This window comes from Dipodomys merriami, unplaced genomic scaffold, assembly GCF_024711535.1.
Source record: "Dipodomys merriami isolate MVZ:Mamm:240054 unplaced genomic scaffold, mDipMer1.0.p SCAF_37, whole genome shotgun sequence".
NCBI classification, from domain to species: domain Eukaryota; kingdom Metazoa; phylum Chordata; class Mammalia; order Rodentia; family Heteromyidae; genus Dipodomys; species Dipodomys merriami.
The window spans coordinates 12,011,744-12,083,832 of NW_027205270.1; the positions used below are offsets into that span (position 1 = coordinate 12,011,744).

Below are 72,089 nucleotides of genomic sequence, written 5' to 3' on the forward strand. Positions count from 1 at the left end.
AATTCATCACATCAACAAGAACAAGGATAAGAACCACACGGTTATCTCATTAGATGCAGAAAAAGCATTTGATAAGATCCAAAACCCCTTTATGATTAAGGCACTGGAAAAACTAGGAATCTATGGAACATTCCTCAATATAATAAAGGCTATATATGATAAACCTACAGCCAGCATTATACTTAATGGTGAAAAGTTAAAGCCATTTCCTCTAAATTTATGAACGAGACAAGGATGTCCACTCTCCCCACTCCTCTTCAACCTAGTATTAGAATGCCTACCTACAGCAATAAGACAAGATTAAGACATGAAGTGGATCCAAATAGGGAAGGATGAAGTAAAACTCTCTCTCTTTGCAGATGACATCATCTTGTATTTAAAGAACCCCATGGACTCCACTCCCAAGGTACTTGAGCTGATCAGAAACACTGGCAAAATAGCAGGGTACAACCCTCAGAAATCATATATATGCCAATAATTAGAACAGCGCAGCAGAAATTAGGTAAGTAAACCCTTTTGTAATAACCCCACTAAAAATAAAATACTTAGAAGTTAACTTAATGAAGGAGGTAAAGGACCTGTATGAGAAAAACTTTAAAAACTGAAAAAGGAAATTAAAGGAGAACTAAGCAAGTGGAAAAACCTCCTATGCTCCTGGATTGGAAGGATTAACATTATGAAAATGGCAATACTGCCAAAGACTATCTACAAATTCAATGCAATACCTATCAACATTCCAACCTCATTCTTCAATGAAATAGAAGAAGCAATCCAAAACTTCATGTGGAATAATAAAAGACCCTGAATAAGAAAAACAATCCTGAATAGAAAGAACAGTGCTGGAGGAATATCAATTCCAAACTTCAAACTCTACTACAAAGCCATAGTAATCAAAACTGCTTGGTACTGACACAAGAACAGACCTAAGGACCTATGGAATAGGACTGAAGATCCAGAAATGAACCCACAGACCTATAGCCACATAATCTTTGACAAGGGAGCTAAAGAACAGAATGTAAGAAAGGCAGCCTTTTCAGTAAATGGTGCTGGCAAAATTGGTTGTAGAAAACTAAAACTAGATCCATATATATCACCCTGCATCAGAATCAACTCCAAATTGATCAAAGACCTCGAAATAAAAGCAGACTCCATGAAAACATTACAGGAAGGAATAAGAGAAACTCTAAGGCATATTGGCACAGGGCAAAATTTTCTTAATAGAGACCCAGAAGCACACAAATCAAAGAAAGGTTGGACAAATGGGATTACATGAAACTGCAGAAAGCTACTGCAATGCAAAGGACATAGCAAGATCAACAGAAAGCCCATGGACTGGGAGATCTTTACTAGCCACACAACGGACAAGGGTATCATATTTAAAATACACTTGGAACTCAAAAAACTAAATCCCCCAACAACACATCCTCAAAGAAACAACTGCCTGATTAACAAATGAGCTAAAGACTTAAAGAGAGACTTCTCTGAAGAGGAAATAACAATGGCCAATAGACACATGAAGAAATGCTCAACTTCTCTAGCCATAAAAGAAATGCAAACCAAGACAACATTGAGATTCTACCTCAACCCAGTTAGAATGGCTATAATCAAGAAATCTAATAACAACAGATGCTGGAGGGGATGTGGCCAAAAGGGAACCCTATTGCATTGTTGGTGGGAGTGTAAACTTGTTCAACCACTTTGGAAAGCAGTATGGAGGTTCCTCAAAAGACTGTTACACAGAGAGCTCCCTCATGACCCAGCAATCCCACTTTTGGGCATTTACCCAAAGAATTACAAACAAGGTCATACCAAAGCTACCAGCACAACCATGTTTATCGCAACATTATTTACCATAGCTAAGATATGGAATCGGAACCAACCCAGATGCCACTCAGTAGATGAATAGAACAAGAAAATGTGGTGTATGTATATACAATGGAATTCTATGCCTCCATCAGAAAAAATGACATTGCTTCTTTTCTTAGGAAATGGAAAGACTTGGAAAAAATCATATTAAGTGAAGTAAGCCAGGCCCAAAGAAACATAGATCACGTGGTTTCCCTTGTTTGTAGTGACTGGTACATGTCTAGGACAAGCAGAGTAGGTCAAAGGTATGTACATACGACCATATGAGATAATGTTAAGCAAAATGTACCCCCAAGACAGGGCACAAGAGGTTTTGGGTTTTTTTTTCTTTCTTGCTAGTGTTTTTGATGTACTTACAATATACTATGTGATTCTTTTGTTTCTTTTGTATGTTCTTCCCCCTTGGTATAACCCCTGTTTTCATTGGATTTGGTGCTGGTGCTCTGCACCTTGTATATATATTTTTTAATTTGGGAGGGGAAGGGATAGTGCACAATGCTTAAATGAGGATGCAGGCTGACCCATTGTGACGATGAGATGTACAGGACACTATATTGAAAGTGAACTTTACAATGTCAGGGGAGGGGAGGGGAGGTGTTGGGGGGAGGGAAGTGATGGTAGAGAGAAAATAAAGGAGGAGGTAACAATGCTCACTATGAAATGTACTCACTACCCTACTCATGTAACTGTAACCCCTCTGTACAACATTTTCACAATAAAAAAAGACTAATTAATTTAAGTTCTTGAACTGAAGTTATTATTGAACAATAGCTAAGGTCAATATCATAGTGAGTCAAGAACAAAATCAGGAAAGGCTAGTCCAAGGAGCCACTCTTAAACTGGTCTCAATTCCATAATTAACAGAAGAAGAAGGATAATTGAATAGAGATAAAGAGACATAGCCCAACGAACCCAAGAGAGAAAAACTCATTTGTGCTCTGGACCTTTTAGTTTTAGTGTTCAAGTGACCAAGACATACATACACCCTTCAAACTGCAAATCAAAAGGCAGCCTTCCTAACATTTCATACAATTTTATAACACTTTAACTTTCCTGTTCCTTAAAAACATTTTATTCCTCTTACTAGGACATTAGAGATAATAAGTAGATAATTACTGAATGTAAACATCAAAAGATAAATACCAAGTGAAGAGTGAAATTAGAAAAATGTTGGTTTTACAGAATCAGGAGAAATGAGTTCAAATCCTGTCTGGCTCTGCTGGCTTTTCATGCAATTAACAATCTCCATTATCTCCAATGTCTCCATTTTCTTATCTCTAAATGAGAATAATAGCCTCTGCCTCATTTGGCTCCCAACAGGGGAAAAGATATTTAAAGTTAACACTTCTACTGAAATAAAGTCGTGGGCCATCCACATATCAAGTATTCAGTAAATGCCTCTGGGCTTGATGTTAATAACCAGGAAAGGTTGGTCCAAGGATGTCACTCTTGAGCTGCTAGAAGTTACTGGTAGAAGCTGCAAAAGGCAATGAGAATGGGTTACTTTTCACCTATTCTTTCATCTAAGAAATACATTTCACTAATGCTTCAGCTATCCCCAAAGACAGAATAATACTAGGATAATAGTTTTCCGAATGTGATTCCCAAAGAAGCAGCACCAGTATCACCTAGAGGCTTGTTAAAAATGCAAACCAGAAGATGGGAGCTGGTGGCTCACTCCTGTAATCCTAGCTACTCAGGAGGCTGAGGTCTGAGGATCCTGGTTCAAAGCCAGCCCAGGCAGGAAAGTCCATGAGACTCTTATCTCCAATTAAAAAAAAAAAAAAAAAAACACCAGAAAACCAGAATTGCAGCTGTGGCTCAAGTGGTAGAACACTCACCTTGAGCTGAAGAGCTGAGGGACAGCAACCAGGCCTCACAACCAACAACAACCAAAAAAAAAAAAACACACACAACAATGCAAACCAGCACTAGTGTATTAGTTATCTATTGCCATGTAAAAAATCAGTTTCAATGGGCATATGACTATTTAAAATGATGTTTATCGAAATGAACTCCAAGAAATGGAAAGAAGAGGTTTTGTGTTGTTTTGCTTTTTAGGTTTGTTTGGGGGGGGGGGGGCCTCCTTTGTGACTGTTATTTTTTTTATTTCTGTGTCTTTTGTCTTGTATGTAAGTTTATCTGCTAGGGGGAGGGTAAAGGGAGCACAGAAATGGAGGGACAGGGGCTGGGAAGGTGGCTCCGCGATAGAGCGCTTGCCTTGCATGCATGAGGCCCTGGGTTCGATTCTTCAGCGCCACATAAGCCAAAAGAAAAAAGCCAGAAGTGGTGCTGTGGCTGAAGTGGTAGAGCACTAGCCTTGAGCTGAAGAGCTGAGGGACAGCGCCCAGGCCCAGAGTTCAGGCCCCACGACTGGACCCAAAAAAAAAAAGAAAGAAAGAAAAAAGAAATGGAGGGACAAAGAGGGGAACAACTGCAGCAGTGATACTCACTATACACTATGTTGAAAACAGGCTATACAACTTTGGGGGGCAGGGAATGGGAGGGAAAATCTGGCAGAAAAATAAGGGAAGAGGCAATACTATTCAAGAAGAAATGTACTTATTACCTGACTTATGTAACTATAACCCCTCTATACATCACCTTTACAATAAAAATAAGAAATAAATTAATTTTTAAAAATTACTTTCAGAATTTAGTGGCTTCTATTTTTTTTTTATATCTTAATCCCTGTGGGTGAGTAATCTAAGCAGGGATGGGATAGAACTAAAATTATCTCAAATTATCTCAAGCTTATCTCAAAGTCCAGTGTGGGGAAAATGTGCTTCCAGGGTCATTGACATAGCCACTGACAGACATATCCAAGCTGGCTTTAGGCCAGGGCTATCAGCTTCTTGATGAGGGCACCTCTCTGTAGAGCAGCTCAGGACAGGCAGCTGGCTTCCTTCAAATAGAGTGGCAGATTTTTCTTTAAAAAAATTATTGTACAGGTGATGCACAGAAGGGTTACAGCTACATAAGTCAGATATGGAGTACATTTTCTTTTTAGCAGTGTCATCCCTTTAGTCTTTTCTTAAAAGTATCTCTCAACCACATATGCCACTTAAGACACAGTCCACATTCAAGGAAAGAGAAGCACACAAAGATTTGAACACTAAGAGATGGGATCATCTGAATCAGAAACTGAGTCATACTGAATCAGAAACTCTACCAGGGGGCCCAGATATCTATTGTAACAAAGTATCCAAATGGTTGCCACATGCTACACTCAATCTTAACCAAAAGGCCAAGAAGCAATGCTTAATGTACAATAAAGGGTAAAATCTACTGGTCTACAATAAGCACAAGACTGTGCTCTATAGAAGCTGCCCTTAGAAGTTTTAATTCCATACATCCTCTCCCATTCTCTGTACCCAGAAACCTTCCATCTGCCGCCATGATCTCATTAGGACCCACAGGAGGTGCTGGGGATGGAAACACTAATAAAATGATTACCCCTACAATCTAGCCATATAGAGTGCTCAGAGAACTTACACATAATTTTAGCATTGCAACAGGAACCATTTGTTGAGTATTTCCTTTATACCTGGTACTAGGAGGAAGTATTTTACAGTTTCCATTTATTTTGTTTTTTTTGATTAATTTACTTTATTGTTATTATAAACATGAGTACAGAGGGATTGTAATTACGAGTCAGGTAATGAGTACATTTCCGTTCTGTTCCCTCATTCTCTCCCCGTTCCCATTTAATCCTTACAAAACAGTACCATTATTCTCATTAGACAAATGACAATGTTGAGGCTTAGGTTGTTAAGTGGCTTATGCAGAATCATACACATTATGAAGAAAACCCAGGCCTTCTGATTGCAAATTGAATGAATGTAGGATTCTAACCCTAGACCTAAAGGTCTAAAGCTATAAAAATGGGACTGTTACGATGTTTCCCTCTCAACAATCCTGACACTCCAAATAATCAAGTTTCAAATCACTTTGGCTTCACCAGTTGCAGCCCTCATAAATCCTACCTAGCCAGCTGACAAGAGCAGGAGTACAGGGACTCAAATGAGAAACTCTGGTTCTCATATCTGTTTCCTTTCAGAAGTTTTCCAGGCCACAGAGACTTACTTTATAGGGTTATTTCTTCCACTTCTGTGAAGGGCAAAATACGGATCCGAGAGTAAAAGAAAAATGTTTCTGCTGGAGTTGATCACAGAAGAGATTCCTCAAACTCTTCTCCAGAAAAATGTTGCAGCCTAGTGCATGCCTCCGGGGAGGTTCAGCCCTGCCTGCACCTTACAATCACCTAGGAGATGCCTGCGAATGGTCCAGGCATTGCTGCTCTGATAAAGCTTCCTCAGACAGTCTCCTTTTTGGTCTGAGTTGAGGATCCCCACTCCAATGTTCCAGACACTCTTCAGATCTTTCATCAAAAGGAATAAAAACACAAATTTGCCTTCTCCTCCAACAAGGACAAGCAAGCAGAAACTTGGAACATAATGGGCTCAGAGATTCTTTTCCCAGATTGGCTACTCAAGCAGAAAACAAACCACGCATACCAATTGCAGTGGTTTTTGTGTGGTCAGTCTCCGCACTGGGTGTTCATGTGTTAGATGCTTGATCCTCAATATAACAATGTCAAGATAGGGGCTGGAAAGGTGGCTCAGTGGTAGAGCGCTTGCCTTGTATGCATGAGGCCCTGGGTTCGATTCCCCAGCACCACATAAGCAAAAAGACAAAAGCTGGAAGTGGTGCTATGGCTCAAGTGGTAGAGCGCTAGCCTTGAGCTGAAGAGCTGAGGGACAGCACCCAGGCCCAGAGTTGAGGCCCCATGACTGGACCAAAAAAAAAAAAAAAAAAAAAAAGTCAAGATGGTGGGACTTTTATGAGATGGAATATTATAGGGGATACTACCCTAAGAGGGATTAAGGTCATTTTCATAGGACCTTTAATTAATTAATTCTCTGAGTAAGCCTGATTCCTGAGTCCCTTAATGACTGTGATCTTTTTCTTATGCATGTTTTCACCTTTGTGATGCCATGAGGTCTTCAAGGTACTAAGTTGATATAGTAATCAGGCTTTGGAACCTCCAGAAGTATAAGCTTTCTCAGCCTTGAGTATTTCATTATGGTAGGAAAAAAGAACTTGTATAACAACACAGGCCCTCAGAGTAGAAAGTAGGCAAAAAATCACAGAATTTCATTGCATATATTGCATGAATGTACAATAAAATAAATACTATAAAAAACAATATAACGAAAATAAAGTCATCACACAACATGATTTTCATTGTGTCTTAGAAGCACCTGTTCATTAATTCATTAAATTGTCAATGTCTTGAGGTACATTGTACAACTACTTAAGGATAATTTTTAAAATTAAGTTCAATGTCCCCACACTATTCCAGGTATTAAATCTACAATGGAAAAAGTAGGTGATAAAATAGAGCCTAACAGTCTTTAGGTGAGATAAATTTTTAAACAGAAAATGTGAACAGTTCAACAAAATAAACACCAGGAAACATGTTTGTGAAAGGTGTGGAGTAGGGTCAAGGGGAGGGTCTAAATGAGTGAAGAGAGGAAAGGAGAAGAATGCCACCATAAAATTCAATGCATGTCTTACAGAATGAAGGCAAGTGAGCGAAGGGGTGGGTTGGGAGGGATGGGAGAGGATGTTGAAAGGAATGACATTGATCAAGATGCCTTGTATTCACAAACTGCTTTACTGAATGGCAAATGCTTTGTGCAATTACTTTAAAATAATAAAAGTATATTTTAAAGAAAAGATAACAAAGATAGGAAGGAAGGAAGGAAGGAAGGAAGGAAGGAAGGAAGGAAGGAAGGAAGGAAGGAAGGAAGGAAGGAAGGAAGGAAGGGAGGGAGGGAGGGAGGGAGGGAGGGAGGAAGGAAGGAAGGGAGGGAGGGAGGAAGGGAGGGAGGGAGGAGAAAAAAGAAAAGAAAATGTGTATGATAACTTCTAGGATAGAAAGGAGTAGGCAACTACTCTGAAAGAGAATTAACAGGGGCAGAGAGAGGTTCAAATAAAGGTAAACCTAAAGAATAGCTAAGAAGGAGCTCATCAGGCTAATAGTGCATATGTTTTCAGGGGTGGTTAGAATAACACGTAAGGTATTCTGGAGGTAGGTAGGAAAGAGGTTGGTGTTATAGAAACTGAAGGAAAGGAAGTGGGCTGCTATGAGTAAGGTGAGATAAGGAGAAAGAGAGGGGAGAGCTAAAGGAACCTAGGAAGTACACAGATGAAGTCTTTGAACTGAGGCTTGAAATACATGTCAATCACAAGTCTCATGGAAATCAAAACGGGTGGTCCAAGTTTTCAGGGGCCTGAGAGTTGTAAGGAAAAGAATACAAGATGGGCAGTATGAAATTTCCAGGGCACTTTGGAAGAACTTGAAGTCAAGGGCAAACAAATGACTTTGAGGCTTAAGCTGGTTGACTTTGTGATACATTGGCCTAGATTCCTCTATTCCAATCTTGCTTTTCCTTTTGCCTATATGCCCACAGCAATTGCTTCTATGAAGTTGCCTAGTTAAAGTTTACATCTTCTAAACACAGGCCAACTCAGACCAGTGTCCAAAAGAAAGCAATAGTGTAAGGAGTCAGGATTCATTTGATCATTTAACATATACATATATTTGTTAGACTAAGCTAACAAATTGAACATTACAGAACACTTGGTAGGCTATGGCATGATCTGAGGGCATGACATCCATTCTATACCAGGTACTCTTAGACACAGCTGCTAGATAGATATGTATACTGGTCTCATACATTGAGCATTTTATATCTCTGCATCATGACTTTTAGTAAGAGAAGGTAAGGTAAGGCCAATGTTCTGATTATTATACCCCAGAGTATGATCCTATAAAAGCAGGGCTATCTCAAAAGAATTTCTCAGATACACAGCCCTGTAAAGAAAATGAGGGAGCATGATCATGTATTCTGCTGCTTTGATGCAACTTTGGTAGAAGATAGATAGATAGATAGATAGATAGATAGATAGATAGATAGATAGATAGATAGATAGATAGATAGATAGATAGATACATACATACATACATACATACATACATACATACATACATACATACATGCATGCATGCATGCATACATACATAATCAATGTATACAGTTTGTGCCAGGCATCAAGTCTTCACACTGAGTTTATTCCAGTGTAGTTAAGATGTTTTAGGTATGCTTATAAACTAGTACTTGGCTTGATTTTTGTAGGTGGGGATGGAGCCTACTGAGGGAAAAAGGAAGGAGAAAGAAATTTTCAGGTGGATGTTTCCAAACCTGATGTTGGCCTTTTCTAGCAGAGAAGACTGAGAACAGAATGTGGTGATGGCAATGAAGGCTGAATTCCCAGAAGCTAATTCTGAGTAATGACTCAGACAAGAGGTGAAAGGTAAGGTCAGTCTTCGTTTTCTAAAAAAAAAAAAAAAAAACTTTTGAAGGGTACAGTCTCAGTAATTGTCATTACTTACTAGGCAAAAGTAGCATGTAGACTAATGTGAGTTCAGGTTCAAAGTTCAACAGACTGTCCAAGGGTGTCTCTGTATTGAAAGAGTTTGTAAGCTTAAGTACTCTGGACACATAATTTGGATCAATTAAAATGTGCTGTTTTGCTCCCTTTCTTTTTTCCCTGGAGTATAGCAATATCTCAGCTGTTCAGTGACCTCCAAGTTTCTAGATTGGAATAGCATATTGTACTTTTACCAGAGTAGTTCTAATCACCATTGTCCTTGCTGATTGAATTACATTCAATACACCCAGAATTCCTGGTGATTCCTTCCAGTATGAATTAATTTTATGGTATATAATTATCTGGTACAAGACAAATGTCTTTAATAAAATATTCTGTATGATCTTTTAGAGATAATGACAAAATGTTTTGGTATATGACTCTAGGTGACCAGGGACCCTATATCTTTACATGTTATCTCCCATCAGATAAAATAAGGAAATTTGCTTATATTAGGGTCATAAAGAATCTAGAAAAACATACTTTAGAGACATCATCAAAATGAAGAATGCAAAATGATTTTGCTGGGGTTTGACTTTTTTTTTTTTTTTTTTGGGGTCCGGTCGTGGGGCCTGAACTCTGGGCCTGGGTGCTGTCCCTCAGCTCTTCAGCTCAAGGCTAGCGCTCTACCACTTGAGCCACAGCACCACTTCCGGCTTTTTTCTTTTTGCTTATGTGGTGCTGAGGAATTGAACCCAGGGCCTCGAGCATGCAAGGCAAGTGCTCTACCACTGAGCCACCTTCCCAGCCCTGGGGTTTGACTTTTTATTTCTGAACTTTGTGCATAAAACAATTCCTTTGAGTCGTGTAGAGTTGGGTCTAAAATGTACCAATTTCCTTTCATATATATAGAGCATCAAGCAGGTGTAGGCCATGACTCCAGGAGACACATAGAGATACAAAATGCAAGCTGAGCCCTTCAGGACTGAATGATCTGCTTGGATAAGGATGGATACAGGAAAGATAAATGACAGGACTGGCTGAACACCAAGAGGAACACAGTTTGGGCCATAGAAGATCAAACATCAAGCATTTTCTCAAATAGCACTTGAACAAAGGTTTATGAAGAATGAATGGAAAATAAGAAGTATTCAGGTTGAAGTACAGAAGCAACAGACTTCCAAGAAGTTATATTTTAAGTAGGTGGAGCAGTCAAAGTAAATGCATGTGGTTAATTTCATGGCATGGCCAATGATAGCAGCAGTTTGGGATGCTGCTTGAAGATGACTCTCTCAGGAGGGACATTTACCCAAATTCAGCACCTATCACCCTCAACTAACCTCTGGAAATCTGTCACCTGAAGGTGATTTGCTGAAGGGGGCCACACAGCCCTGGATCATTGTTTAAATGTCCCCTGCTGCCTGGAATTTCCACAGCACCAACGTGATTGCATTATAGAATTCTCTCAACCCCTGGTGTCAAATTAAAGTTCTCAAATATTGAGACATCATTAGTTGAGCTGCTAAGAAGATGCCTTCCTTGCTATATGAGAATACTAATGAACTAAAAACTTATTACAGCTAGAACACCCTTATTTGAATAAAAGCTATGAGTTCTGACCTTCACATTGTCAGTTCAATTTCCCCTTGGTTTTCAGCATACCTAACCAGGCTTTTGATCATGAGCAACTTCAAATCTCGGTCCAAATCAGACAGAGCTGACATCAGAGACACCCAGTATTGTAGAGCTTTGGAATGTGGGAGTCAGTACAACTGAGATGCAACTTCAGTTCCTTTTCCAGTGGCCTTTCAATGGTCTGTGGTCAGCTCACCCGTGAGAAAGTTGAGTTCTGAGCCATAAAAGCAAAAGCAAGGTCCTGGCTTCTGCCAAGCCTTCATCTCCTGACCAGACAACACACTAACTATGCATCCTCTCAGAGAAAATCTGTTCCACTTCTACAATAGGTACAGTTCCAACATGCATAGCTCACAGCCACTTTCTGTGGCTCACAAGCTCCCTGAGAATTCTAACTGTCCTAAGCTCCTCCCCTTCACCTCTGAACTACTTCACTGTGACTGGCTCAGGAACCCTGCTGTCCATGCCCCTTGCCAAGTAAGGCACAGCCCTGAGAGCCCGGAGAGGTGACCTTAAATTTCAATTTTGCTGCCAACCTACGTGTGGATTTTAGCCCTCACCTCCTTGAACCTTAGCTCAAACATGAGAGCTTTCCAGATCTGCTCTGTGACAGCCCCTCTGTGTAATCCAGGAAACAAGGGACAAAAACCATGGAAACCATGTGTACAGAACTATGTCCTTGGCCAGTGTCTTCCAACAACAGGCCTCAGGTACAAGTCCCAATCTGCCTCTGCACTCTGAGAGAAATATTCTTTGCCGAACCTCAGGAGGTTTATTTTGCAAAGCCACTGAGAGCAGCCTGCAGTCAAAGGCTTTAAAACTGCCAGCACCACGAGGACTCCAAGATGCTAAGAGCATGAATCTCAGATTCTCCAAAGCCTTTACATTGGTCCATCCTCCTAAGCCTAGCCACTTAGTCCCAGGCCCGGCCCTCTTGAGTCCCCAGGATGCTGTTCTGCAACTACCTTCCCACCACCTTGACTCCCTCGAACAGTCCTACCTTCATTTGTCTCATAGGACACTTGACAAGTAAGCTTACTGCCTTGAAATAGCCCAATGCAAATGCCCTTTTATCTCTCACCACCTCCAAGAAAACATCAAATATCAATTCCCTGGCACCATACTCTTTAGTACAGGGTATAATGCAAAATGATACCAGGCACTACCCTGAAAACATAAATATTACTCCAAAAATGCCCTGAGCTTACTTCCTGTGGAAATACCAAGTCAAACATGATGCAGTCCCACTCACAACTCTACTAAATGGCTAAAATTCTAAAGACCAAAATCACTAAATATTGGCAAAGAAGCCACACAAAAAAAGGCAACATCTGATTCCCTTCATATAAAGTTAAATGAAACTAAACTGAGTAAGAATATAGATTATCTATGGGAGGGAACAATTGGGTAGAATAGGAAAAACCTTTCTGGGATAATGGAAATGTTCTATATTATAAAAAGGGTGTGGGGGCTGGGAAGGTGGCTCAGTGGTAGAGTGCTTGCCTTGCATGCCTGAGGCCCTGAGTCCGATTCCTCAGCGCCACATAAGCAAAAAAAGAAAAAAAGCCGGAAGTGGCACTGTGGCTCAAGTGGTAGAGAGGTAGCCTTGAGCTGAAGAGCTGAGGGACAGCACCCAAGCCCAGAGTTCAGGCCCCACGACTGGACCCCCCCTCCAAAAAAAAGGGTGTGGGTTCATCTTTTTATCAAATTCATTGATCAAATCCATTAATCAAATGAGAATTCTGTATTTCAACAAATGCAAATTGTACCTCAAGGAACCAACACTAATAAATCACTAATGGTGGTGGACTGGAGGTACAGATTTTACAATAATGGAGACATGTTGGTACTTTTCAAAGGTGGGTCATAGGTACACAGGAGTATACTATACTATCTATATATCTATACTATACTATACTATCTCATCTATTTTTTAAGTATTTGAATGTTTTTGTAGTTTTAAAAATGTACTGGGCCAGTAAGTGCAATGGACATAGTAAAACTAGAATAAAATGTTCTGCCTGGTATTTGAGCAGTTCAGAGGTGATGGTGGTCATGGGAGGCAAATGAGGTAACAGATAATTGGGAAAAGTAGAGCTGTCAAAGATCTTGGGAGGTTGTAGCCATAGTACATGGAAAAAGAAGAATAAATGAATGTGAAAGATGGGGAAATGGAAGGGATAAGAAGTTAAAAAGGGCCAGCACAACTATGTTTATTGCAGCATTATTTACCATAGCTAAGATATGGAACCAACCCAGATGCCCCTCAGTAGATGAATGGATCAAGAAAATGTGGTATATATACACAATGGAATTCTATGCCTCCATCAGAAAGAATGACATTGCCCCATTTGTTAGGAAATGGAAAGGCTTAGAAAAAATTATATTAAGTGAAGCCACGCCCAAAGAAACAAAGGTCCCATGGTTTCCCTTATTTGCAATATCTAGTATATGTCTGAGTCAAGCAGAAAAGGTCAGATAAGGTAATGTTAGGGAAATGAACCCTAAGATACGTGTTCAAATGTTTTTTTTTCTTTCATGCGATTGTTTCTAACGCATTTATAAGATTATTTCTTTGTTGCTTTGTATGTCCCTCCCCCACAGTATAACCCCTGCTTTCACTGTGGGTATAATTTGTGGAGGGGAAGGGGAAAAACAAGTCGTTTAAATAGGGATATAGGTGGACCTGTTGCAACAATGAGAAGTATAAGTCGTATGGCGAAAACGAACTTCACAACTTTGGGGGGGCAGGGGGAGGATGGGAAGGGATGGGAAGGGGAAACAAAGGAGGAGGCTACAGTGCTTGATAAGAAATGTACTCATTATCTTGCCCATGTAATTGTAACCCCTCTGTACAGTATTTTCACAATAAAAAAATAACTAAATAAATAAAAATAAAGAAGTTAGAAAGGGGCACTTGAGATCTTTGGTTTTACCAAGAGGAGCAGGGGTGAAGAAAGAGATGTTGTCTTGAGAGAATGCTCAAGGAACAAGGTTGATTGCTAAACCAGGTTTGGAAAGACTTTAAGCTCATGCTACAGAGTGAAATGCTTATGTCTCTTAAGTTCAGGTTGAAAGCCAACATGATTGTGTTTAGAGGTGGGACCTCTAGGAGGTAATTGTCAAAAGGGAGAGCCCTCACTAAAGGGATTAGTGGCATTGTAAGAGGTAACCATGAGCAAATACAAGATGGCATTTGTAAACCAAAGTTGGGGCCAACCCTACATTACCTTGATCTTGAACTTTCCAGCCTCTAAAACTATGAGAAACAAATGTTTGTTTTCTAAGCCACCGAGTTTGTGGTATTTTGTTGTAGCAGTGTCTCTCATTTGAACTGTGTCCCAATTGCAAAGCCCCAGTGAGTTAGAGAAAAGCACAATGGCTTGAGTTGGACCTTGAGTTGGAGACGCTAGTTAGAAAGAGATGAGTGGGAAAAAAAAAATAAAAATAAAAGTAAATAAAAAATTTTAACTAATTAAAAAAATAATGAAATGCTGAAACACGGATACAGGGTGGCCCATTGTTAACAACGAGATGTACAAGATACTATGCTGAAAATGAACTTTACAACTTCGGCTGGGGGGTGGGGGAGGGAGGGGCGGGGAGGGGGGGGAAGGATGGTAAAGGAAAAACAAAGGAGGGGTAACAATGCTCAATAGGAAATGTACTCATTACCTTACTCATGTAAGGTAGCCCCTCTGTATTGTATCTTTACAATAAAAAAAAATTTTAATGAAGAGATGAAGTGCCTTCCCCCACTGGCCAGTAATATCACAGCAGTTGACAAGTTTCGAGGCTTATGGTACATGCCAAGCCCCATCGCAGCCTGCCATGCATATATTCAACACAGGATGTTGGATAAGCATCATTATCCCTGTTTTCAAGAAACAGCTACAGAATCCACAGAACTCAAAGTTGATTGCTGAGTCCCTAAGCCCAACCAGACTCCAAATCCTGACCCCTGTTCCTTGTGCCCTTACCAAGTAGCCCAGACAATCACACCGGCCCTCAGAATGTTTCCTAATAGAAAATATTCCCCATACCATTTACTCCTCCCAGTGACATGGTGTCTGCCCCTCTCCTCCCCTCCCTTCCTTTGCATAACCTATTCCTGTCACCTAGGTACCCATCCTTCCTTTTGCATGGCTGATGCCTTCCCAGCCCTCAAATCCTCACCCCAGCTACAAAGAATCCCCTGCCAGACTTTCTTCAAGAGCTTCTCCCTAGGATTATTTGCACATGTCTGTTTTCTTCAGAGTACTTACACAATTTGAGAATATTTTGTCTCCCTCTGCAGAATAAGTTCCTTTGGACAGGCACTATGGCCTGTCTTAATGTAGTGACAACTAACCATTGGAACTGTTTCTCCTCAGCAAGCTCCCTTTTAAACACAAAGCAGGATGGCTAACAGGAGTCCTACTTTCTTGCAGTAAATACCTGAAAGTTTAAGCTAGAATACAGGCTGTGGAAGGGGAAGGAGATGAAGGGACAGCCTACAGAGCCTCAGGAAATCATAGCACCAGTGAAGACCCTCCATTTCTCAATGAGGCAAAAGCTTCCCAGTCAGGCAGACACTGAAACACAATTGAGCTATTTGTAATCATCATGATGATGGGGATGGTGGAGAGGATGGGAAAACAGCTTATAAAAACAATTGCTTAATACATGCCAAGGACTGTATATACTTCTAACTCTCTGAACTATGCCCCTCCCACACACACACATACATACACACACGAGGTAACTATGATTTAAAGAGACTCACAGGCTTATCAAAGGCAAATGTTATACTTACTTCTGACAGCCTCATTCTGGCAAAAGTTTATTTCGATGTTCTCCACAGAAAGCACACACACACAAACATACACCATCCCTCCATTTCTCTATATTCCTTATCACCTGACACATGGAAATAATAATAAGCCTTCAAAACACATTCAAATCAAATAATAAATTTATTGACCATCTCTGTTAGACAATAGATGAAAATAGCTCAATTTCTAGATCGTTTGGCTTCTCGTTGTACTGAAAGATCAGTGTTGGGCACAGGGGCTGACAATCAGTAGACAACAGAAACAAACTGCTTCTGGTATACAAGTCTATCATTTATTCCACAGTTTTAAGGAACTTTTTTTGTTGTTCTTTCAGATCATCTTCCTCTTTTCAAATTCCTACAGAAACAGAAGAGAGGGAGAAGATGGGATAAAGTGATGAGAGATCCAAAATTATATGCACAGTCAAAATAATTATCTTTAGAATCTTTTAATCCAAATTATAGAATAAAATGTAGCAGGATGAGGGTACTTGAACACAAAATAACAGCTTTCAAATTTCTCTGTCACCTCAAATCTAGATATAAAGCTTCAACATTGTTTCCTAAACCCAGAAGCCCAGAGGGAAGATGTAATACTGATGTTTTCACTGGAATATTAGTATCAGGAATTGGTGAGCCTCCCTGTGTCCAAGTCCATGATACCATGGCACATGACAGGTCTTTCAATAAGGCAGTAGAAACAGTCTGCCTATGTTCTCAGAAGATAAAACTAAACATAAACTCAGGGTTTTGCAACAAATGAATACCTTAAACAAAGTCTCCTTGAAGGAAACAATACTGGAAGTTCTATTTCTCCAGACTGTCAGAATCAGAACAGACAAAATGCATAGAAGCTTGCTGCCACTTACTGGGGCAAAGTGGTAACACACATTGCCATCTGAATGTAAGCAGCTGCTTTCCCCTTTTCCCCTACTTTCAAATGAAATTCTTCCTCATACCCTTTACTAACCCCCTAGACTTTTTTTGAACACTACAGTCCAGAGTGGCACATTACAAAACACAGAATATGCAAAAATTCACTAAGGCAAGGTGTTCGTTGCAAAAAAAGACCACACAAAAATCAGGATTCTGAATTCCCTTCTGAGAAAATTAATTTGTGCATATTTTCAATACATGACTAACCAATTAAGATTAAAAGTAGGAAGACATAGACAGGCTAATAATTACTGAAGAGATTGTAAAAGACAATGGATCATTTAGACTATCTTAAACTACAATATTGTAAGAAAAAGGGAAAAGCAAAGCTTTTCCTTCAAACTGAAAGCAACCATAGTATCACAACACAGCCTGGGCCAGAAAAACACAAGGCTGACTCCCTGTCCTTATTTATACCTCTCTCTACTCCAACTACCTCTTCACATACTTTTGTTTGTTGTACTGAGTCTCCAACACCTCCACCTAGAAATAGAAACTTCTTGAGTCATGCCAAGAACCCTATACACAAGCCCTCCATATCCCAAAATGGAGATCATGGAACTTAAGTCCTCCAAAATGTTTTTTCCTCCTAAACCTAGAAGCTGTAAAGGAGGCTTTAAGTAATATTGATGTATTGCTGGTGTACTTACAGAGCAATTCTATGTTTAAATTAGAAAGCTTTTATTTAGAAAGTCTTTCATTGAGGGCATTAGAACATTAATGAAATGCTCTAAGATTTATTATGCTGTGTACAGAGAATGCATAAAATAAACTCAAGCCCAGAAGAAAAGGCCTGGCTTCCAGGTCTCCACTGCGGCTACCTCAAAAGGGTCTTACTTGTCTTGCTTACCTTGTAGATGGTGGTTCCCAGCTGTGCAGGAGACATGCTGACTACAACTCCCGCTTGCTGAAGGGCAGAGATCTTTGCCTTAGCGCCACCTTTTCCTCCAGCAATGATTGCCCCCGCATGGCCCATTCTTCTGCCAGGAGGAGCAGTTAAACCAGCAATGAAGGACACTACAGGCTTGGCATTTGGGCCCTGGAGAGAAAGTGATATTTTAAACTATCTAAAAAAGAAGCCAGTCAAACCCAAAATCAAAATGAGCTTACTAAGAAAAATAATTGATTGTACTTGTTGCTAATGATAAATTTGAGCTTTCAGGTAAATATTAAAATTTTAGAAAACATATTCGACACTGTAAGTTTAACAACTTCTCTGCACCTGCGCTCTTCTAGTACGATTTGTGTGACACTGATAAACAGGTGATATGTTGACATTTAACGATCTACTGTGTCCGCATTAGCAAGATGTTCATAACTCAATGAACTGGTATTTTTTAACTTACCAAAGTATGTTTTAAAAAAAACTGTGGATGAGATGTCTTTCCCCTTCCCAAATCAATCACCATTCACTAGCACACTTGGGCATTTGTTTTAAAAAAACTGTGGATGAGATGGCTTTCCCCTTCCCAAATCAATCACCATTCACTAGCACACTTGGGCATTTGAGGTCTTATGAGTTATCTATGCTATGTAGATTATAACCAAAGGTTTTCACTGTACTAGAAATAACACTAAGAAATTCTATAAATCTTCATTATTTCACTTAAAAAGTAAATTTCTAAATGGCATTTTTAAAACATTGTAGTGTGCTGGGCACCAGTGGCTCATGCCTGTAATCCTAGCTACTCAGGAGGCTGAGATCTGAGGATTGAGGTTCAAAGCCAGCCTGGGCAGGAAAGTCTGTGAGACTCTTATCTCCAATAAACCATGAGAAGACTGGAAGTGGCACTGTGATTCAAATGGTAGAGCGCTAGCCTTGAACTGAAGAGCTGAGGGACAGTGCCCAAGCCCAGAGTTCAAGCCCCACAACTGACAAAAAAAAAAATTATAGTGAGGGAAGTGGCATTTTATAGCTAATTTTTTCCAATTCTGTTGATCTTAATACATGATGTTTTTATATTTAAAATGTTGCTATGTTTTAGCTGAAATATATGAAGAAAATCCAGCCTCATACAGACATTAGTTGGAAAGGGAGAAGCATTTTAACTGCCTTATATTTAACTGTTAACATTCTTCCTTGATACTAAACAAACCTCTTCAAATAGTAATTTCTCAAAGGTTAAAGGCAATGTAGGAATCTGAAGCCTAACAATGAATTTGTCCTTTTTCATTTTAAAATCCATTAATCCTTTTACACTTTGAGTGGCTCTACCATGAATTTGCAATATTCATTGGTAAGTTTGAAAATACCAGTTTATGTTGTATTCCAAACATATTCCAAATGAGACACAGTTGATCATTCAATACAAATGTATCACCTATTTATCAGTATCACACAAATCTCATTAGAAGAGCTTAAATGCATAGAAGTTGTTAAGTTTATGGTGGCAGACAGAAATTTTGCAAAATTTTAATATTCTCTTGAAAGCTGAAATTTATCATTACCAACAAGTACTATCAGTTGTGTTTTTTTGGTATGACAGCTCACTTTGATCATTTTTGAAAAGAGGTATTCCAAATACAGAAGTGTGACTGCCACTCATTCTCCCAAGTACACTGGTGTTCTGTGGAAGCAGTCGCTTCCAGTCACAGCTCCAGTACAATGGTTTACTCCCAAGCTTACCACAAAATGCTGACTCAATGGTCAAGATTTAATAAAACTGACCAATTTTATTGCTTCATTAGGAACATCCTTAAGTGAAACTGACTTTGTTTTATCCTAAATAGCCAGCAGTGAGGGAAAACTGGTACCACGCTGCTACCCTGACTCCTGGGAGGTGCTGCATGGTCTAGCATGGCTTGCTCTAGGCTTGGCTCCCACTGCTCATCCCTCTTCTTTATCTTCTGGGAACCCAGACTTCTCTACCTCTGTGCTTTTGCTCACAATATTCTCCATTCCACCTGGATATCTAGAAAGTTATTTCTTAACTTCAAAGACCTGCTTACATCTTGTTAGGGGTCAAATCCAAGGCACTGATCACATATCACATCCTCTATAAACCTTCCTGTTGTCTTCTTCATGCTCTCTATACATGTCCTCAGACCTGATAACTTCTCCAGTGGCCCTACTCTGCCTCTGCCATGTTTCTACTCTTATATACATTAAACTGGATGTAAGCCTATTCCAGTGTGTTCTCCCAGGAAACAATGAGCTCCCTGAACACAGGGATTAGTTCTCACCGGTTTCTCTTTGTCCAAAACCTACTACAGTGCCTGTGACATAGAAAGAAAACGACTCCATCAAGTCATTTATTCTTAGTGGACAGCTGACTCTTGCATTAGTTGTTTCTTTTTCGGAATTAGCATAAATTAGCTATGCAAGGCTATACAACTATAGCCACATAAGCTATACAACTGTCCTCTCACTCGTGTTCTCTGAAAAAAATGAGAATCTCTTATTTGAGTGATATTAATTTCTACTTTATCCCTTTCCTACAATGCCTCCAAAGTTGTGAAGGAAAAGATAATGATATTAGAATGTCAAATAAATTTATATTCTGCCCACTGCCAAAGAAAGATCACTAGAGATTTTTTGTTGTTGTTGTTGGTTTGGGGGCTTGAAATCAGGGCTTGGGCACTACTTTTGACCTTTTTTGCCCAAATGTAGTACTCTACCACTTTGAGCCACATTGTCACTTCTGTCACTACAGATTTTCAAGGTGTAGAAAAACACAAGTAGACTAAGGGGAAAGTAAAATCTGCAAAAAGACATGGTATGGTAAGAAAGGTGAAAGTCTGAGAACTAAAAGACCAGTTAGGACAGCATCAGGGTGACCTGAGCCCAAGCCCAGGACTGCTGACTCTGTCTTTCTCCTGTGGTCTGACTGCTCATCTTTCCACAGTGTGATGAAGTCAGCACTGTACTGGAATCTGTCTGACAAGCCCCTGACCTTCCCAGGCCTCACTTTCATGGAAGGACAAACACATTTTACTCAAAGGCTGGAGATAAAGATTAAGCAACACAATTTTTACAAATAATTAATGTGCTCTTATAATGACAATAGTATCTACAGATAACATCTGATGAGATTGTTCTGTGCCAGGTATTATGTTAAGGGTTTCTGTAACATAAGATCAGAGGTTAAGAATTCAGAGGAGATAGGCACTAGCAGCTCATGTCTATAATTATAGTTACTCAGGAGGCTGAGATCTGAGGATCACAGTTCAAAGCCAGCCCAGGCAAGGAAGTCCATGACACTCTTTTCTTTAACCATCAAAAAGCCAGAAGTGGACTTGTGGCGTAAGTCGTTGAGTGCTAGCCTTGAGCAAAATGCTCAGGGACAGCACCCAGGCCCTAAGTTCAAGCCCCAAGATTAGCACCAAAAATGAGTTAATTCACAGAGTATGTTAGAAAAACCCTTGATAACACCTTACTGTTGATCAGCCAAGGGTTGAGGGAGGGAAAGAGAAACAAGAGAAGCTTTGACTAAAGGTAAAAGAGATAAATATGGTCAAAATAGATTGCTGGCAATATACAGTTGAAATCTGTTGAAATTGTATTAGTAAGTGATGGAGATTGACTGGAACACACTGTATAAATTCAAGGGACTATCACAATTAAATCTCCCCTTGTGTAGCTAATTAATGTTAATTTCAAAAAACAAGCAACTAAGAGTCATTGTTCATTAAGTAAGAGTAAATAGACTAATTTATTTATTTTTGTGGTGTTAGGGATCAAACCCAGGACACTGCCCATACTAGGTCAAGTGATCTAGCACTAAGCTACAGACACTAAAAATTAATGATGAATAGGAATTATACATGTTTAATATTCCCACCATTCTCTAATATTCAAGGGATTTAGAGTTGGACCTAAGTACATCTTAATATTCACCTTAATGATTTAATGTTGTATTACCTAAATCTTTTTTTTTCTTCCTAAATCTTTTTTAATTCAAAATAAACCTGTTTTTAATCTAAAATTTAAGCTTTATAACTTTTCTGAATTCAAGAGAACCTAGTAATAGTCTCCTCTAATTTCCTAACAAATCCACTTAATTCTTCTATTTGTTGGGCATTAATTGGTGTCTATTGTGCCAGGAGACTGGTCTGGGCACCAAGAATACTTATAGTCCAGACTGAAAGTTAGACATGACCACATCTGCAGAAGGTACAAACATGGGCAAGTGAGAATGCACACTGACAAATCAATAAGACGTGGATCTGAGAAGATGGTTAAGGTAGTATGTGAGGGACTGGAATAACCTGCTCAATGTGGCCATTAACTCAAAACATAATGGGAAATACTGTCTGGCTTCAAAAGGACAAAAACCAGTAACACAGACTCAGAAAGAAAGATGGGTCTATGGCCTTAAAGAGAAAGAGAGTAGAAGGACACTACTAAGATGGCAAGAGTGGGGTGAGATGAGAACTGAAACCAAAGCAGAGGGAGTAATTACAGATGAGGCTCTGGGTCTAGACAACCACTGAAGTCTCATGGAGACAATTTAGTAAGTGAGTGGAAGCAAGATGAGAAACAGAAGTTTCTGTGGTTCCTGCCATGGAAACTATAAAGTATGATGTTGATTACACAAGATAATAATTCACACTTAAGGAATAAACACATGAACAAAGGCCGTGATGGCATGGTGAAGAGGTCCATATCTATAATACCAGATACTTAGGGCAGAGACAGAAGAACTGCAGTTCAACGCCAATTAAAAAAAAAAAAAAAAAAGGAGTGAAACCCTGTGTCAACAAACAAACTGGACAGTAACACAGATGCAAAACCCCCTTATAAAGAGGATCTCAAGCCAAGGCCAGCTCTGGGCAAAATTCTGAGACTTTATCTAAAAAATAAACCAAAAAGCACTAAAGGAAAAGAAGGTACGTAGCTTAAGTGGAATGCTTGCTTACCAAGCATGAGCCCCTGAGTTTAAACCCCAGTACCACAAAATTAAAGATAATAAAATGAAATAGTAAATAAAAGATAAAAGGAAGAAGGAAACTAGGAGAAAAAGCAGAGGTACAAACTGGAGACTTCAGAAAAAAACAATGTTGGGAAGAGTAGGGAAATTTGGCAGCACAAAGAGTTAAACCAGAAGATTTACTGTGTGCCTGGCATCACCACCTTGTTATATGTTACTGCGTCACTGAAGCTTCACAACTCTTACCACTACCCACTACCCACCACCTGCCGCTCAGGAGGCATGTATCCCTAATGTATCCCTACTGTGCCAATGAGGAAAATGAGGCAGCCAAGTTCAGAACCATTCTCAAGGTTATTGAGATTCTAAGTGGCAGAAGAAGAGACAGCTGAGGGCTAGAAAATGAATGACAGGTAAGGACGAAACCAGAAACATCCTGCATAAAGTCTGGATTTAGGTTTAATCCATCACCACAGGACAAAATCAAGTATAGTTACAACAGCCCTTCAAAGTTCCTTAAAGCATAAGTAATTGAGCACTGCTTGTGCACACCAGCCTGAAGGTAATTACGACTACTCCTTCTGACTTCCAGTATTTATTGTGTGGCTGTGGCATTTCATTTATTGGCTTTCCAATTCCTTTTCACAAGCATGAAGAAAAAGTATATCCATGGCTTTCCTGGCCTTCTAAAGACTTTTTTTTAACTCCCTTGTTGGTACCAGAGGGAATCTGGGAAGTCATCTGCATGCTTTTCCCAAATGCTTGCATGCAATAGTGGCCACAGCAGTCACTGAATAAGGCTGGATGGCTACAAACTGTTTCAGGCAGGTAGGCTGCAAGCTGCTTCAGGCATTACTTTACTTCCTCTCCCCTCCACCTCCCACTTCACCCCAGGAAAGCTTACTCCCTTCTGCTATTAGGGCACAACATTACACTCGTTCCCACATCTAACTGCAAGGCAGAGGCAGCAAGAAAGCGCTCCCACAAAACACGTGGAGTATAGCTTTTCAACCTGCTAATGTACGAAGACTGAATGGCCAGAAAAGGGTATAAAGGCTAGGATGTTTAGAAAGCCAGCCTTGGGAAAGACAAAGAACACTATGCCAGACAACCTAGAAATAACATCAGCCACAGATGCAAATGCACAGCCACAGCTCAAGTAGGGCTTCAGGAGTCCCAAGAGTATCTGATAAATGGATCCTTCATTCACTACCACTGTGAGGTAATGCCCCAAGTGGAGGGTTCAGAGTAGAGAAAGAGAACAGGCTCTGAGAACTGGAGAGGATAACCAACTCAGAAAAAGTCTTTAAGTGTCCAGTACAGAAGGCCCAGTTCAAAAATTAGAAATCAGTTCTAAGCGTCTGGTATTAATCAAGAGCAAGGAGTTACTTTCCCAAAGGCACACTTACTGAGTTATTCTTCTTCAGATACTCTGCAGCACTTTCTTCTGCAGACCCACCAATTTCACCAATCAGTATGATGCCATGTGTGTTTGGGTCATTCAGAAAGACCTCAAGGCAGTCGATAAAATCTGTCCCATTAAAAGGATCACCTCCAATGCCTAAGAAAGTGGAAGAAGAACAACGTATGTTGAAAATTCAAAGATGAATCATGGAATTTAGGTCAAAAAATACTTTTCTAAATGGTTTTCTATGTGGTCTGCCCTTTCTTCCTAAGCTTTTTAAACATATCACTCCTGTATTTAACATTTCAAAATGTTACCATACATTTGTCACTATATAAAATAATCTACTTTTCTCCTTATCACAGTATGAATGTAAATGGTAGTTGGTTCCTGACTGTATAAAAACAATCCTCTTTTTCTTATAGCTCCTTTGCACAAGCTTCTTCCTCCCATAAACTTATTCCTGATTAAGTCTTTAGAAATGACCACTTTAAGAAAATTTTTGTATTGTAAGTTAATAGTACCCTAAAGGAAACGATTAGACATTTAGCAAATTTCTTTGTAAAAAGAAACAACCTCATAAAGCATGTTAAAAAGAAACCATTTACAAATTTTAAGATACAAATCTAGGCATGGTGACACACTCCAGGAATCTCAGCTATTCAGGAGGCAAACAGAGGAAGCCCAGGAGCAACCCCTCCCCCCCATTTCAACCAACAAGCTGGATGTGATGATGCAAACCTGTAATACCAGCTGCTACACAAGCAGCCTAGGTCTAAGGCTGGCCAAGTGCAAATACACATGATACACTACCTGAAAAATAACTAAAGCAAAAAGTGCTGCCTGTATGGCTTAAGTGGTATACAGCCAGCACTCAGTAATGAATGCAAACTTCATTACTGCCAAAAACAAATAATAGAAGACATGTGTCAGTAAGTGACAGGGGAACAGGTATCCTGGCCCTCTTGCTTCAGATATAGTGATGAGGATTCTGCAGAAAGGGACAGGACTGACGTAATACTAAAGAATGTTCCCTACAGACTGGCTAAAATTTTCTTTATTTTTAATTTCAAATTTGAAGGCAAGTCTGATCTCTTACTTTTCAATGCATCCGCAGAAAATGAAGTTGAAGAAGATAAACAGTGCCAACCAAGGATCAAAGTCTGTGCTCTATTCAATACATATGAAACCTGCCTAACCTCTTGGTAAGTGGGCATTACAAATCAAAACCTGAAGCAGGGGAAAATGGAATCAGCAAATCTGCTTCTTCCTTTCTCCATCCCACTAAACTGTCCTATGTATGCCTAAATTATGCTTCACGAGTGAAAAGGCTCAATTAATGTTTCTAGCATGAAATTTATGGATTTTCATTGCAATCAAAACATTCCAAAGCTATATTCTATAAACTTTTGTTGTTAAAAATGTTATTTTTTTTCCAGGTATGAATGGCTATTTGGGAAAGGATCTTGGCTTGAGACCTGACCAGTTCTCAAGATCCCTTGTCAAGGAACAGCTGGGAGCAGTAGTGCATCACTGTCATCCAACTACATGAGAAGCTGAGACTAGGAAGATTAAGGTTTTAAGCTAGCCTGGGCAAAAAAGTTTGTGAGACCCCAACTAAACTGGAAAAGCTGGACATAGTAGCATGTGTTATCATACAATATATACAGGAAGTATAAACAGAGGATTATAATGCAAGCTAGTCAATGCAAAAAGCAAGATCTCATCTCAAGAATAACCAGAGCAAAAAGGGCTGAAGGCCTAGTTCAAGTGGTAAATTGCCAACCTGACAAATGCTGACTCCTAAATTCATACCTCAGTACCACCAAAAAGGAAAAGAAATTCTATAATTTTAGGATTTAAAGAAATACTTGTAAAATACTTCTATTTTATAAATGTACCTAATTTAGAAATGTGTCTAACTTTTTTTTGGGGGGGGGAGAAGAAAAATTCTTTCAAACTGTAAAAAGTTGTAGGAAACTTTATTTCTTATTCACTCATTCATGTATTCATTCATTTTGCCAGTACTGGCATTTGAACTTAAAGCTTCATCTTACTCAATTGGCATTCTGCCACTTGAGCCACTTCCAGCCTGGCTTTTTACTGGTTACTTTGGAGCCAGAAGGCTATACGGATTTTTCTGCCCCGGCTGGCTTCAACTTGTGATTCTCCAGATTTCAGATTCCTAAATGGCTAAGATTACAGGCATGAGCCCAGCTCTAAATTCAACTTGGAAGTTTTACTTCTTAAAGTAAAAAGCAACATGGCATGGAAGCAAGAGAAGTCCTAGGGAACTTAGCTTTCCTCACCCTTGATTTTGTGCTCAAAAAGGCTGTTATCAGTACAAGTTGTCAGTTCAGAGGTACCTAAAAGTGTTGCCTTACAAATGAGACAATGAGAGTCTTTAACTCTCATTTCCTACAAAGGGAACAAGAAATGTTTCCCTTTTTTCTATTTTTCCTACTTTAACTTTGTTATACTTATATAAAATTTAAAAAAAAACTTAAAAAAAAAGAAAGTTAATGGCAAAGAATTCAGTAATTATATAACACACTAACATAATGTTGGGGATAACAAAAGACCTAATGTAAGGAAGTTCTTCATAGCAAGCAAAACAAGCAACGTTTTCAGGCACAAAGGCTGTCCAGCCACACATCCCTTAATGTTTGTTCTCAACCTAAAAATCAAATCTTCGACCATGAATCTAGAAAAAATACAGGACTTCACACATAATCATTATAAATTCAAGACCACACAACTTTTTAATAAAATGGTATCAAAACCTTTTACAAATAACTAAATCAGTGTAATAACTATTATACTCCTTCAATAAAATATCATACTCCAATTAAAGACTTTTAGAAAAAAATCTCTCACCAATACATAAAGATTGTCCCAATCCAACTTGTGTTGTTTGGTGTACAGCTTCATAAGTCAAGGTACCTGATCTGGACACAATGCCTTAAAAAGAGAATTCAAAGTATTAGGTTGTGTTCATATGACAGCTGATGGTAAACTAAATTATAAAAATTTGCCGTAATGAGTACATACAAGGTAAACATTTTTAACTAAAGCAAGAGTTTAAGATAGGTAAAGAAAAAAGCAATTCATTAAGGTTATTTTATGAATATACAAGAAATGCAGGAAAACTCTATATTCCCTCTTCTTTATGGAGGGGACAATATCAATACGAATCTGGTAGATACAATCCTGCTTCAAGTGGACTGACTTTAGTACTCAATCACAAGCCATCAACTACAGAATTACTCGTCAATGCTATCTACCTTCCTCATAGTTACATTTCCAAGAACTGTCAAACAACAAACAGTCTTTAAAATCACTGAAAGAAGAGTGGGAAACAAGAAAAGTCAATGTCCTGCTGGATTCGTCAAATATTCTACCTAATTCCTTTTATATCAAGACTCTGTGGTAAATATCTGATTTTCACATCTGGAAAAGGCATGAAAAGGGAGAGGAGAAACAGGTGGAATGGCAGCTAGATATCTTGTCTTATAGTTCACCATGACTGAGAGGAGCTTCTGGAAAGGTTATCTATCCCATGTCGCAATCTATGCAATACATTTGAACAAAGGATACATATTGGGAGACCATACATGGTAGTACATGCCTATAATCCAAGCTACTCCAAGACTGTAGTTTGAGGCTAGCCTGGACAAAAAGTTATCAAGACCTTGCCTCAAGCAAGCCAGGTACAATACACACCTGTAATTACACTACGTGGGAGGTAGAGACAGGAGAATTACGGTCTAAGGAAAAAACACACAACCTTATCTGGAAAATAATGAAAGCAAAAATAGATAGAGGAATGACTCAAGTGATAGAGTACTTGCCTAGCAAACACCAAGTACTGAATTCAAAACCCTAGTACCACTCCCATAAACAAAAAAATACATAATCCTAATTTGACATGGTTAAGAAGTACAAATAAATGATTTCAGCAGGTAGATTAAATAAAACATATTAAATAAAAACACTTGAAAAATAAAGCATCTAACCCTATCACTAACCCTAACTTTGCCCAGAGCTCTACACTTAACCCTTAACCTAGCCCTACAGAAAAACCTAACTCTAACCCAACCTCTGCTTCCTCCCTATCCATAACACCACACTTAACTCTAACCATAGTAATACCTCTAATCCTAACCCTACCTGTAATCCCTACTTTTAACCCTATCCTAACTCTAATCCTAACTCTAACCCTAAACTTTATGCTACCCTTAATCCTAAATCTTTCCCTAACCTTACACCTAACCTTACACCAAGTCTTATCCCAACACTAAACCCCAACCCTACCCCATCCCTAACCCTATCACCAATCCTACCCCTTAAACCTATCCCCCTCTCCTAACATCATTCACACAGCAAAGGTCATTGACATCTTCCCACAAGATTATGTACTCTGAAATATAAAATGACTTAGTCAACACTAATTTACCACTAGCTGTAACTCTATACTCGCCCTATCCCTACCCCAACTCTAATCTTAACCCTAAGCCTAAACACATACACACAAATAATAATAACAAGCAAAATATGGAAGTAATACTTCACAAAAGAAAGTATATGATCTACAAACACATGATAAAGTGCTCTACATCATTAACCATCAAAGACACTCAAATTAAAATGCAATGAGGTACTACTTAACTCCTAATAAAATGATGAAATTTTAAAAGTTTAAAAACTAAGTGTTTGTAGAGGTGTGGAGCTGGAACTCTCATACATTGATGGTGAAGATGCAAAGTGACAGTCACTTCAAATAACTATTAGGCATTTCTTTAAAAAGTTTAACATAGCTGGGTGTGGTGGTGTATGCCTGAAATCCCAACTAACCAGAGGTAGAAATGATTGAGATTTTAAAGCCAAACTGAACAAAAAAGTTAGCCAGACCTTAATTAACCAACAAGCCAGGCATGATGGTACACATCTGTTATCTCAGTAATGTAGAAGACCTAGGTGCATGGATAACAATCTCATTCTAGCCCTGTGCAAAAATGCAAGAAGCTATTAAATAATTCTAATAATAACTAAAGCACTTGGGCACCAGTGGCTCACACTCATAATCCTAGCTATTCAAGGGGCCGATCTTTGAAGATTGCTGTTTGGAGCCAGCCTAGACAGACATATCCAAAAGATTCTTGTGTCCCATTCACCAGCAAAATGCTGGAACTGTGTAATCCTAGCTACTCAGGATTCTGGTTTAAAGCCAGCTAAGCCAGAGAAGGACTGTCCATGAAACCCTTATCTCCTATTAACCACCAAAAAAAGCTGGAGGTGGACCTGTGGCTCAAGTGGGAAAGCACTAACCCTGAGCACAAAAGTTGAGGGACAGCACCCAGGTCCTGAATTCAAGCCCCAGAACTATAGCGCGCGCGCGCGCGCGCGCGCACGCACGCACGCACGCACGCACGCACGCACGCACGCACGCACGCACGCACGCACGCACACACACACACACACACACACACACACACACACACACACACACACACACACACACACACACACACACACACACACACACACACACACACACACACACACACACACACACACACACACACACACACACACACACACAGAGTTGGAACTGGAGGCCTTTCTTTCTCAGGGCTTGAGCAAAAAGGCCACGTGAAAGTATGAAGCCCTGAGTTCAAATCCCATAAACAAAACTAAACTAAGCTAAACTAAAGCCAAAAAGAACTAGGGTCTTCACTGGAGGGGAGGATTGGGGGGAGACTAAAAGGAAAGGGATGGATGAATACAAAAAGGAATGGTGGGCAAATAGTCATAATACTCAATGTACAACACTTCAAAATGGAACTTGGAAACTTCGAAACAACAATTTAAAGATAACAAAAGGAGAAAAAAAAAATAGGACTGGTGCAGTAGCTCACGTGATACCAGAGTCTGCTTAACAAACACAAGGCCCCAAGTTCAGATCCCAGTACTGCCAAAAAAAATAAAAATGTTGACCATATTCATATACTAGCAATTCCATTTCTGGTATTTTGTCCAAGAGAAATAAAAATGTGCCCATAAAAAAGCCTATACATAGAAGTTCATCTAAGCCTTGTTTTTAAGAAATAACCCAATGTGAGAAAATGAAAAAAGGAACTGTAATAAAGCCATAGAATAGACTACCAATCAGCAATAACATAATAAAATGACTGTTACAGGCAATCATGAGTGCTGAGCAAGAAACATGTCTTTATGCCAGCCCCTTCCTGGCCTCCCCCAAACCCAGTCTTCATTGGTTCTCTAGCATTGCAATTGCTTCTCAAATATACCCATTATATTTGGGATATAGAACTGATTCCCTCTAAAACTTTCCTGGTAAATTCTACTAAAATTAAATGAATTAAAATAAATTTGATTTGCATAGTCATAAATTCTCTTTGTGAGTCTGAGGTTTGGGAGAATTTTTAAATCTGGAAGAAAGTAATAAACTTGCTCACCAATTCTTCCTTTCTTATGAATATGGCCAGGCATGATGCCAATTTTGCATTCTCCAGGCTGAAAGAAAAATGATAAACTCCTAAGTCACATACACAAACATACTGGGACAGACTCAGAGCTACTGCACTTTGCAAAAGGCTAAATCTGGCATCTTTTTACTTTGTGAACTCACATTGATGACTCCAGGGCAGTTTGGGCCAATCAGCCTTGTCTTTCCCTGGCGTGTCAGTTTGTACTTGACCCGCACCATGTCCTGCTGTGGGATACCTTCAGTAATGCACACCACCAACGGCATTTCTGCCTCAATAGCTTCATCAATGGCGGCAGCAGCAAAAGGAGGAGGGACATAAATGACAGACGCTGTGGCACCTGTCTGCTCTTTGGCCTGAAAAATTAACCATAAAGCACTTTGTTTGGTTAAGTCATAAACATTGTAAAATAAATTCAATACCATGAATTCAGTAATGTGTAGGGGAAAGGGACATCACAGGAGACATAGGAGGTCTTCATTCTTCCCACTGTCTAGTTCACCAGTCAGCAAAGTGCAGCCTAGCCAGTTCTCTACATCATTTGATTGCCACTATAAGTTGAAAAGTTCTGTGACATCTCATTTCCTCAAATAACAGCACATTAGTAACCCTGAAGCACTGCCTCTGTACCTCCTACAAGGCCTAATGAGCCTTCAAGTGCTTACAGCTTAGCTCTCAAACATCTACTTAAAAATATATACCATTTGGCAAATAGCACCAAGAGACTTTGCTCGTCTTTCCTCTTCTCTTTTTTTCTTCAAGGCGGTATCTTTGTTAGTCCAGGATATTTATGAATTCACAGTGTAATAACCAGCGGGGCCCACCTGCCTCAGTCTCCTCAGTGCTGAGATTTCAGGTCTGCTTCATCACACCTGACAAAATGGAGTTTTCTTATCTGATTTTTCTTACTTTGAATGCATATTCATTAGAAATGAACAAATCAAGAAAAGATGCACATGCCTGAGTGACCTTAAAATAAGAATGTTTTAATGCTCTCACCTTTACAACACAAAGCAGTTGGAGAGCATCAACTTAACCACTGCTCTATCCGTGAACCTGAGCTTGGTCTAAACACTTGACCTTTACACATGCTCTACGTCTATCAACATAAATACATCTTTCTACCCATTTCTCTGCATGGTCATGTCTCTTCTATCATAATGGATAGAGTACTGTGATCTCTGACCTTCCAAAAGCAGTAACATCCATTCAGGGTGTTACAAACACCCTGAAAATCTTCCCTGAATGATTTCCACATTCTGAGAGATTGACAACTCTCTCCACTACATTTCTAATACAAGACTCAGTTAAGGCTTCACCACAGTCCTAAATCTAAATATCCCCATTTTACACATCAAGATGTCAAGACACACTAAATAATTACACAAGGTCACCCAGCTGGGACCTCAGTATACATGATTCCAAAATGTTCACTCATTTCCATTACAGCACATTCCCTCCCCATAGATTAAGATACAAATGAAAATATTCTAGAAGGCTGTGCCATGGAATTTTACAGTTGTTATAAATACTGAGCTCAGAACATACAGGTACAAGTAAAAGGGACAAAAATAAAAGACTATCTTTGAAAATCTGAATTGACTGTCCACATTCTCAGATGCTGAGGACTACCTCTACTATAGTGCCATCTTGACAGTGACAGATGAGCAAAGGAAAAGGATAGACAGATCATCCACAAATGATGTTGAGGTCAGAAATAATTTTTCAAAAACTGTTCACAATGATGATAGGAAAGTACGAACAAAAGAAACAAATTGAGGTTGGATCACGGGCATGCAACATTTTATTGAAAAATATATCCTGTAGTTTTCACCTCTTAAGGCTACAAATACTGCCAGAAGCTATACCGTGACAACAAGCACTATGTGCTGAGAAGTCATACTGAATGAAAGGGATCATTCTTACTCATCCAAAAAGTTCTTGTGTAAGAACTGAATAAGTAAGTAAGAAACCGAACATATCAAAGAACTTACAAAATATTCAAATGCCACAGCTATCTGTACCACTATAAATAATAAATGAATCACTTATAAAAAGAAAAGTCAACCACTTATGACAAAAGTCTACCTAGAGGAATTCTTAAAAAAAATCTATATTTTCAGATCATAAAGGGATGTATAATAGAGGTCAAATAGTGGGAAAAAACTTTAAAAAATAATGGAAAAATATAAAACTAAGATCGGTAACCTTTTTTTTTTCTTTCTGGATCACAATTGCATATAGTATACTCTAAGTTTAAAATAAAAAAATAACTTGAAGGACATTTAGCTTTTTTTCCTGCCTTTTAGGATTAAGAATACAAATTAACCTCAATTATGGTAGTAGTTCAAAAACAGATTAGGTCTGTAAGTTTATTCTTTAAAAATATTAATACTTTAAAATATATCTTTAAAAAATAAAAGTTTAAAAAATAAATATACCTTTAAAGTATGCTTAAGAAATTGAGAATGGCATTCACTAGACACTATGATGAAAATGAACTATGCAACTTGTGAGTGGGGTGGGAGGGAAAAACTGGGCGAGAGTGAGGGAAGGGGTGACATTGTCCAAAAAGAAATGTACTCATTATCTGACTTATCTAACTGTAACCCTTCTATACATCACCTTCACAGTAACAATAAAAGTGTTTTGTTTAATTTAAAATAAAATCTATCTTTAAAATATGCTTAAGATAGGAGGGGTAAATACAGGATTTCTCAATATAGTGACCATGAGTACTGAGCTTATTCCCTATTTTTATTAAATAACCTGAAAATCTGCACTATAGGTTCTTTAAATTGTGTGTGTGGTGTTTGTTTTTTGGGGTTTTTTTTTTTGGGGGGGGGAGTTGGGGAGGGTGTCAGTCCTGGAGCTTGAACTCAGGGTCTGAGAGCTGTTCCTGAGTTTTTTTACTGAAGGCTAGCACTCTACCACTTGAGCCACAGCTCCACTTTTTTGTTTGGGTGGTTAATTGGAGATAAGAGTTTTATGGACTTTTCTGCCCAGGCTGTCTTTGAAACACAATCCTCAAATCTCAGCCTCCCGAGTAGCCAGGATTACAGGCCAAGCCACCAGTGTCCAGCTAAAATGTTATTTTATGTAAATCCTAGAGAAGGAAAAAAATATACACTGAGCTTAAATTAGCTTTACAAATATAGAGGCAAACCTAAGGTACAGAATTTTACTTTACTTACCTTACAGCATCTGAATTTTACAATCAGTACATATTAGTTTTATAATTAAAGACCCAAAATTTGGTTTTTAAATGCTGATGATTTCAAGAACAGCAGCACTCATTTTGTGATTATATTCTAAGAAATCAGCAATTTGAAGAAAGTAGATCCAGGGACTGGTCAAGTTGACTCTGTAATTTAGCTTGCATAAAACTGCACCACTCATCACCTGCATATAGTATTAACCTATAAAACAAGGCTGATAAGAACATCTGGCCCCTACAGCTGTGCTCAAGCCTGTGCATGAAGCACCTAGCATAGCACCTACCCTCATCCATACTCAAAGTAGGTGTGAGGCGTAGGTACTGGCAACTGTACTACTGGCATAGTAGTCGCCATTCTGGGTGGAAGGTAAGCCAGCTAGATGCCAGGCCACAGTGCTTCTTCCCTTAATAGATGAGGCATATCTGCCAATAAAAACGACACAGTAGTTTTTACCACAATTCAAATTTCTCTAGATTACTGTATTCAAAACCTAAATGACCCTCCCAAAAGGGATATAATTAAGATCTGTACCCAAAGAATGCTTGCTCTTCCCCTCCTTCTCTGATGGTCAAATCCAGGTGCCATTAATTACCTCCTTCACAGTATTAAAGACTGGCAAGCCCAGATGCATCTTGCCTCCCTTCCCTGGAGTGGTTCCTCCAACGAGTTTGGTACCATATTCCAACGCCTGCTGGCTATGAAAAGTGCCCTAAGGAATAAAAAGCACTTGTTAAAAAACAGTTATATATACAATCTACAATGACCTAAAAATGCTAAGACAATTATTTAGGGAACTTGGCCCCAAGCATGCTAAGTGACTAGTTTAAGAAACAATAGAAAGAATTACAGGTCTGTTCTCTTAAAATGGTGCTTTTCAAAGACTTGTTGGTCTGCAAAGACAAAATAAAAGGAAAGAGGGAGGGGAAAAAAGGAGGAAGGGAAGGAATAGAAGATCTGAAAAATCTGATTTAAAAAAGAAAACATATTTGTAAACAGTAATGTAATACTGCTGTAACGTTTGCTGTCCTTTACAAAAGTACTGATCAGCATTACACGAGAAATTATAAGCAAATACCCAAACCAATATTTCATTCCAGACTTTGACAAGCATTACTATAGACTACACTGTCAAGTAAATTCAAATGAACCACATTTTTAATCCCAGTGTGGAGCTAAACAGGGGTAGCATTTATTTCTGTTAGTTTTCTAATTATCAGCCAGCACATAGTTAAGAATAGAAACAATTTTAATAGCTTACAAAAGCTACAAAAAGAAATAACTAATTGGAAATTGCTGGAATCATCTACTCAAAAATACAAACATTCTTCATTCATAATGTAGAAAAATGTATGCATTATGGAAAAAAAAAAGATATAAGCAGCAGTGTCCTGAAGAGGTAAGTTCTAAATTTCACACTTTAACTTATAATAAGGGAATTTTAGTCAAATCTAACTGAGGCATTTAAGGCTCTCAATTACTTAAAAAGTAAAACAAAAAAAGTGAGTGCAAAACAATTTAGTTGCAGTAACTAAAAGACCACTAACTTTGAAATCACCCTTTATTTGAAGTATTTAGGCAAATATTTCACCCAATGATTCCAAATAGTTCATACACTAAGGGACAATGATTCTTATGAAAAAGTCATAAAATATTATAGGACCATATGAAGCTTAGCAAATAGAAAACTTGTTGAAACAAAACCCTGCCTATATACAATTCCATAGCACACATGTAAGACACACATTACATAAATAAAAAATAGTTGTTTTCAAATGAGACACAAAGACCTCCTTCTCTTCACTGAGAACCACATCTTACAACTTTTAAAAATTGTGTTAATCAAGAATTTGATCATATGCTAAGAATATTAATATATATTAATGAGTTGAATATAATTTAAATTGGAAAGGAGCTGGTAGAATACATTCAATATTCGAGGAGCATCTACTTTTATTAGAATGTGTACATGCCAAAATGTCTTCATGTAGAAATAGTGTAAAATGCCTGCCAAATTAGGTAGCACCATTAAGATCAAGAGTTTGTAAAAAATGGTCAGTAATTTGTCCTATCATCTGACAGTGTAAATTAAGTTTTACTGAAACACAACTCTGCCTATATACAATTCCATAGTACAAATGCTGTACAATACACATCATATAAATTAAATTTGTTTTTAAATGAGACACACAGATCTCAGACATAAATTTGAAAAACAAACAAAAAAAAGGCCCTGCTCTACTCTACAATCTCCTCTTTATTGAGAACCACAATCTTAAAGCATTTTTTGAATTAAGGAAAAAATGCTGAAATTTTATGTTTATGTCTCAGAAAGAGAAGCAAGGTGCACATATTTTTCATCTGGAAGAATACTGCCAACAAAAGGAATTTTTAATGAATATAATAATCAGAAAAAAGAAAAGGAAGGGGCTGGGAAGGTGGCCCAGTGGTAGAGTGCTTGCCTTGCATGCATGAGGCCCTGGGTTCGATTCCTCAGCACCACATAAGCAAAAAGCCGGAAGTGGCGCTGTGGCTCAAGTGGTAGAGCGCTAGCCTTGAGCTGAAGAGCTGAGGGACAGCGCCCAGGCCCAGAGTTCAGGCCCAACAACCGGACCCAAAAAAAAAAAAAAAAAAAAGAAAAGGAAAGGATTATGTTTCATTTTACTGCATAGATATATTTATACTGATGCAAAATCTGAAGTGAATGAGTTCCAATTAAAATAAGACGATTCTGTCTTTTGATCTCTCTATTTGTCCCAGGGAGTATGAGATGGGAATGAGAAGTTCCCAATGCTGGTTCCTCTACCCATTTCAATTCCCATGAGCCTCTCTGGTTCTATGCATACTAGATGTGGATTCCATAGTTAACAATGAGTATTCTTTTGTATGAGATTTAGATGTAAGTAATATCTTTCATCTATTGCTCAAAGAAACAGTGATCTGTCCCAACATTCAAGGAAAGTCACTAGTGTTGTGCTTGCTAAAAGACTGAACATGGGACTGGGAACTTGGCTCAGTGGTAGAGTGCTTGCCTCACCATGCATGAGGCCCTGGGTTCTATTCCTCAGCACCACATAAGCAGAAAAAAGGTGGAAGTGGCGCTGTGGCTCAAGTGGTAGAAAGCTAGCCTTGAGCTGAAGAGCTGAGGATAGCGCCCAGGCCCAGAGTTTAGGCCCCACAACCAACACAAAAAAAAAAAAAAAAGACTGAGCATGGATCTCAAACACAGTACACTCCTATGCATTTTCAAGGTAAGTTTAAAAACAATTTTTTTTTTTTTTTTTTTGTTGGTCATGGGGCTTGAACCATCTGGGCCTGGGCGCTGTTCCTCAGCTCTTCAGCTCAAGGCGAGCACTCCACCACTTGAGCTACAGCACCACTTCCAGTTTTCTGGTGGTTTATTGGAGATAGGAGTCTCACAGTCTCTCCTGCCCGAGCTGGCTTTGAACCGCGATCCTCAGATCTCAGCCTCCTGAGTAGCTAGGATTACAGGCGTGAGCCACCAGCGCCCGACTTTAAAAACAATTTTTATTTCACAGACTAACTCTAGCACCATCTAACCTCTTCTTGAGAGGCAGTACCACTACTGTATAGCATATTTTCCTGTATCAATAATGTATTACTACTTTAGTGATATATTAAGAGTAGAAAATACGCCAGGTGCCGGTAGTTCACACTCAAGAGACTGAGATCTGAGATCTCACAGTTCAAATCCAGCCCATATAGGAAAGTCCATGAGATTCTTAACTCTGATTAAGCACTATGTATGTGTGTGTATATATATATAGTGTACGTTTAAACAAAAATCTAAATATACATACCTGCTTACCAGTGAAACCCTGACAAATAACCTTTGTATTTTTATCAACACGGAGATATTTCCGGGAAGTTGTATAGGAACAATGCCGAATTCCATTCTGTTGCACTATGAGGAAAGAAAATATGACACATAATTTTCCAAACTTTTAACCATGAATTCAACTTGACAACAAAAAAAAATATCCTCTAGTACAAGAGCTATACTGTGATAATGGCAAATTTAAATGAGACACACAGACCACAAAATTAAATACAAAAAGATCTCTGCTCTCTCCTCCAATATTTTCTCTATTGAGACTCCTAACTTGCAGCTTTTTCTACACTAAAAAAGAAAGCTGAAGTTATGATTTTCAGTCTTCAGAAAGGAAATGGGTTCAAAACTGAATGGCTGAAATTAAGCCCAGGGCACTGAAAATTTAGTATAATCTCTACTAATAATATACACAAAATTGCCAAAGGCGTTCCCCAGTTAACCAAACTTTTTAAAGCCTAATACCTGTAAACAGGTGAGCAAAGAGACCTACATTGTCAGGGATAAGAGTAAGATCTACCTGCAACTAACTCCTCACAATGATTTAAATATAGTACAAAATTACTTAGTTGACTCATTTTGGTATAACTCATATCAACAAGAAATAGGGAAAATAAAGTGTCTAGGAAAATAGATGACAGAAGGAAACCTTGGGGGAAAAAATACTTATTTTTAACAACCTACTTGATGGAAAATGAGAAATCTGGAAGTTACAAAAACCAACTGCCTATTTCAAAAATCAATAGGAAAAAAACAAGACTTAAAATTGTAGGCTACCTTCTGGACCTCCCTACCTTCTCTATGGCCCATCCCTAGACACACAACTAATGACAAATGGCAAAACAACACATAATGAGAAGTTGAACTCACCAGTAATGAGAAAGTGAGCATTCTAAATTAAGACTGAACAAGCAAGAAGGCCTGAATGGGCCACCATGAATACCCTGATGGTGAGGACTATAGCTGCCACAACCTAGGCCACCTCCAGAGGATGTGCTCTTATCATTTCTTTTCAAGTTCTCAGAAACTGGCCAGTCTAACTTGGTACTGTGTCCCAGGAGCAAATGAGAATGGTGTCTCAGAAATCAAACAGGCCTGGGCTGTTTGCTCTGTCATATGACGTACAGCATGTCTTTTGATCTCCCTTAGCCTTAGTTTTCCCATCCGTAAATGGAATAAACAGCTGCCCACAAGGAGACTGTGGTGTTAATATGAGATGATGACTGTAGATTAGTTATCAAAGTGCCTGGTACATCTCCCAAATCCTACTTGCACACAAAGGGAAATCTTTTGTAAAAAAGAGAAACCAGCCGGGCGCTGGTAGCTCACGCCTGTAATCCTAGCTACTCAGGAGGCTGAGATCTGAGGATCGCGGTTCAAAGCCAGCCCGGGCAAGAAAGACCGTGAGACTCCTATCTCCAATAAACCACCAAAAAACCGGAAGTGGCGCTGTAGCTCAAGTGGTAGAGCGCTCGCCTTGAGCTGAAGAGCTAAGGGACAACGCCCAGGCCCAGAGTTCAAGCCCCATGACCGACAAAAAAAAAAAAAGAGAGAAACCATATAATTCATATTTTAAAATCAAGTCCAATCAAAAAGTTATATATGTACTCATGAACAAATACACTGATAAATTTTCAATGTGAGACATGTGTAAAGGCCTCATTGTAAAAATGGGGACATTATACACCTCACTGGCTAATGTGAAAGTTAAATAAATTACTAATATAAAGCGCATAAAAATACCTAAGGCATAAGTGATGTATTACTAACAGCTATCATTATTGATGCAGAATGAACAGACCAAACTGCTTTGAGATGCTCATGGTAGCAGGCTATCTACTAGGTGCTAGGGATTCCTGAAGTCTAAACTGGATAGACTTAGACCCTATACACATGAAGCTCTCTGTAAGAGAACTACACATGAAACAGAAAAACACAAAACTAACGAAGTACAAACTAGACAATCATGGATCATACATGCAATCCTAGCTACTCAAGAGGATAAGATCTGGAGGAGCTGTGGTTCAAAGCCAGCCTGAGCAGAAAATCCCATTTACAAAATAACCAGCAAAGCTGGGCTGGAGACATGAGTACAATTATACATCAATTAATGAATTTAACAAGTTTATACTTATTAACTATATTAGTCAATTTTGTTGTTAGCATCAAATACCTATGGCTATCGACTTAGGAATAAAAATGGATTGCCTGGGCGTTGTCCCTCAGTTCTTCAGCTCAAGGCTAGCGCTCTACCACTTGAGCCACAGTGCCACTTCCGGCTTCTTTCTTTTTGCTTATGTGGTGCTGAGGAATCGAACCCAGGGCCTCATGCATGCAAGGCAAGCGCTCTACCACTGAGCCACGTTCCCAGCCCATGGGTTGCTTTTTCTTTTCTTCTGTTTTGGAGATATGGGGGATTGAACTCAGGGCTTCACATTTGCTACGTAAGGGCTCTACCACTTGAGTAACATCCCTAGTACAAGTAAAGCTTTATTTGGTCCATAGTTTGAGGAGCTGAAAGCCTCAGATTGGACAGTCTCATCTGTTTAACTTCTGATAAGAGCCCCTTTGGCTGCACTGTGGCCTGGCAGAGAGGCAGGAAGGGAAATAAGGACCAAGTGCATGGGTGGCCTTGCTTTATAGCAATTCACTCTCATAAGAACTCACTCTTAAAGATCAACATTAATTTCTTCTAAGGATTATACCCCTACCTATTGCCTCCCACTCTTAAAAATTCCATCACTTTTACTGGGGGAAAGTAAAAGAAAGGGTGATGTCCAAAAACAAATATACTCATTACCTGACTTATAAAATGGTAATTCCTCTGTACATCTTACTAATAATAAAATTATGTATTTTTAAAATCTGACCATATTTTTAATATTACCAGCACTGAGATCAAGTATCCAAGATATGATTTTTTTTATTTTGTGCCAGTACTAGAGCTTGAACTCACAGCCTTGTGCTCTTGCTTGGCTTTTCTGTCTATGGCTGGCATTCTACAACTTGAGCTATGCCAGCAATTCCCAGTTTTTTTACTCGTCAATTAGAAAGATTTGTCTAACCCCCCCCTTCCCCCCCCAATCCCCCCCCAGATAACTTCCAACTACAACCCTCAATATTTCAGCCTCCTAAGTAGCTAGAGTCTTAGATGCATGCCACCAGTGCCCAGCAGGACATGAACTCTTAAGAGACATTCAAATATATCCAAATCATAGCATTAACCATATGTATGATGTGTATGTAATACAAAGGCTATTGTGGTCCCCATATATAGGACCTCACAAACACAATACAATTGCCTACCTAGAAGAGTTATTAAAAATCCTAAATGCCAGACTCCAGTGGCTCACACCTGTAATCCTAGCTACTCAGGAGGCTGAGATCTGAGGATCAAAACCAGCCCGGGCAGGTAAAGTCCATGAGACTCTTACAATTAACCACCAGAAAACTGGAAGTGGCACTGTGGCTCAAGTGGAGAGTGCTAACCTTGAGCTGAAGAGCTCAGGGACGGCGCTCAGGCCCAGAGTTCAAGCCCCACAACTGCCAAAAAAAAAAAAAAAAAAAAAATCCCAAACAACCTGCTACTCAAAAGCAAAGTTCTATGTACACTTACTATTGACATATATAATCACTTAATATTGATTTAGTTGGTTCTAAGTAACATAGTTCAACAAATCTAAATCACAATGGTTTTTAAGAAATACTAGTAAGTACTAGTAAGAAAGAAAAATGCTGCCAATTTTTCTAAAATATATCAATTATAAGACATTCTAATTTTAGAACTGTTATGCCAGACAGGATAGTGCATGCCAATAACCCCAGCTACATAGGAAGTATAGATTCAAAGATCACTATCCAGGAAAAAAGTATGAGAGCTTATCTGAAAAATAAGAACAAAAAAGCACTGAAGGCGTAGAACATTTGCTTGAATTCAAAGGAAGGAAGGAAGGGAAGAAGGAAGGGAGGAAGGGAGAAAGGAAGGGGAGAAAAAAGGAAAAAAATACTTTAAAAAGTAGTCTAGCCAGGTGCTAGTGGTCAGAAGGCTGAGATCTGAGAACTGTAGTTCAAAGCAGGCTGGGCCGAAAAATCCATGAGATTCCAATTAACCATCAGAAAACGATAAGTGGTGCTGTGGCTTGAAGAGGTAGCCTTGAGTTGACAGCACCCAGGCCCAGAGTTCAAGCCCCACAACTGACAAAAAGGAAAAAAAAAAAAGTAGCAAATAGTCTAAGACAATAAAATGACTTCCTTTGGTGAAATGAAATTACTTTCTTATATTTAAAATAAATTATTATGAATATTGTTTTTATTTTTTAAAAAAAACAAGTTTGAAGTTAAAATCAAATCACTTTGGTATATTTGAATCCATTCTACTTTGTATTTGTGAAACAAAATGGCAATGAATTCTAGAATCAATTTGTGATGCAAACAGCAATAGATCCTAGAATCAGAAAAATCACTGTGATCTTTTCCAAATGTTTTCTTACTTCAAAAAACAGGCAATGGAAAAGGCAAGTGGCACCTTTAAGAAAGGTGGTCATCTTCTCAACAAACCACTGAGACTGCCAAACAAAAACAAAAAACCAAACCTCAAAAAAAGAAGCACAAATATATATTATATATTTTTTTAAAAAAAGAAGTACAAGCTCTCATGAAGTACACATTAATGGAAAGCATACTGTCAGAAGACCTGGGTTCCAGGTGTAGGATCAATTGGACCAAAAGATGCACTTTCTGGCATTAAGTACCATAATTCCTAGGTTCAAAATTATTTGCTGTTATTCCCTTTTACTCTAACAGACTGGATTTATTACAAACTTCTGATTTATGTTTCAAAAGATCTTCCACTGATTGCTTTAGGTTTCTTTTTAAAACTTCACTATTTCAACCTCAAAGATCCTTACAAAATTCTTAAATATTCTCATGGGAGAAATATTTTTCATTATCCATTTTATTTTTCTTTCTTATTTCAATTGGTCTGTTCTACTTTCGTGAGATGAGAAACTGGAGATCTGGAGGTGGAAGGCAGTGCATGAGTTTCTAAACATTCTAAATCAGAGGTGGAAGGCAGTGCATGAGTTTCTAAACATTCTAAATCAGCCTCTGGAAGGTCTGGAAGGCATCTACTAGTGTTTACTTTTTTTTAACTCAAATCAATATTGCAACACTTTTTAAAGTTTGCAAGGTGATGTGGCTGTTTCCCTAGGAGGGAAAGTGGAGTTAGAAATGTGGCATGCAAAGGAGGAGTTAAAGGTTTTGCAAACTTAACAGCCTTTTTACACATTAAATATTACCATCTGAAACCCAGTTCTAATATGGGAAATGTTCTGGTTTGACTCTTAGCTCTCTCAGATTCTTATTAACATGTTAATCACATGACTTAGATACTTGAAAACTAATCAGGTAGCCTCTTTAAGGCCACCAGCTTTAAGGGGTCCATGAAATAATTTGAATCCTTTGGGAAAAGACATTAAGTTTTGCTGAGAGTAAGTTAAGGAACTGGACCTTTCAAAATCTTCCTTTCTTCTCCAGAGTCTATTAAGACAGTAGAGTTTATAGGCAGCTAGAATCTTTGAGAATCTTGGTCCAGCAAGACCACGGGAAAGAGGAAAGTGCACAGGTGGGCAACCCCTCCCTGTGCTTCCCAACCTCAGCTTAGCTGCTCATCTGTATCTTAACCCACATCCTATTCAGATGAAGCAAGGCTCATACTCAGTACTACCTCATTCCTGGTGCTCATACTCTACTGATGAGATTAATAACTGATAAACTAATCCTCCTTTCTCTTCCACCCCTCCTTCACCTAAAACAACCTCACTCGTCCTTTAAATTATCAAAAAAAAAAATCCAAATAAACACAACCCTTTCCTATTGGCAAAATCACTGGCCAGACCTTTGTCTTCAAATGGTTTTGGTAACTAAATGTAGCTTTTCAGTCACTCTGGTCACTACACACTTTTAGAAAGTAGTCTTCTCAAGAAAAGAACTGTCTCATCCAATATTTAATACAAGCAGAATTAGAAGCAAAGTGGAAACAAAGAAGGGGGAATGAACCTTACTTGAATGCCTCTGCTATATGAGAAATAAACCAATTAGTATATTCTGTACAATGGGCACAGTTCATCCTGTACATCATTTCAAAGGTGCATATGTTTTCACTTAACATCTTTTAAATCTTACCCACCAATCATGTGTCACAATTTTAATTAACAGTCATTTTCACTGCGGGTGGAAGGCAAAATAAAGGTGCACCTTCCATGTGACGTTACTCCAGACTTATTAAAACAGTGTTATTTCGAGTGTGATTTGAAACTTTAGTTGAGAAATCAAGACTAGGGTAAAAGAACTACCAAGCTTTCAAACCCTGACGTGACTAATCCCAAAGTTTTCTCTATAAGTTACCTAACAAAGACAGAGACTTCGAACACAGCAAGGATGTTTCCAAGAGTCAGCACTGCTCAAAAACTAGTCAAATGAGGTCCTCGTGGAGATACTAGGAATAATCTGGTTAAAGTCCCGGCCAAACAAACCTAGGTTTCCCGGTAAAAGTCTACGGAGCCACACTAACCCGAGATGGACAAACTGCCTTGGCGGGTGGCCCTACAATCCGAACAGACGGACGGACCCTCTCTGTACAAGGAGACCCCTGCCCCTCTCCCACGCAGCGTTCAGCCCAGGCCTCTCCACCCCCGGCTCCACAGAAGGGCCCGTCTAGCTGCCAACCCCATCCCACTGCAGTCAGATCTGGGGGGCCCCGGCACCCCAGTCCCAGCTCAGGCACCCCGCGCTGCCACCCACCGGCGGCCCGCGAATCCAGCCCAACCCTCTCCGTCCTTGGAGGGGTCCCACTGGGGTCCGGGTCCCGCGGACCCCCCGCCCCCCGCCGAGGCTCCGCCCCGGCCGCGGCCTGGACCAGGACTTTGGGCCGTGCAGGCCCCGGAACCCGCGGAGACCAGGAAGACAGACTCCCCGGCCGACTCACACAGAAAAGTGCGGCACAGGAGGCGGGCAGCGACCAAGCCGCTGCTGCCGGAGACCATGGTCGCGGTGGCAGCTGCAACCGCAAAGGCTGCGGTCATCCCCCAATGACACTCGTAGGCCCCCCCGGGGACCTGAGCGAGGCCGGGACGCGAGGCGAGGGTGTCCACAGCAGTCGCCTGAACGAATTGGCCTCCGCAGAGCCTCGTCACCGAACACCGTAGGGTCGCAGGTGGAGAAGAAAAAGAATAAGCCAATCTGACGAGCAGAGAATAACTCGGTTCTTCTCAGAAATGTGGGTTTTGTTCGTCTTAATGATGAGAGCAGCTTCAGGGAACCCCTGTGGAAGGCTGGTCGGAGCGTGGCATTGTGGGAAATGTAGTTTATGATCCAACTTGACCGCTTCAGTGGAAGCTCGAGGAAAAGGAAGTGAGAGGGTAGCGGGTCAAGTCCGGCGCGCGGGGAGGGGGGGGGCGCCTAGGGTGTGCAATCGGAAGGGAGTACAACAAAGCGAGGTGAACAGCAGTGCCGTGTCCTCGGCCAGTGTTCTCCCCCTGCATTTTCTTTATCTGGCATAGGGAATAATACTTCTCATGACCATCGTCCTGAAGACCAGATAGCTTTTGCTTAAGGTAACAGTGAATCTGAGCTCCCAGCGGTGGCCCAGCAAGGGAAGGAGGACCTAAGGCCCCCTTACTGACACTTCTTTTGGTTAAACAAAGGAAGTCGGCCTTGACTAGTACTTAAGTGTACAGGTACGTCTTCCCTACAGGTCTTAAGAACTTAAAACCGAGGTCAAATGTGACTTTTGAACTTTGTTTGGGTTCACTTCTTCTGTAAGGGCTTTAAAAAGGATTTCAAAGTCCAAACGTCAGGGGGTAAAGAAGAGAAGAAGAGATCATCTGCTTCCTTGTCAAATACCTTGTTCTGGAGATTTCTTATTATCATCAACAAAATTATAATCCTGATTTACTAAGACAGTGGTGGTAAATAAGATCCATTTCCCAAGAAGATTGCTCAATATTTCCTCTATGACCCAGATTTATCAGTTGCATGCTGGATATAACTGTAAACAAACTCCTCCCTCATTTAATAGACCCTGTCCTTTCAATAGAATTAAATAATATCAGAGATTTCCAAATATGTTTGGTATGAAGACATATTTTAAGTAGTAAAATTCTTCCTAAGCCTTCATTTGGTAATGATAGCACATTTTAATAATTACACTAAGAATATAATGAATTTGAATTTCCATAAAGACAATGATTTTAGCTTGGTTTCTGTAATGTACTCCTAGCGTCTACAACTGTGTTTGTCATGAAAGAGAGACAGAGAGAGAGAGAGACAGAGAGAGAGAGAGAGAGAGAGAGAGAGAGAGAATGCAACAGAGAGCTCATTATGTGTTGAACTGAATTAGTATGTAAAAGAAATAGTAGTATGTACATTATTGAATGTATGATGGGCATTAATTCTTCCCTCCCTTATAATTATATCACACCTCAATTCTATAGCTCATGAGGTACAATTGCACTATACAGAACTATACTACTCTTTGTATTTAGACTGAGTTTTGAACTCAGACAGGTTTGGGTTCAAATTCTGACTCATCTACTGGGTTTCAGGTTTGTGTGGGGTTGAAATTCCCTATCTCAGTTTAGTGTAAGCAATTTATGCATTTAGTGCATTAAAAGAAAAAAAACTTGGTACATTGTAAACACTGGATAAATGGTACTATTTAAGATAGATTTTTTTTCACATAGCAAGATATGTTTGTTTGTTTCTTAGTTTTGTTTGTGCAGGTAGTGGGCCTAGGTGCTGTCCCTGAACTTTTTTACTGAAGGCTAGCACTCTACCCACTTGAGCCAAAGCTCCACTTTTGGCTTTTTAGTGATGAACTAGAGGTAAGAATCTCATGGACTTTCCTGCCTGGGCTGTCCTTGAATCTCCATCCCTAGATCTGTCTCCTGAGTAGGTAGGTAGATACCCAGCAGGATAAAGTTTTAAAGGTTTGCACTGATATAAATAACCAAATATATAATAGTACATTTGACTCAGAGGTGTGCCTAAAACTAAAACTGTGGCCAACAGGTGATAACAACCTCCACATTCTAAGGAAATCAGTTTAAGTGCTCCCTCTTTCCAGAGTTTAATAAGAAATGGCCAAACTTGTCCTTAGGTTTTAACAATGACAGCCTACCCACCAGAGATCATTGATGAGAAGACTGTTTCTTCTGCATCTTCAGCTTAATGTTTTCCTTCGTTCTTTATCCAGCCTACTTGATGGGAGAGAGTTCCTTACCAAAAGAAGACTGGCACTAAATTCCAGACTAAACCCCTACAAAGCTGAAGAAACTCATAAGCCTGCCTCAGAATGCTTAGGAAAGTTTGAATTTAGAAAGCAGATCTAAAAGTAGGAAGTTATGTGAATCACCTTTTCTTAAGAATTCTGAAGGCAGGAGGCTGGCTAGACCAGCTTTCATTGACAGGTAGAGGACATATAATATTCCTAGAAGTGAAGGGAAATCCAGGAAAAATTTAAAAAGCTAGGCTTCTCCCTAAGAAGATCATCTAGGGCAGGAATCCTGTCATAAATATATATATATATACTTACAAGAAATTTACCAAAGAATGCATGACTCACATCAGGTATTGTGTCAAATTCTTTTTATAAGGAAGTAGAAGAAGAGCTTATGAAAAATCCAAGAAGTGCCCACAAAGAGCCAGCATTCCAGAAAGTATACAGCAACAGAATAGAGTAAATAGTATTATCTCAGAGATTTTATTGAAATACCACTCTCTTAGAGAAGACAAGAAGAAGGGGTCGAGTAGAGGAGAAACAGGAAGAATAAAAAAGAAGACCTTGACATTTCCCAGCTTCAGGGTATATAGTTACAGGGAAAGGAAAAGGAGCTTTAAATTGGTATAAAGTTGACTTTTTATTACATCAGATAAACCAAAAAAAGACCAAATACTAGAAGGGACAATAGCCTTGTGAGATTTTTTTTCCCAGGAATTTTGGCTCTTTATGTTTATGTCACTATCAGCTAAAATCCTGCCTGAAATCTGTTTTCTCTTTTCCTCCTTTTTTCTCTTTCTTTTCTTTCTTTTTTTTTTTTGGCAGTACTGGGATTTGAACTCAGAAATTCACACTTGCTAGGTAGATGCTCAACCACGTGAACATGTCCCTAGCTCTTTTTTGTGTTAGTTATATTTTGAATAGGTTCTTTTTTTTTGCCGGGACTGGCCTGTGTCTCCCAGTAGTAGCTGGAATTACCACACCCAAACCAGACCACTTTACTCTGACTAGAGTTTTATCAGAATCTCTGGAGTAATATCAGGATTAAATGTATACATTTGAAAGAACATTTGGTCTTCTGGATTATTAGCGTTTCCTGATAGATGTACCTTTTCATCTGACCTTCCCTTGAAGGTCAGAGCACCACTGTACCATCCCTTGCTCAGGCTTGTAAAGCCTTTTTTGGTCTGGCTCTACCTCACTACCTCTAGGCTCTTCTCAGGCATCTTAGAAACTTTCAGCCTCCCTGAGGCATACAATCATCCCTGCTTGCCCAGATATATCATTTAGCCACATCATGAACATCCCAAACCAGTCTTAGTGGTTCTCTTGACTACTTAACTCCCTTCATCTTCCCCTATGCTCTCCTGGCTGCCTAGGCCCTAGCCTAAGCACCTTTATCTGTTTTTAGAGACAATAACTCACAGTTTTGTCCAAGTTTATTATTTCTTGTGCACCATTTTCTGAATTACACATTCCATTCCTGAATCAATAGAATGAGAATGCCATTAGACTTAGGGTGGAGCAGGAGCCTGCAGGGACAGAGGTGTAAATGTTAGTGATAAGAAAATTCAAAGCAGGGCTGGGAAGGTGGCCTTGCATGCATGAGGCCCTGGGTTCGATTCCTCAGCACCACATAAGCAAAAAGAAAAAAGCTGGAAGTGGCGCTGTGGCTCAAGTGGCAGAGTGCTAGCCTTGAGCTGAAGAACTGAGGGACAGTGCCCAGGCCCAGAGTTCAGGCCCCATGACCGGATCCCCAAAAAACCCAAAAGAACAAAAAAAAACATAAAAAAATAGAAGCAATAAAGTCTGGGCTGGAAAGGTGCCTTGAGCTGAAGAGCTGAGGGACAGTGCCCAAGCCCAGACTTCAGGCCCCACAAATGGACCCCCCCCAAAAAAAAAGAAAGAAAATTCAAAGAACAGAAGTCAGTGTGGAAAATGAAAGCACTTATTAATATTACAAAGTATGTTTCTGCTAGTATGTCTGTGTGTGCTAAGTTTTGCAAGTATTTATCCAAGTATTCTGCCACCAGGAAGTTGAACAAAAAGAATCATCTCTAGATCTTTCTGCAAATGTGTGATACAAGCACACTTGAGAAACCTACTGTAGCCAAGGGAGGCTGATGAACTGGCCTGAACCCTTAAGCCCTACTGTGTATTACTAATCACTTCATTAAAAAATTGATAGACTAGGGAGCTTGTACCCTTATTATCAAAGATGGTATAACCTAAACCCATACGAAACTTCAGCATTTGGAAAATGAAAAAAGATGAGTCAGAAATATTGAAGATTATTTTCGTCTGAAGCACAGCCTCAAAGAGAGACAGAATAAATTACAGCGAGATTCTAACAACTCACCAGATAATACACTGGCTGATTTGAGAGAGACAAACTCTTTCCCTCTGCTTGACAAAGACCCCTACCTTGATTGTCTTTCTTTAAAAATGATAAGGAACTTTCTGAAGCTTATGGTGACCTCTTCAATGCCAATAGTAGTTTATTGAAAGGCATATCTGAGTGAGAGGTTTTGACTGTGTTGGACCTAAAAGTAATAATAAAGAGCCTTGACTTCTCCTCTAGAAGAAATAGATTCCAAATATAATTTCTCATCCTCATATTTGAGCTTGATCCAGCTTTGCTTGCCCTCCCCTGGGAAGCAAACTAAATATCTTAAGCAAGAGAACCCTGGAGGCCAAGTATGTTGAAGGATAGGAAATAGAGAAAGATAGGCCAGGATTGATCTAGCTGTCACAGGTACAATGATGGTCTTGACCAAAGCATTTAAAATTGTCCTGAGTTGGGCCAAGATGACTGGTCTCCTACACCTGCATATGGACCATTAACAAATGTGAGTGTTACCAGGAAGAGACATGATCTATGTTCTAGAAATGCCTAAAAGTGAGCAGACAGCTGAAGACTATCTCCCAGTCATTCTTCCAGTAGGAAAGAGCACCTGGGTGCACATCAAAGAACGCAGCAGAAAAAAACAAAAAAAAAAAAAAAAAAAAAAAAAAAACAAAGAACGCAGCAGATATTCCTTTCAGAAGGAAGTCTGATGAAAAGTCATTCCTCAATAAAACATAAAGAAGAAATTTGGCTTGAATATGCTTTCTTTCACCATTCAATGACCTTCTCTTTCCTCTGAAGGTGAATCCTTTTCTCTCAATAGTTAATTTTAGGCCAGGTGTCAGTGGCTTATGTCTGTAATCCTAGCTACTCAGGAGGCTGAGATCTGAGGATCGCGGTGCAAAGCCAGCCCGGGCAGGAAACTCTGTGAGACTCTTATCTCCAATAAAGCACTCCAAAAACTGGAAGTGGTGCTGTGGCTCAAGTAGTAAAGCGCTTGCCTTGAGCTGAACAGCTTAGGGACAGTGCCCAGGCCCAGAGTTCAAGCCCCACAACCGACAAAAAAAAAGTAAATGTCATAGTGCCCACCACTGGGGCAAGCCATTATACTACCTCTAAGAACTTCTGTAAACTTGTGCCCTATTTTCTCAGAGAAATCCTGGTTCATAGGGATTAGATATACCAAGGATTTTGGTTTAGTTTAAATTTTTGGTCTAAATTTAAATTTATCCCCTCCAAAACTATGTTTCCATTTTAACAAAGATTGATAGTATCTCCATACAAATCAATGATTCATGTTCAAAATTCTAGGAAGATACCAGAAGACAGCATGAATTCTTGAGTCCTTCGAATATAGATGAAGACATTGTGACTTACTCTATAGCCTCAAGAAAGGGGAAACAAATGGGGAGGGATGTAAAAGAATCCAATTAGGCAGTACTAAAAAGAAAAATAAGCTTTAGAAAGGAGGTGAGAGCATTCTTGGGAAGCTGAGAAAGAACTCCAGGATGGAAAAGGACTCCTGTTCCTAAAGAACAAAAGATGCCATAGAAAACATCTCTAAAGGATACCAAGTTGTGGAGGTTCTGGCTTAGGCTACATTACTCATCTTGTTCAGTATTTTTATGGCTTAGATTATGAAAGCTGCTTTTCTCATTGTGGTATTGAGAGTGTTGGGCTTTGCCAAGTGTTTATTACTTAACAGAAATTGATGGGTCTTCTTAGACTCAAAAGAAAGCATACCCTTTCACTGTCATTTTTGGAACATTGTCAAATAACCTCACCAAAGAGTTATTTCATATGATAAATCTGTTTGGCTTGGTTTCATAGTTAATACATGTTACCATTTGGATCTAGAATGGCCACTAAAATTCCATGTGTTAAAGCCTTCAGCTTGATGCTATCTGAACCTTTAAGAGATAGACCTATGGAAAGAAAGAGAGAGAATGACAAAAGTGAGACTCCAAAACAAGTCAGGTAAACTCAAGCCCTAGATACACACACACAAAATGCCAGTCATTGTGTTATATACCCATAATTCCAGCTATGTAGGAGGCAGAGGTAGAAGAAACAGCCCAGGGCTAGACAAGACAAAATCATGAGACTTTATATGAAAACGAATTTTAAAAAGCAAAAAGACTGGGGACATGACTCAAGTAGAAAAGTTCTTGCCTCTAGGCAAGTTAAAAGCCTTGAGTGCAATCTCCAGTACCATAGGGGGGAAAACATACACTTTTGAAGAAAACATTACCCCCATCCCTTCTCTTTCTTTTGCTTTCTTCCAAAGCTACTGACATGACATGACATGCTGTCACAGGCTGAAAACAACAAAAACAATAAATAATAGACTAAAACCTGTTTCCTTTATAAGTTGATTATTTCAACTTACAATTTATTACAGTAACAGAAAACTGATTAATATAATACAAAGTAATATGTTTATAATAATTTTTACAGATAATTTCTACTTTCTAATATATCCTTTTCAGTGTCTTCCAAGTTTTTTCAAGGTTGACTGCACTATTTCTATAACTAGAAAGGGTAGTTGATAGTTTTGTCTTTTGATAGAGGGCCCAGACATGAAGATGCTCTATAATTTACTAATTTTTGCCTAGTAGGGATGCAATCTATTTCTATCCATCAGAAAAATATAAAAAATATGCCTCTCTTATTCTGCAGATTGGTCTAGAAGGCATTTCCCACTTTTATACCTCACCTGGATTTCTAAATGCTCACTTTCTTCACTTGCACAATAGGAATAACAATTATATCTATATCTGGGTTGTTATGTAGATTGAATGAAATAATCATGTGAAATGAATGTGGCTGAAAGATGGCAAATTTATGACAAATTAAGACTACATTCCTACTTTCTAGGAAGGCACTTTGTCACTGAGCTAAATCCTCAAACTAGAAAACCCTTTCTGCTCTAACCTGTGTAGAAGAAGAGAAATGATAAAGTAAGGAACCCACCCTAAGACCTAAACAAGAAAGCCAGCAATGTGAATGAAAAATTCAGCAAGGAAATTGAGATTCTGAGGAAACAATGGAAATGAAAAATTCAATCAGTAAAACTAATCACATTAAAAAAGCACCAACAGAAGAGATCAGAAACAAGAAACAATGTGGGAGACTAAAGTTAATAACAAGTAAATATTACACTGAAAGAGCAGTAGACAAAACATAAATAAACATGCATGACCACAGTTTAAAGAGCTCTTGGACATCAATATGCCAACCTAACAAGAATACAAAGAGCTGAGAAAAAACTAAAGGCAGAGAAATTCTATTCAATGATATTATGAAGAAAATTTCCTAAATCCTGAAAAAGATATGAACATCCAACTATAGGAAAAATTTAGAACCAAAAATAGCTTTGACCAGAAAAGAATTTCATTGTGCAAAATTATATATAGGATACCAATATTAGAATACAAAGGAATTATGTTGAAAGCTACAACAACAACAAAATACCATCAAAGCTGCAAAGGCCAATACATCAGAAGTACTTTTTTTTCAGAAGTACTTTTGACCTCTCAGAAAATGCTCTATCCCAAGCTCTGAAAGAATACAACTGTCAGCGGGGCACCAGTGGCTCATGCCTGTAATCCTAGCTACTCAGGAGGCTGAGATCTGAGGATCACGGTTCAAAGCCTGCCCAGGCAGGAAAGTCCCTAAGACTCTTATCTCCAATAACCACTCAGAAAACTGGAAATGGCACTGTGGTTCAAATGGTAGAGCACTAGCCTTGAGCTGAAAAGCTGAGGGACAGCACGCAGGCCCAGAGTTCAAGCCCCACAACTGAAAAAAAAATACAACTGTCAACTATATACAGCAAATTAAAATTTATGGAAAAACAAGTATAAGCTAAAGCACTTCATTACCAATAAAACCAGCATTGCAGAAGGTACTTAAAGAAATACCTCAGGCACAAAAAGAAGAAAGTCATGAAAATGAGAACTCAGGAAAGATTTCACAAACAAACATCATCATACTGGCATAAAACAGACAAAAGAGACCAGTATAATAGAGTAGAAGACTTAAGTTGGGTGCTGATGTCTTATGTCTATAATTCTACCTGATCAAAAGGCTGAAATTAGGATTTCAGATTGAGGCCAGCTAGGGCATAAACTTTGTGAGATATTTTCTCACCAAATAGCAGGGAGCAATGTCATTCCTGTTATTCCAGTGACAGGATGGGCTGAGATTGGGAAGACCAGGTTTCTAGGCCAGTTTACATTAAAAAGATGCCAAGATTCCATCTCAATGGAAAAGATAACCTTGGCAATGCTTATTCCAGCTATCACAGGAAGTATCAAAGAAATGTGCACCTGGGCAAAAGCAAGACCAATTCAAAATAACTACAGCAATAAAAGGGCAGGAAGAATGACCAGTAGTAGAGCACCTGCCTAGCAAGTAATAGGCCAGAGTTCAAGCCTCAATGCCATGAAAATGATTGATATATAGATAGATAGAATAGGTGACAAGCCACATAGCTAGATCTTTCTAATCTTCTATAAAGATGTGAAAAACATACATTCAAGAAAAGATAGACTCTCAACAATAAGAATCAAAGAGGTTCTGGTATCAACATATAGAAGAATGCTAGATCCTTATCCTGTACAAAAATCAATTTAAAATAGATCAATGATCAGAAACTTTGAAACTACTACTGGAAAATTACTACTGTTTTCTAGCAGTAGTAGTTATAGGTAATGACTTTCTGAATGAAATTAAAATACCTTAGAGAATAAGAACAAGAATTGGTGTGTGGTATTGTATCAAATTAAAAGCCTTCCACACATCAAAAGAAACAATTATCAGAATGAAGAAGTAGCCTCAGTAATGCCTATGTACCTGAAAAGGGCTTAATATCTATAAGATATAAATAACTCAAAAATTAAATACTAAAAGGAAAAATGATTCAAATAAGTGTGCAGATGAATTGAGCAGTTTTCAAAAGAAGTAAAAATGTCCAATAAATACACAATCTGTCAACATCCTAGGTCATAAAGAAAATGCAAATCAAAACTACATCTCACCCCAGATAAAATGATTACCATCAAAGGAACAATAAACACTGGTAAGCAGGCAGTTCCTACTGTTGGTAGAAATGTATATTAGTCTAGCCCCCATAGAAATCAGTAGGTAGGTCTTAAAAAAAAAAAAAAAAAAAGATCCACCACTCCTGGCCATGTTATCTGAAGGAATGCACGTCAGTATACAATGGATAACTGCACATCCATGTTTATAGCATCACTAATTATGATAGCCAAACTGTGGAACCAGCTACTACCTATGCTATGTCATAGCTGGAGACTTCTTTTGCTGAAGACAAAGAAAGCAACTCCACTACACACACATTTTCATTGATTTAGCTTGGGATGGGATTTCTCCTGTATGGCTTTTACTGTATATAAATAATAGATCAAGATATCAACTCCTAGGGTCATTCTTAAAAATAGAAAAAGAGAGGAGGCGGGCACAGCTGGTGTCGGCTTGGCCTGGTGGGATTAAGTTTCCATGTCACACATGAAAGTCAGTGTGCATCTGTCTCATCGTGTCTGTGGATGTGAGTGCGAGTGAAAGCTACCCCGGCTCCTGGCCCTCCCATGACCTAGTCTGTCCAGGACAGCCTCAGGGAGCCCAGGTCCAGAAGAAGATGGCAGAGGAGAAGCTGAGGGCTAAACAAGATTTTGCATAGAAACCAGTTTTAGTGTTCCAGTGACAAGTTCAAAGCTAGAGAGTCACACCAAGTGTCTCATCATAGTACAGAGAGTTTGGCCAGAGAAGAAATATCCAGGCAGCTTGGTCAAGGAGACAGATTTGAGCCCTTGCTCATGTCCACGGCTGTGGTGGCTGCTCCTGAGGCTGCCATGTCAACAGAGAAAGCCCAGGACAAAGGTGATAGAGGCAGTGCAAGAGAGGATTGTACTCACCTCCAGCAAGAACTGACAAGGAGAGGAAATCTTCATCCTGCTGATCATGGACAGTCACAGACCATGGACAGCCCACAAACCAAGGGAAAGGTGTGAGTACCCCCAAGACATCCTTGCTCTTTCTCATGGAGCAGTGGAGGGAAGATAGCCCCTCCCCTGCCCCACCAAGATGGAGAAGAACTCCATCTTGATAGTAACAAAGACCCAGCCAGAGAAGCTAGCACATAACTCAAGCCTTGGAAGAAGACAATAGGAGCCATTCAACAGGTCAAAGCAACCTGACATGAGGGGCTCAGCTACACCCAGGGGAAAGTTACCCTTTCCAGGAAGAAAAAGCTCCACCCATAGAGGATGACTTTCTTTACTGGGTAAACAGAGCCAGAGGCTGTCCCTCCCCACTGCAGCCCAGGCAGCAAATCCAGTGGCAGGAGGGGTAAAAGAAACAATTGAAATTCAGTAAACATAAATCCTGGGAATGGCTCCAGACTGGATTGTGAGTGTCTCAGGAGCTAGCCCCTCAGGGAAAAGCTACTGATTGCTGACAAGCCTCAGCCCTATCTACAACCTAGCTCCATCAGAGCAACTCCAAACTAGAGGAAACAGCCATCTCCCTCCCACTGAACTACCTGGGAGGAGAGACATAAAGTCCCTGGTAAGGCAGAGCTTTCTGTCTGCTCAAACAAACTTGATTTAAGAAACCAATCAAGCCACAGGAAAACTGAACACCACAAGCAAACCAGAGACTCCACCATGAGACTGCTTATGGACATAGGGGAAGCACAAGATACCCCACCTAACAAAACTGAGAAACTTTTTTTCTACCTAATTTTTTAAATTTTTAAAAATTGTTTTCTATTTTTTTCTTCATTTTTATTTTAGGTATATGTGTGGGTTTTTTAAAAATTCTTTTTACTCTGCCCTTTTGGTCTTTTTGGGTTTTATTTTGCATGACTTAATTGTGCTTCTGTTCATCCCCAGATATATACCCATCTTCGATTATTGGACTTTATACTACTTCATTGTGTGCATACTCAATTCACAAACTCTCAGACTTAACTCCTTATAAAATTTTTAAGTGTTTCATTTTTTTAATTTTTTATGTTTTTTAATTTTTCCTTTTTTCTTTATCTCTCTCCTCCTTTCCTTCTATCTTTTTCCTCTCTGAATTTAGGTCTTGGTTAAATTCCCTCTCTCCTTTTCCCTTCCCACATTCCTCTAATCTTATTTTCTCCCCACAATTCTCCCTAAAACAATTAATTTGTGGTCTGCTGACTCCTTCTTTGACTTTCTTAAACCATTGATCCATAGTAGTTTGTTGTTAAACTAGATTGTATATGTATGAGTATCTGTACTCATTTTGACTATATTAAACAATCAGTGAAACTACAGATTTCTGGTTGATGCTTATCTTACAGTAGTATTCTAGCACAGAATTGGTTTTGCTTTCATACCCAAGCTGGAGAAACACAAGAAAAAAGCAAGTCCAGGTATCTCAACTCTCACTCATGATAATCAGGCAACACAGCAGTTAATGAATAATCCAGAGGAGAGTTCCCAAAACGCTCTACAAACACTACTGGTAAACATGCTGAATGAAAAGATTGAAAGCCTGCAGAGGTTTCTGTGTGAGTGTGATAGGGAAACACGTGAGCATGATGAGGCTAACCAAAGATTACTATAGGAATTTCATGAGCATGAGGAAGCTAATCAAAGATTAATATAGGAATCGGGTGAGTGGGATGAGAATAAGCAAAGATTAATAGAGGCATTCATAGATTTCACAAACAGAAAGCTAGAGGAATCCATTGAGGTCACAAAGAGAATGCTGAATGAAGCCCAAAAGAAGGAAAGGGAGTCCAGTGAAACTATAACCAATCAACTACGGGATTTGAGAACAAACGCTGAAAAACAAATTAAGGAGGTAAAGAAGTCCATACAAGATCTAAAACAAAGCTCCAACAAAGAATTTAAAGCCATCTAATCTGACCAATTAGAAGGAAAGGAAATAAAAGCAAAGTAGAAAAGTCTTGACAGTAGGTTAGACCATGCAGAAGATTGAATCTCTGGGATTGAAGACAGCCTAGACATTATAGAAAAAGAGCAGACAAGTGTTCAAGACAAATCCAATAAATATGATAGATCTATTCAATATTTAGAAGATACCATCAGAAGACTAATGGGTGTAGAGGAGGTCCTAGACACAGAATTAAAGGTCTAGCACATGTATTTAACAAGATACTAGCAGAGAACTTCCCAAACATGCAAAAAGGCCCATTCAGATACAAGAAGCCTTTAGAACCCCAAATAGACCAGACCAGACCAGGACATCCCACTGTCACATTATAATCCACACAGGATCAATTCAGACCAAGGAAAGGATCTTTAAAGCTGTCAGCTGTCAGAGAGAAGATTAATCACCTATAAAGGGAAACCAATCTGAAAAACTTCAGATTTCAGAGTAGAGAATGAAAGCAAGAAGAGCCTGGGATGATATATGCCACACTCTAAAGACAGCTATCAACCAAGAATACTATACACAGCTAAACCCTCCACAACAGAAGGTCAAATAAAAACCTTCCACAGCAAAGAAAAGTGAAACAATGTGTCTCCACCAAACCAGCCCTACAAATTACACTTAAAGTTGTTCTACACATAGAAAACCAACAAGAGCATGATTAAGGCTGAACAACACACTGTTGAACCACCATTGAGTCATGGAACAGATTAGAAAGGAAATTCAAATGTTCATGATAGTCAACAAAAATGAACACACAAATTACTAGCTCCTCTGGGACACAGCAAAGGCAGTATGCAGAGGCAAGTTTATAGCTCTAAGTTCCTATATCAACAAATTGGAAAGATCTGAAACCAACAATTTAATGAGGCACCTAAAGCTCCTTGAAAATAACAGCAAACTAAACCCCAATCAAGTAGATGGGGAAAAATAATTAAAATTATATCAGAATTAAATGAATTAGAGTCCAAAAAACACAGAAAGATTCAATAAAGCAAAGAGTTGGTTCTTCGAAAAAATTAATAAAATTGGCAGACCCTTAGCAAATCTTATCAGAAAAAAAGAGAACACACCAAATAAACAAACTCAGAGATGAGAATGGAAACATCATTACAGACACAGTCAAGATTCAGAACATTATAAGGGAATAGTCCTCAAAACTTTATGCTAATAAATTTGAGAATCTGAAAGATACGGACAAATTTCTAGCAAATATTGACATGCCCAAACTAAACCAAGATGATTTAAAACAACAGACCCATATCAAGCATCGAAATAGAAGCAGCAATAAAAGACCTTCCACCGAAGAAAAGCCCAGGACTGGATAGATTTACAGCTGAATTCTACAAGACCTTCAAAGCAGAACTCATACCAATACTCCTCCATTTCTTTAATGAAATTGAAAGCAGAAATTCACTACCACACTCTTTTTTATGAAGCCAGCATAACCTTCATCCCAAAACTAGGCAGGGACTCATAAAAGAAAGAGAACTATAGACTCATTCATTCTTTGATGAATATCAACACAAAATTTCTCAAAAAAATTTTGGCCAATTGGCTTCAACAACTCATCAAAAAAAAATCATACACCATGATCAAAAGGATTCATTTCAGTGATGCAAAGCTGGTTCAATATATGCAAAACAATATAATTCATCACACCGACAAGAGCAAGGATAAGGACCACATGATTATGTCAGTAGATGCAGAAAAAAGCATTTGACAAGATCCAAAACCCCTTTATGATGAAAGCTCTGAAAAAAAAAACAGGAATCCATGGGACATTCCTCAATATAATAAAGGCTGTGCATGACAAACCTACAGCCAGCATTATACTTGATGGCAAAAAGCTAAAGCAATTTTCTCTACACTCAGGAATGAGACAAGGATGTCCACTCTCCCCACTCCTCTTCAACTTAGTATTAGAATGCCTGCCTAGCCAGAGCAATAAGACAAGATGCAAACCTACAGGAGATACAAATAGGGAAAGCTGAAGTAAAACTCTACCTTTTTGCAGATGGCATGATCTTGTATTTAAAGGACACCATGGACTCCACTCCCAAGTTACTTGAGCTGGTTTGAAACTTTGGCAAAGTAGCCGGGTATAAAAAAAAAAAAAAAAACCTCAAAAATCAATGGCTTTTTTGTATGCCAACAATGAGAAGAGTGCAGCTGAAATCAGGAAAGCAACTCCTTTTGTAATAGTCCCACAAAAAAAAATACCTAGGAGTTAACTAAAGAAGTTAAGGATATCTATGATGAAAACTTTAAAAACCTGAAAAAGGAAATTAAAGCAGAACTAAGCAAGTGGAAAAATCTCCCATGCTCCTGGATTGGGAGGATTAACATCATGAAAATGGCAATACTTCCAAAGGTTCTCTACAAATTCTATGTGATATCTATCAATATTCCAACCTCATTCTTCAATGAAATAGAAGACGCAATCCAAAAATTCATATGGAACAATCAAAGACTCTGAATAGCAAAAACAATCCTTAGCAGAAAGAACAGTCATGTAGGATTATCAATACCAAACTTCAAACTCTACTACAAAGCCACAGTAATCAAAACAGCTTGGAACTGGCATAAGAACAGATCTGAGGACCAATGGAAGAGAACTGAGGACCCAGAAATTAACCCACAGACCTATAGCCACTTATTCTTTGTTAAAGGAGCTAAAAAAAAAAAAAAAGTAGAATGGAAGAAAGCCTCTTCAGTAAATGGTACTGGGAAAATTGGTTAAACACCTGTAGTAAACAAAAGTTAGATCCCCATATAAAACCCTGCACCAGAATCAACTCAGACACCCTGAAAACATTACAGGAAGGAATAGGAGAAACTCTAGGGCTCCCTGGAACAGGCCAAAATTTTCTGAATAAAGACCCAGAAACAACAAATCAAAGAAAGGTTGGATAAATGGAATTGCATGAAACTTCAGAGCTTCTGCATGGCAAAGGACATAGCTAGCAAGATCAATAGTAATCCATGGACTGGGAGCAGATCTTCACTAGCCATACAACAAACAGGGGTCTCATATCTAAAATATACTTAGAACTCAAAAAAATTAAATCTCCCAACAACAAGTCCTCAAAAAAATAACTGCCCCATTAGTAAGTGGGCTAATGACTTAAAGAGAGACTTCTCTGAAGAGGAAATAAGAATGGCCAATAGACATATGAAGAAATGTTCTACTTCTCTAGCCATAAAAGAAATGCAAATCAAAACAACATTGAGATTCTACCTCACTCCAGTTAGAACGTCTATAATCAAGAAATCTAATAACAGATGATGGAGAGGATATTGCCAAAAGGGAACCCTACTGCATTGATCATGGGAATGTAAACTTGTTCAACCACTTTGGAAAGCAGTATGGAGGTTCCTCAAAAGACTCCACATAGAGCTCCCCTATAACCCAGCAATACCACTTTTGGTCATTTACCCAAACAATCACAAGGCTATACTAAAGCTATACCAGCACAACTTTGTTTATCACAACATTATTTATCATAGCTAAGATATGGAACCAACCCAGCTGCCCCTCAGTAGATGAATGATCAAGAAAATGTGAGATATATATATAGATAGATAGAGATATAGATAGAGATATAGATATAGATACACAATGGAATTCTATGCCTCTATCAGAAAGAATGACACTGCCTCATTTATTAAGAAATGGAAGACTTGGAAAAAATTATATTACGTGAAGTAAGCCAAGCCCAAAGAAACATAGGTCCCATGGTTTCCCTTATTTTTATAATTAGTGTATATGTATACACACACACACACACACACACACACACACACCACAGAGAGAGAGAGAGAGAGAGAGAGAGAGAGAGAGAGAGAGAGAGAGAGAGAGAAAGAGAGAGAGAGAGAGAGAGAGAGAGAAGAGGGGATAATCTTATCAAATGAGCTGAAAAGCTCAAAGCTATGTATATATGACCATATAAGATGATGTTAAGCAAAATGAACCCCAAGATAAGGACACCAGAAGTCTGTCTTTGATGTTGTTGTTTTAAAGGTAGTATGTGATTCTTTTTTTGTTTCCTTTGTATGTTCCTCTATGGTATATCCCTTGATGTCACTGTACTTGATTTTGGCACCCTGCATCTTTTATATACATTTGTCTAATCTGGAGAGGGGAAGGGGAATAACAAAATGGTGAAACAAGGACACAGGATGACCCATTGCAACAGTAACACCCACAGGACAGTATATTGGAAATGAACTTTACAACTTCAGCTGGGGGTGGAGAGGTGGGGGGGACAGAAGGGAGAGGGTAACAATGCTAAACAAGTAATGTACTCATTGCCTTACTCATGTAACTGTAAACCTTCTGTACAGCATCTTTACAATAAAATTTTAAAAGAAACCATATTTTGTAATAATTATAGATTTTATAGACAGCAACAATGAATTATACATCCCAAATGTTCAGGAAGTAGAGGAAGTCATCATCATCACTGCTTTCCACTGGCTTCTGACACCCAGGCAGGCAATGGAAAGAGTGCCTCATTACTCCTTGGTAAGGATGAAAGTCCAGCATCCTTATGTGGTCCCCACTTATACCTTTGAGGGAAGCATTTATTTTTTCTAAGTAAATATGAAAGTTTTAACACCATACTAGACCTTTCCTACTACTCCAGTTGCAGGAAATTTGAAAGTAAGGAAGACACACTTAATAGCTCACAAAAAACGGCTAATGATTTTGTCCTTGATGTTTGCCTGGGGTAGAGTAGTTATACGCTAAAAGATTTCTGTCTTAAGAAGCTGTTTCTTTGTCAGGCTTTTGGCTAAAGAAAACTTAATTTTCTATACTTGTTGGAATTTCTGGGGTGTTTACTTCTCCAGAATGAATTCTAAAATTATATAAAGTAACCAAGAAAGTGACCATTATAATGTCTGTTAACTCCCAAGATTCCTGTTATCTTTTCTATATATTTCAGTGTTTATTTAATATTTAATGTACACAATTTTTAGGAAATCCAGTCAAATTTTCCCTAAGTAGCCTTTAATTGACTCCATTTGATTGGCTGGTAGAAAGAAGGTAAAACCAATTATTTGAGCTCAAATGTGAAAGTGATGATTGTGCCAGTGTAGCTATCAAGTAGTTTAAACTCACTTGTTCCCTCTTCTCCCTCATCGGAGAAGTTATGAGAGTTAAGCTAAAAAATAATAATAATATAGATTTTATGACATCAAATGAATGATCTTATTCAATTTCATACAGGTGAATTTTGTGGTGCTCTAAAAAAATGGGAGAATCTAATAATATGTAACTCCATGTCATATGACTCCTGTGTAGTGTTGAGAAAAAGTATTATGAGCTTTTTTTTCACTGCCTCATGGCTTTGGAGCCTTCCTTAGCAAAAGTGAAGTGGAGATTACCAGCTAAACTGTATTAAATATATTGAAGACCTTTGGCGTGACACCCTCAGAAGAGATTTCTTTGGTCCATGAGTACCGATTCCAAACCATAGGGGACTTTCAATGGAATTGCCAGTAACTATAACTTCCAAACTCTGGAAATAAAGACCTATAACTACCAAGTTTGGGACAATTAAGATGAAAGATAATGAACTATTGGTGAAGTCAGCATTTAGAGCCATTTAATGTTATACTTTGTGACACAAAGCCCATGTGTTGAAGGCTTAGTCCCCACCCTGTGGTACTACTAGGATACAGTAGAACCTTTAGGAAGTAGGGCTGAAAAGAAACTTTAAGATATGTCTTTGAAGGGGCTATTGGGACCTGGGCCTCTCTTTTTCCTTTCTCCCTCATTTGCCAGCTGCCACAGCAGCTTCTTCAGCCACATGCTCCTATCATTGTATGCTGCCTCCATACAGGCCCAAAAGAATAGAACTAACTCACCATGGACTGAAACCCCTAGAACTGTAAGTCAAAATAAACCTTTCCTTGTCTTAATTTGATTATTTCACTATGAAGGAAATTTGACTAACAAAATATGAATGGACACAGGAAACAAATGACCACAAATAGTGGATTGTCAAAGCACAAATTTGTTATCTTACATTTCTGGAGATTCGCAGTCTGACAGGATTAAAATCAAAACGTCGGTGGCATTGTTTTCTCTACTAGAAACTATAGACGAAGTTGCCTCTTCCAGCTTCTAGAGGTTGCATATATTCTTGGCCTGTGGTAGTTTTCTCCATCTTTAAAGACTATAATGTTATATCACTTTCAACATTCCTCTGCAGTCACATCTCCCTCTGACCATTGATAATCTCAATGGATAATCTCAAGGTCCTTAATTGTAGTCATGTCAGAAAAGTCCCTTCTGTTATGGAACATAGTACAGTCACAGTTCCTAAGGATTAAGACATAGACATCTCTAAAGAGACCTTATTTTTCCCAACTACAATGATTCAGTTATTCAAATGTGTCACTAGACTTGAAAACAGTAGCTTAAATAATATTACCAAGATTGTTGTATTAACAATGTTCATTGTAGCATTATTTACCATAGCTAACATATGAAACCAACCCAGATACTCCTCAGTAGATGAGTGGATCAAGGAAATGTACTGTATATACAAAATGGAATTCTATGCTTCCATCAGAAAGAATGACATTGCCCCATTCATAAGGCAATGGAAAGACTTGGAAAATTCATATTAAGTGAAGTAAGCCAGACCCAAAGAAACATAGGTTTCATGGTTTCCCTCATTTGTAATATGTCTAGGGTAGTCCTAGAAGAGGATCACAATAGCTCAATAGCTATGTACACATGTGACCATATAAAATGATGCTAATTGAAATGAACTCCAAGATATGGAAATGAGGTTTTTCTTCTTTGTTGTTGTTGTTTTTAATGTATTATGTGAGGTTATTTTGTTCTTTCATGTTTTTTTCTCCCTGTAGTTTATCCCCTGTTGTCACTGTATTTGATTTTGGTACCCTGTCGTGTGTGTGTGTGTGTGTGTGTGTGTGTGTGTGTGTGTGTGTGTGTGTGTGTGTGTGTGTGTGTGTGTGTGTATCTGAATTGGGGAAGGGAAGAGGAACAACAAAATGGTGAGACAACGGACAACGGGCAAACCAACACAACAGCGATACTCATGAAACAATATGTTGGAAATGAACTTTACAACTTCAGGGGTTGGGGAGAGGGAATGTGGGAGAAAAACAAGGGGGGGGAGTAACAATGTTCAACAAGAAATATACTCATTACCTTCCAGATGTAACTGTAACCCCTCTGTACATCACCTTGACAATTTTTTAAAAAAGATTGTTTTATATAAATTTTATAATTCTATTATCAGTTCCTGGTTCTGATACTTTGAAGAAATCAAGAGAAGGTATCAATTCAGTTCCTGCTAACTGATGTAAGTGAAAAGATAGTGAAATAACCCGTGAGCAAGAAAATCCACAAAGGCACGATTAAAGGTAGGAACAAGTTTTATTAGTCGGTCTGCAACTGCTTTGTCCTGAGCTACCTCAGAAGTATGAGCAGCTGCAACCTCCAAGGGGCAAGGGTTTTCTTTCCCTTTTTCCTTCCTTTCCCTCCTCCCCACAGGTCTCGCCTCTCTGCAGGCCCAGCAGCTCTCCACCAGCCTCTCCCCAGGCCTCTTCAGGCGGAACCCTCTGCCCTGCTGGTTCTCACAATAGGTTAAGGTATGTGAAGCAGTTAAATGACTGTGTGGGTATGGCACAGAAGGGTTTCTCTACCCTCCTTTTCTCTATCCTAACACCTAATGGAAATGAGGGGTTGCTAAATAATAATGAAGTGAGTTTATCTGTGACTATTTAATCAATGTCATGATAATAATGCATGATAATAATGGTTGTATGTGGGCACAAGAATTAAGAATTATCTTATTAATCTCTTCACCATTGTTCTTCCAGGATGAAGCCTGAAATGAGTTTCTCTGGTCTGAGACAAAGAGTAGAGATGGGATAAACTGCAGCTAGGGCTCTGGGGAAGGTAGAAAATAGAGAAGGAAAACAGTAATAAAATAAGGAAAGCAACCAGGTCCTGCCTTTGAGTGGTCAGGGCTGACTCTTTTGGAATAAAAGAAGACCTGATGGGATAGGAAAGAAGTTATTTGTAGCATCCTCTGGGATCTAAGTGTTTCCTCTCTCTATTTTTTTTCAGGTCCAAGATCAGGACTCGAACTCCAGTAACTGAAGCTTTTGCTCATTGGCTAGTGCTCTACCAATTGAGCCACACTTCCAGCCCCAAGGTGTTTTCTTGATCTTGCTGAAATAATAGCTAAGGTAAGACAGACAGAGATGGCACATATAGCAGGACAGAACAAGAAGATTATTCAAGGCTCTGCTACATGCTGCTGTAAACTCATCTTCCTGTCCCAGGGGATATTTTTGTTTTCTTCAATGTTGAAGATTTCTATCCTGGCAAGCCAGTTGAATTCCTAGCTCAGTATTCACGCCAGCTGTTTGCCTCCATGGCTAAAGAACATTGGCCTGCTTGCTTCCATGACTAAAGCATATTGGTCTACCCCTTGGAATCAAAAACCTCTGTGAGACCTTCCACCCTCCCTACCTGCCCCCACTACCACCACACTATCACAAGTCCTCACCACTCATCCTGGTTCATCTTTGGAGCTTGGAAATGTTCCAGTCACACAAAAAGCTTTGCTGGCTCAAACAATGAACCCAGAATCTGACCTCCTAATTTTATTGCCAGGCTGTCAGAAACAGAATTGCAACAAACACTTTAAATTATTTGATATATCTTCTTTTAAAATTTTTGTTCAATCACAAACTGGGCATTGTTGTGCAAGCCTGTTGATCTCAGCACTTGGAGACTGAACCAGAAGGATCATAAATTTAAGGCCAATTTGAATTACATAGTGTCATCTCAAAAATAAAATCAGTCATTGTACAATAAATGCTTGAGATGCTAAGGTTGTTTTTTGTTTTTGCTTTTTGTGGAAGAAGTTAACCATGATTTTTCCATAATTGTATCAGCTTTGTGTGAGAAAATGGGAAATACTTCATCTTAACTGCTAGCCCTTATTCCTTATCTTACTTTAGCTAAAGCTGCCTTTTCTACCTCATTTCCTGAAGTTATCCCTTACATTACCCATACGCTACTCAATCTTTCTCAAACTTAACTTCACATTTTCACAACTCATCTTTATGTATAACATATAAGGATCCTTCAGAGGCTGCCAGTAGAAAATAAAATTGGGACTTTGCTGTCATTGGTGCCAAATAGTAGTATAATTCCTTATAAAGGAAAAATCAAATTTCAGCAAAATAAAGTACTAGGAAATGGGTACTTAAGGATAAGGGTGGTAAATAATGCATTATTTACCACAGCTAAGATATGGAACCAACCCAGATGCTCCTCAGTAGATGAATGGATAAGGAAAATGTGGTAAATGTGGTATATATACACAATGGACTTCTGTACCTCCATCAGGAAGAATGACACCGCCTCATTTGTTAGGAAATGGAAAGACTTGGAAAAAATTATATAAAGTGAATTAAGCCAGGCTCAAAGAAACATAGGTCCCATGGTTTCCTTTATTTGCAATAACTTGTATATGCCTAGGACAAGCAGAAAAGGTCAAAAGCTATGAACATGTTTTTTTCCTTTGTTTTGTATGTTCTTCCCCCATGTTATAACCCCTGTTTTCACTGAATTTGATTCCAGTGCCCTGTATCTTGTATATACTTTCTTCTAATTTGGGGACAGGGTGGGGGTGGGAGAGGGAAGGAAATAACAAAATACTGAAATAAGGATACAGGTTGACCTATTGTAACAATGAGATGTACAAGACACTATGTTGAAAAAGAACTTTACAACTGGTGTGGGGGGGGAGGTGTGTGTGAAGGTGGGAGGGAAGGGATGGTAGGGGGAAAACAAAGGAGGAGGCAACAATGCTCAATAGGAAATGTACTCATTACTTTCCTCATGTAACTGTAACCCTTCTGTACAGTATTTTTACAATAAAATATATACAAAAAAAGATAACGGTGGAGTCAGGAGGAAAAGGGCAAATAAATGAAGAGAAGAGAGGTAGAATTCAGCCCAAAACCCAACATAGAGCCTACAAAAATTAAGAAGAGTGAGGGAAGAGGTGGGAAGGGGGATGAGTGAGATTGTCCAAAAAGGTGACATCGAGCAAAATATATTGTAATCATAAACTGCATTGTTACATGGCAACTCTTTTGTATACCTGTTTCAAGATAATAAAAATAAAACAAAATTAAGTTTTAAAAAGAATGTAAACTTATTAGTTTCTTAAGATTTCTTCCCTCCATACTCATCGGTTGGCCCACAGACTGACTGCTTGTTGCTAATTTTCCCCTTTGAACTGTCTGATGATTGCTATATCCTGCTGCCAACTGGATCTGGCTGGAGAAGGGGAGTCAGGACACAGGTACTCTGTGATTAGGCCTTCATCTGCCTTAGTAGTACCCTGCTCAGGAAAAAGTCAAGAAAGTGCCTCCAGTGGGTAATGCCTATAATATGATAAGTCACTGATTTCACCTGTCTTCTGGTTAATGGCTAACTGTCTTGCTTCTTTTATTGACCTGGCAGTCTTCCAAGTCTAAGGGGCTGCTTACCTTTCCCAGGACAAGGAAGGAGAAGTTTGTATTCACTGTAAATTCAAAGAACAAAACATTGAGCAGACAAGAAGCAATGATGCCCCCAAAAACCTATTTCATAAAACTCTGCAATGTTCTCTGGCCTCAATCATTAATCACTTGTTCATTCAACAGATAGCCAGTAGTGCCTGTGTGTCTAGACTAGTGCTCAGTGATGGGTTACAATGGGGTACAAAGAAGGTTCTCTGATGCCTGTTGAGGATGCCAAAGGAGACAAAACCAAGCTGGGCCAGAGGACTGAAAACATATAGCTTAGCTTCCATGCAGTTTTTATTATTTTTCTTTCTTACTCATTTACTAGAGACAGAAATGGCAACTGTGGTCAGAAGGAATCAGAAGACCCTGGGATTTTGGTCCTGGAATTAACACTTCAAAAAAAGTGTAATTTCTTTCTATGCATTAAGTTCTCCACTTGTTCTCATCTGTCAAATGGCAGCAGAGATGTCTGTCCCTCATCATGATCCAGAACTATTTTAAGGATCAAATGTACATTAAAACTCGACTGGATAATCGAATGTGCTAGACACACAACAGTTAGAAGTGGCACCACCCAGGCTGGACTGTGAACCCTGTGAAGAATTCAGACCTTGCCCTCCCCCTCCACTGCAGCTTGAACAACCACAACGTGTTTCATGCCCATAGCCACACAAAGACTGCACTCCAGAGCTGTCATCTCTGATCCTTAGATGAAGGAAACAGAACTCAAATTTATTTCAGGTATTAAAGTCATAGACAATGTAGGTAAGATTTACCATTAAATCCCAAGCATTTGTAGATGCTCAACAAATGTTGCTGACTGTGAATCAGGGGTCTTAAAGCCCATTCTTGCTGAAATCCTGTAGAATTTTTCAACCTTTTCGACCAGCTTACTGGCAGAAAGACCCAGATAGGTAAAGTAACTAGGTAGGTTTAATTAGTTAACCGATGAAAGGAACACCTCGTGGTATTCAGGCAGGAAGAGAAGTTTTATTTCTGAACTGCTGCCTGGCTATGCCTGGTAGACAGCACATGGCCAAAAAGAGGTGAGTTGATGTCCCACCTGAGTTTAAGCAGGGAAGGGGTGAGAAGGTGCAGCCAGGTGTGGCCTGGGGGCGGGGAGGCGTGGCCACACTGGATGCAGATGTGACCTCAGGGCCTGGGACTTTCCCACAATCCTATGGGAGGCATGATGGGAGGGGGGAGGGGGAGAGTGGTGCCCCAGGATGTGAATTTTAAATTATCAACTCATACGAATTAAAGGAATGGGAAAGGCAATAAAAGAAATCTTTTTCGGTGAGGGTTTTAAGAAAATATGGATGTAAATTTTCATGTTCGAAATACCATATTAGGGGCGGGGAAGGTGGCTCAGTGGTAGAGCTCTTGTCTTGCATGCATGAGGCCCTGGGTTCGATTCCTCAGCACTACATAAGCAAAAATAAAAAAACCGGAAGTGGTGCTGTGGCTCTAGTGGTAGAGTGCTAGCCTTGAGCTGAAGAGCTGAGGGACAGTGCCCAGGCCCAGAGTTCAGGCCCCATGACCAGACCCCCCCCCAAAAAAAATACCATATTAGCCCTAATATCTATAGGAATAATCTTGAACACTTTTTATCCAAATAAGAGTACCTGTAGTATGTAATTCTCAGCACTTCCTACTCTTGTCCACTGGGTGTCACTATATTACTATTTGAAAGCAAAATTTCTAGAATCATTATGGTATTAATTTACCTACTTGATTGTTTCAAAAAAAAATACAGTAATCTTACAGTCACGATGGAGACAAGAGCTAACAGCAATGAAAAGTTTCCTAGAAAATTTAATATACTAAATTCAGAATACTAACTTGTCTTGAATGGATGACTACTTTCTGTATTTACAATCTTGTTTATTACACACACACACACACACACACACACACACACACACACACACAGAGCAATAGGTTTCTTCTGGTAGTAGTAGAAGGGTTTGAACTATTCAGAGCCTCTAAGTAAGAAAGCACTCTACCACTTGAGCCACTCAACCGGCTCTTTTTGTGTTGGTTATTTTTTTTTTAATTTTATTTTATTTTATTTGAGAACATACTGTACAGAGGGGTTACAATTACATGGGCAGGATAATGCATACATTTCTTACCAAGCATTGCAGCCTCCTCCTTTGTTTACCCTTCACCTCCCTTCCCAGCCTCCCCCATCCCCCCCACCCAATCATACCCCCCTCCCCCCCCACACACCAACATTGTAAAGCTGGTTTTGACATGACATTTTGTACTTCTCATTGTTGCAACAGGTCCACCTGAATCCTTCAACGACTTGTTTGTCCCCATCTCCTCCACATGTTATACTGACATCAAATATAGTGAAAGCTGGGGTTACACTGTGGGGGAGGGACATACAAAGCAACAAAGAAATAATCTTATAAATGCGTTAGAAACACATGCACGAAAGAAACGAAAACATTAAAATACATATTTAAGGGTTCATTTTCCTAACATCACATTATCTGACCTTTTCTGCTTGACTCATACCTATACTAGATATTGCAAATAAGGGAAACCATGGGACCTCTGTTTCTTTGGGCCTGGCTTACTTCACTTAATATAATTTTTTCCAAACCTTTCCATTTCCGAACAAATGGGGAAATGTCATTCTTTCTGATGGAGGCATAGAATTCCATTGTGTATATATACCACATTTTCTTGATCCATTCATCTACTGAGGGGCATCTGGGTTGGTTCCATATCTTAGCTATGGTAAATAATGCTGCAATAAACATAGTTGTGCTGGTAGCTTTAGTGTGGTCTTGTTTGTAAACATTTGGGTAAATGCCCAAAAGTGGGATTGCTGGGTCATAGGGGAGTTCTATGTGAAGTCTTTTGAGGAACCTCCATACTGCTTTCCAAAGTGGTTGAACAAGTTTACATTCCCACCAACAATGAAGTAAGGTTCCTTTCTGTCCACATCCCCTCCAGCATCTGTTGTTGTTAGAGTTCTTGATTTTTGCTGTTCTAACTGGAGTGAGGTGATATCTCAATGTTGTTTTGATTTGCATTTCTTTTATGGCTAGGGATGTTGAACATTTCTTTTCTTTTTTTTCTTTTTTGAACATTTCTTCATGTGTTTATTGGCCATCCTTCTTTCTTCTTCAGAGAAGCTTCTCTTTAAGTCTTTCGCCCACTTATTTATTGGGCAGTTGTTTCTTTGAGGATTTGTTGTTGGGTGGTTTAATTTTTTGAGTTCCAAGTATATTTTAGATATGAGACCCTTGTCCGTTGTATGGCTAGTAAAGATCTTCTCCCAATCGGTGGGCTTTCTATTGATCTTGCTAGCTATGTCATTTGCCCTGCAGAAGCTCTGCAACCTTATGCAATCCCATTTGTCCAACCTTTCTTTGATTTGTTGTGCTTCCGGGTCTCTATTCAGAAAATTTCGGCCTGAGCCAAGGAGACCTAGGGTTTCTCCTATTCCATCCTATAATGTTTTCAGAGTGTCTGCTTTGAGTTCAAGGTCTTTGATCCATTTGGAGTTGATTCTGGTGCAGGGTGATATATAAGGATCTAGCTTTAGTTTTCTACAAGTAGTTAACCAATTTTGCCAGCACCATTTACTGAAGAGGCTGTCTTTCTTCCATTCTATTGTTTTAGCTTCCTTATCGAAGATTAGATGGCTATAGGTCTGTAGGTTCATTTCTGGGTTTTCAATTCTATTCCATTGGTCCTGAGGTCTGTTCTTATGCCAATACCAAGCTGTTTTGATTACTATGGCTTTATAGTAGAGTTTGAAATTTGGTATTGATATTCCTCCAGCAGTGTTCTTTCTGTTGAGGAGCGTTTTTGCTATTCGGGGTCTTTTATTTTTCCATATGAATTTTTGGATTGCCTCTTCTATTTCCTTGAAGAATGAGGGTGGAATTTTGATAGGTATTGCGTTGAATTTGTAGATAGCCTTGGGAAGTATTGCCATTTTCATGATGTTAATCTTGCCAATCCAGGAGCATGGGAGGTTTTGCCATTTTTTAAGTTCTGTTTTGATTTCCTTTTTCAAGATTTTAAAGTTTTCATCATAGAGGTCCTTCACTTCTTTAGTTAAGTTAATTCCTAGGTATTTTATTTTTTGTGGGGCTATTACAAATGGAGTTGCTTTCCTAATTTCAGCCACACTTTTCTCAATGTTGGCATACAGAAAAGCCATTGATTTTTGGGGGTTAATTTTATAACCTGCTACTTTGCCAAAGTTTTGAATCAGCTTGAGTAATTTGGGAGTGGAGTCTATGGGATTCTTTAAATACAAGATCATGTCATCTGCAAAGAGGGAGAGTTTTATTTCTTCTTTCCCTATTTGGATCCCCTTTATGTCTGCATCTTGTCTTATTGCTGTAGCTAGGCATTCTAATACTA

At 39.0% G+C, this 72,089-nt stretch overlaps 1 protein-coding gene across 1 annotated transcript; it reads right to left on the bottom strand.

Moving 5' to 3' along the window:
- Positions 1-15,877: 15,877 nt before the first annotated feature.
- On the bottom strand, positions 15,878-44,638 carry Suclg1 (succinate-CoA ligase GDP/ADP-forming subunit alpha). Its single transcript, XM_069989106.1, has 9 exons — positions 44,525-44,638; positions 37,511-37,614; positions 34,285-34,401; positions 30,618-30,830; positions 30,445-30,502; positions 26,843-26,926; positions 23,970-24,121; positions 17,541-17,729; positions 15,878-16,112 (listed from the first exon to the last, which is right to left on the bottom strand). Exons 1-9 carry the CDS (start codon positions 44,619-44,621, stop codon positions 16,086-16,088), a joined length of 1,041 nt encoding a protein of 346 aa, XP_069845207.1. The 5' UTR covers positions 44,622-44,638; the 3' UTR covers positions 15,878-16,085.
- Between the last annotated feature and the right edge of the window lie 27,451 nt (positions 44,639-72,089).

Bases quoted from the DNA above. Each gene is read 5' to 3' on its own strand.
- Suclg1 (XM_069989106.1), bottom strand. From the start codon at position 44,621: ATGACCGCAGCCTTTGCGGTTGCAGCTGCCACCGCGACCATGGTCTCC. The intron at 34,402-37,510 runs GTATGTATATTT...TTTATTCCTTAG, and splicing joins AGGGTTTCACTGGTAAGCAG to GGCACTTTTCATAGCCAGCA. The intron at 30,831-34,284 runs GTAATTAATGGC...TTAATTTTTCAG, and splicing joins TCTTTAATACTGTGAAGGAG to GCCAAAGAGCAGACAGGTGC.